Source organism: Phyllobates terribilis, unplaced genomic scaffold (assembly GCF_046119375.1).
Source record: "Phyllobates terribilis strain yellow unplaced genomic scaffold, ASM4611937v1 Scaffold_10__3_contigs__length_209671492, whole genome shotgun sequence".
In the NCBI taxonomy this organism is placed as follows: Eukaryota; Metazoa; Chordata; class Amphibia; order Anura; family Dendrobatidae; genus Phyllobates; species Phyllobates terribilis.
Genome location: NW_027362770.1, coordinates 65,340,034 through 65,412,122, shown reverse-complemented (window position 1 = coordinate 65,412,122; position 72,089 = coordinate 65,340,034).

Here is a 72,089-nt window from a genome sequence, read left to right as displayed (position 1 = left end):
GGTTTTGCAATTCCACGGTTCAAATCTTAGTATTATCCAGCTTTTGGCCTTTTTTCAATATAAAAAACTGTAATAGTGTCTCGCTGAATGTTCATACACAAATATATCTGTTTAAAAGATTCTGGTGTAGGCCAGATAACTAGAACTGTGGTTTTGCAGTTCCATGGTTCAAATCTCTGTATTATCCAGCTTTTGGACTTTTTTCTGTAAAAAAAAGCAGTAATAGTGTGTTGCTGACTGTTCAGACACAAATATATCTGTTTAAAAGATTCTGGTGTAGGCCAGATAACTAGAACCTTGGTTTTGCAGTTCCACGGTTCAAATCTCAGTATTATCCAGCTATTGGCCTTTTTTTCCGTAAAAAAAAACATTAATAATGTCTCCCTGACTGCTCAGACAGAAATATATCTGTTTAAAAGATTCTGGTGTAGGCCAGATAACTAGAACTTTGCTTTTGCTGTTCCACCGTTCAAATCTCAGTATGTTCCAGTTTTAAGCCTTTTTTCCATAAAAAAAAAGGAATAGTGTCTCCCTGACTGTTCAGACACAAATGTATCTGTTTAAAAGATTCTGGTGTAGGCTAGATAACTAGAACTTTGGTTTTGAAATTCCACGGTTCAAATCTCAGTATTATCCAGCTTTTGGCCTTTTTTCCGTAAAAAAAACAGTAACAGTGTCTCACTGACTGTTCAGATACAAAAATATCTGTTTAAAATATTCTGGTGTAGGTCAGATAACTAGAACTTTGCTTTTGGTGTTCCACAGTTCAAATCTCAGTATTTTCCAGTTTTAAGCCTTTTTTCCATGAAAAAAAAAAGGAATAGTGTCTCCCTGACTGTTCAGACACAAATATATCTGTTTAAAAGATTCTGGTGTAGGCCAGATAACTAGAACTTTGCTTTTGCTGTTCCACGGTTCAAATCTCAGTATTTTCCAGTTTTAAGCCCTTTTTCCATAAAAAAAAAATGAATAGTGTCTCCCTGACTCTTCAGACACAAATATATCTGTTTAAAAGATTCTGGTGTAGGCCAGATAGCTACAACTGTGGTTAAGCAGTTCCATGGTTCACATCTCTGTATTATCCAGCTTTTGGCCTTTTTTACGTAAAAAAAAAAATAGTAATAGTGTCTTGCTGACTGCGCAGACTCAAATATATGTGTTTAAAAGATTCTGGTGTAGGCCAGATAACTAGAACTTTTGTTTTGTAGTTCCATGGTTCAAATCTCAGTATTATCCAGCTTTTGGCCTTTTTTCCGTAAAAAAAAACAGTAATAGCGTGTAGCTGACTGTTCAGACACAAATATATCTGTTTAAAAGATTCTGGTGTAGACCAGATAACTAAAACTGTGGTTTTGCAGTCCCATGTTTCAAATCTCTGTATTATCCAGCTTTTGGACTTTTTTCCGTAAAAAAAAATAGTAATAGCGTGTTGCCGACTGTTCAGACACAAATATATCTGTTTAAAAGATTCTGGTGTAGGCCAGATAACTAAAACTGTGGTTTTGCAGTTCCACGGTTCAAATCTCTGTATTATCCAGCTTTTGGACTTTTTTCCGTAAAAAAACAGTAATAGCGTGTTGCTGACTGTTCAGACACAAATATATCTGTTTAAAAGATTCTGGTGTAGGCCAGATAACTAGAACTGTGGTTTTGCAGTTCCACGGTTCAAATCTCAGTATTATCCAGCTTTTGGCCTTTTTTCCATATAAAAAACTGTAATAGTGTCTCGCTGAATGTTCATACACAAATATATCTATTTAAAAGTTTCTGGTGTAGGCCAGATAACTAGAACTGTGGTTTTGCAGTTCCACGGTTCAAATCTCTGTAATATCCAGCTACTGGCCTTTTTTTCCTGTAAAAAAAACATTAATAATGTCTCCCTGACGGTTCAGACACAAATATATCTGTTTAAAAGATTCTGGTGTAGGCCAGATAACTAGAACATTGCTTTTGCTGTTCCACAGTTCAAATCTCAGTATTTTCCATTTTTAAGCCTTTTTTCCATAAAAAAAAAGGAATAGTGTCTCCCTGACTGTTCAGACAAAAATATATCTGTTTAAAAGATTCTGGTGTAGGCTAGATAACTAGAACTTTGGTTTTGCAATTCCACGGTTCAAATCTCAGTATTATCCTGCTTTTGGCCTTTTTTCCGCAAAAAAAACAGTAACAGTGTCTCCCTGACAGTTCAGATACAAAAATATCTGTTTAAAATATTCTGGTGTAGGTCAGATAACTAGAACTTTGGTTTTGCAGTTCCATGGTTCAAATCTCAGTATTATCCAGCTTTTGGCCTTTTTTCCGTAAAAAAAACAGTAATAGTGTCTCCCTGACTGTTCAGACACAAATATATCTGTTTAAAAGATTCTGGTGTAGGCCAGATAACTAGAACTTTGCTTTTGCTGTTCCACGGTTCAAATCTCAGTATTTTCCAGTTTTAAGCCCTTTTTCCATAAAAAAAAAATGAATAGTGTCTCCCTGACTCTTCAGACACAAATATATCTGTTTAAAAGATTCTGGTGTAGGCCAGATAGCTACAACTGTGGTTAAGCAGTTCCATGGTTCACATCTCTGTATTATCCAGCTTTTGGCCTTTTTTACGTAAAAAAAAAAATAGTAATAGTGTCTTGCTGACTGCGCAGACTCAAATATATGTGTTTAAAAGATTCTGGTGTAGGCCAGATAACTAGAACTTTTGTTTTGTAGTTCCATGGTTCAAATCTCAGTATTATCCAGCTTTTGGCCTTTTTTCTGTAAAAAAAACCAGTAATAGTGTGTAGCTGACTGTTCAGACACAAATATATCTGTTTAAAAGATTCTGGTGTAGACCAGATAACTAAAACTGTGGTTTTGCAGTCCCATGTTTCAAATCTCTGTATTATCCAGCTTTTGGACTTTTTTCCGTAAAAAAAAATAGTAATAGCGTGTTGCCGACTGTTCAGACACAAATATATCTGTTTAAAAGATTCTGGTGTAGGCCAGATAACTAAAACTGTGGTTTTGCAGTTCCACGGTTCAAATCTCTGTATTATCCAGCTTTTGGACTTTTTTCCGTAAAAAAACAGTAATAGCGTGTTGCTGACTGTTCAGACACAAATATATCTGTTTAAAAGATTCTGGTGTAGGCCAGATAACTAGAACTGTGGTTTTGCAGTTCCACGGTTCAAATCTCAGTATTATCCAGCTTTTGGCCTTTTTTCCATATAAAAAACTGTAATAGTGTCTCGCTGAATGTTCATACACAAATATATCTATTTAAAAGTTTCTGGTGTAGGCCAGATAACTAGAACTGTGGTTTTGCAGTTCCACGGTTCAAATCTCTGTAATATCCAGCTACTGGCCTTTTTTTCCTGTAAAAAAAACATTAATAATGTCTCCCTGACGGTTCAGACACAAATATATCTGTTTAAAAGATTCTGGTGTAGGCCAGATAACTAGAACATTGCTTTTGCTGTTCCACAGTTCAAATCTCATTATTTTCCATTTTTAAGCCTTTTTTCCATAAAAAAAAAGGAATAGTGTCTCCCTGACTGTTCAGACAAAAATATATCTGTTTAAAAGATTCTGGTGTAGGCTAGATAACTAGAACTTTGGTTTTGCAATTCCACGGTTCAAATCTCAGTATTATCCTGCTTTTGGCCTTTTTTCCGCAAAAAAAACCAGTAACAGTGTCTCCCTGACAGTTCAGATACAAAAATATCTGTTTAAATTATTCTGGTGTAGGTCAGATAACTAGAACTTTGGTTTTGCAGTTCCATGGTTCAAATCTCAGTATTATCCAGCTTTTGGCCTTTTTTCCGTAAAAAAAACAGTAATAGTGTCTCCCTGACTGTTCAGACACAAATATATCTGTTTAAAAGATTCTGGTGTAGGCCAGATAGCTAGAACTGTGGTTAAGCAGTTCCACGGTTCACATCTCTGTATTGTCCAGCTTTTGGCCTTTCTTCCGTAAAAAAAAAATAGTAATAGTGTCTTTCTGACTGCGCAGACTCAAATATATGTGTTTAAAAGATTCTGGTGTAGGCCAGATAACTAGAACTTTTGTTTTGTAGTTCCATGGTTCAAATCTCAGTATTATCCAGCTTTTGGCCTTTTTTCCGTAAAAAAAACAGTAATAGTGTCTCCTTGACTGTTCAGACACAAATATATCTGTTTAAAAGATTCTGGTGTAGGCCAGATAACTAAAACTGTGGTTTTGCAGTCCCACGGTTCAAATCTCTGTATTATCCAGCTTTTGGACTTTTTTCCGTAAAGAAAAACAGTAATAGCGTGTTGCTGACTGTTCAGACACAAATATATCTGTTTAAAAGATTCTGGTGTAGGCCAGATAACTAAAACTGTGGTTTTGCAGTTCCACGGTTCAAATCTCTGTATTATCCAGCTTTTGGACTTTTTTCCGTAAAAAAAAACAGTATTAGCGTGTTGCTGACTGTTCAGACACAAATATATCTGTTTAAAAGATTCTGGTGTAGGCCAGATAACTAAAATTGTGGTTTTGTAGTTCCACGGTTCAAATCTCTGTATTATCCAGCTTTTGGACTTTTTTCCGTATAAAAAAACAGTAATAGCGTGTTGCTGACTGTTCAGACACAAATATATCTGTTTAAAAGATTCTGGTGTAGGCCAGATAACTAGAACTGTGGTTTTGCAGTTCCACGGTTCAAATCTCTGTCATATCCAGCTATTGGCCTTTTTTTCCTGTAAAAAAAAAATTAATAATGTCTCCCTGACGGTTCAGACACAAATATATCTGTTTAAAAGATTCTGGTGTAGGCCAGATAACTAGAACGTTGCTTTTGCTGTTCCACAGTTCAAATCTCAGTATTTTCCAGTTTTAAGCCTTTTTTCCATAAAAAAAAAGGAATAGTGTCTCCCTGACTGTTCAGACACAAATATATCTGTTTAAAAGATTCTGGTGTAGGCTAGATAACTAGAACTTTGGTTTTGCAATTCCACGGTTCAAATCTCAGTATTATCCAGCTTTTGGCCTTTTTTCCATAAAAAAAACAGTAACAGTGTCTCCCTGACTGTTCAGATACAAAAATATCTGTTTAAAATATTCTGGTGTAGGTCAGATAACTAGAACTTTGGTTTTGCAGTTCCATGGTTCAAATCTCTGTATTATCCAGCTTTTGGACTTTTTTCCGTAAAAAAAAACAGTAATAGCGTGTTGCTGACTGTTCAGACACAAATATATCTGTTTAAAAGATTCTGGTGTAGGCCAGATAACTAGAACTGTGGTTTTGCAGTTCCACGGTTCAAATCTCTGTATTATCCAGCTTTTGTACATTTTTCCGTAAAAAAAAACAGTAATAGCGTGTTGCTGACTGTTCAGACACAAATATATCTGTTTAAAAGATTCTGGTGTAGGCCAGATAACTAGAACTTTGGTTTTGCAGTTCCACGGTTCAAATCTCAGTATTAACCAGCTTTTGGCCTTTTTTCCATATAAAAAACTGTAATAGTGTCTCGCTGAATGTTCATACACAAATATATCTGTTTAAAAGTTTCTGGTGTAGGCCAGATAACTAGAACTGTGGTTTTGCAGTTCCACGGTTCAAATCTCTGTAATATCCAGCTGCTGGCCTTTTTTTCCTGTAAAAAAAACATTAATAATGTCTCCCTGACGGTTCAGACACAAATATATCTGTTTAAAAGATTCTGGTGTAGGCCAGATAACTAGAACATTGCTTTTGCTGTTCCACAGTTCAAATCTCAGTATTTTCCATTTTTAAGCCTTTTTTCCATAAAAAAAAAAGGAATAGTGTCTCCCTGACTGTTCAGACAAAAATATATCTGTTTAAAAGATTCTGGTGTAGGCTAGATAACTAGAACTTTGGTTTTGCAATTCCACGGTTCAAATCTCAGTATTATCCTGCTTTTGGCCTTTTTTCCGTAAAAAAAAACAGTAACAGTGTCTCCCTGACTGTTCAGATACAAAAATATCTGTTTAAAATATTCTGGTGTAGGTCAGATAACTAGAACTTTGGTTTTGCAGTTCCATGGTTCAAATCTCAGTATTATCCAGCTTTTGGCCTTTTTTCCGTAAAAAAAACAGTAATAGTGTCTCCCTGACTGTTCAGACACAAATATATCTGTTTAAAAGATTCTGGTGTAGGCCAGATAGCTAGAACTGTGGTTAAGCAGTTCCACGGTTCACATCTCTGTATTATCCAGCTTTTGGCCTTTTTTCCGTAAAAAAAAAAATAGTAATAGTGTCTTGCTGACTGCGCAGACTCAAATATATGTGTTTAAAAGATTCTGGTGTAGGCCAGATAACTAGAACTTTTGTTTTGTAGTTCCATGGTTCAAATCTCAGTATTATCCAGCTTTTGGCCTTTTTTCCGTAAAAAAAACAGTAATAGTGTCTCCTTGACTGTTCAGACACAAATATATCTGTTTAAAAGATTCTGGTGTAGGCCAGATAACTAAAACTGTGGTTTTGCAGTCCCACGGTTCAAATCTCTGTATTATCCATCTTTTGGACTTTTTTCCGTAAAAAAAAACAGTAATAGCGTGTTGCTGACTGTTCAGACACAAATATATCTGTTTAAAAGATTCTGGTGTAGACCAGATAACTAAAACTGTGGTTTTGCAGTTCCACGGTTCAAATCTCTGTATTATCCAGCTTTTGGACTTTTTTCCGTAAAAAAAAACAGTATTAGCGTGTTGCTGACTGTTCAGACACAAATATATCTGTTTAAAAGATTCTGGTGTAGGCCAGATAACTAAAACTGTGGTTTTGCAGTTCCACGGTTCAAATCTCTGTATTATCCAGCTTTTGGACTTTTTTCCGTATAAAAAAACAGTAATAGCGTGTTGCTGACTGTTCAGACACAAATATATCTGTTTAAAAGATTCTGGTGTAGGCCAGATAACTAGTACTTTTAGTTTTGCAGTTCCACGGTTCAAATCTCAGTATTATCCAGCTTTTGGCCTTTTTTCCATATAAAAAACTGTAATAGTGTCTCGCTGAATGTTCATACACAAATATATCTGTTTAAAAGATTCTGGTGTAGGCCAGATAACTAGAACTGTGGTTTTGCAGTTCCACGGTTCAAATCTCTGTAATATCCAGCTATTGGCCTTTTTTTCCTGTAAAAAAAACATTAATAATGTCTCCCTGACGGTTCAGACACAAATATATCTGTTTAAAAGATTCTGGTGTAGGCCAGATAACTAGAACGTTGCTTTTGCTGTTCCACAGTTCAAATCTCAGTATTTTCCAGTTTTAAGCCTTTTTTCCATAAAAAAAAAGGAATAGTGTCTCCCTGACTGTTCAGACACAAATATATCTGTTTAAAAGATTCTGGTGTAGGCTAGATAACTAGAACTTTGGTTTTGCAATTCCACGGTTCAAATCTCAGTATTATCCAGCTTTTGGCCTTTTTTCCATAAAAAAAACAGTAACAGTGTCTCAATGACTGTTCAGATACAAAAATATCTGTTTAAAATATTCTGGTGTAGGTCAGATAACTAGAACTTTGGTTTTGCAGTTCCATGGTTCAAATCTCAGTATTATCCAGCTTTTGGCCTTTTTTCCATAAAAAAAACAGTAATAGTGTCTAACTGACTGTTCAGACACAAATATATCTGTTTAAAAGATTCTGGTGTAGGCCAGATAGCTAGAACTGTGGTTAAGCAGTTCCACGGTTCACATCTCTGTATTATCCAGCTTTTGGCCTTTTTTCCGTAAAAAAAAAAATAGTAATAGTGTCTTGCTGACTGCGCAGACTCAAATATATGTGTTTAAAAGATTCTGGTGTAATCCAGATAACTAGAACTTTGGTTTTGCAGTTCCACGGTTCAAATCTCAGTATTATCCAGCTATTGGCCTTTTTTCGGTAAAAAAAACAGTAATAGTGTCTCCCTGACTGTTCAGACACAAATATATCTGTTTAAAAGATTCTGGTGTAGGCCAGATAACTAGAACTGTGGTTTTGCAGTTCCACGGTTCAAATCTCTGTAATATCCAGCTATTGGCCTTTTTTTCCGTAAAAAAAACATTAATAATGTCTCCCTGACTGTTCAGACAGAAATATATCTGTTTAAAAGATTCTGGTGTAGGCCAGATATCTAGAACTTTGCTTTTGCTGTTCCACGGTTCAAATCTCAGTATTTATCAGTTTTAGGCCTTTTTTCCGTAAAAAAAAAAAAGGAATAGTGTCTCCCTGACTGTTCAGACACAAATATATCTGTTTAAAAGATTCTGGTGTAGGCTAGATAACTAGAACTTTGGTTTTGCAATTCCACGGTTCAAATCTCAGTATTATCCAGCTTTTCGCCTTTTTTCCGTAAAAAAAACAGTAACAGGGTCTCCCTGACTGTTCAGACACAAATATATCTGTTTAAAATTTTCTGGTGTAGGCCAGATAACTAGAACTGTGGTTTTGCAGTTCCACGTTTCAAATCTCTGTAATATTCAGCTATTGGCCTTTTTTTCCATAAAAAAACATTAATAGTGTCTCCTTGACTGTTCAGACACAAATATATCTGTTTAAAAGATTCTGGTGTAGGCCAGATAACTAGAACTTTGGTTTTGCAGTTCCACGGTTCAAATCTCAGTATTATCCAGCTATTGCCCTTTTTTCCGTAAAAAAAACAGTAATAGTGTCTCCCTGACTGTTCAGACACAAATATATCTGTTTAAAAGATTCTGGTGTAGGCCAGATAACTAGAACTGTGGTTTTGCAGTTCCACGGTTCAAATCTCTGTATAATCCAGCTTTTGGCCTTTTTTTCTGTAAAAAAAAAGCAGTAAGAGTGTCTCGCTGACTGTTCAGACACAAATATATCTGTTTAAAAGATTCTGGTGTAGGCCAGATAACTAGAACTGTGGTTTTGCAATTCTACGGTTCAAATCTCGGTATTATCTACCTTTTTGCCTTTTTTGCATAAAAAAAAAAATTGATTGTCTCGCTCAGTGTTTGGACACAAATATATTTGTTTAAAAGATACTGGTGCAGGCAAGATAAATAGAACTGTGGCTTTCCTCTTCCACGTTTCAAATCTCAGTATTATCCAGCTTTTGGCCTTTTTTCCGTAATAAAAAAAAGGAATAGTGTCTCTCTGACTGTTCAGACAAAAATATATCTGTTTAAAAGATTCTGGTGTAGGCCAGATAACTAGAACTGTGGTTTTGCAGTTCCATGGTTCAAATCTCTGTATTATCCAGCTTTTGGACTTTTTTCTGTAAAAAAAAACATTAATAATGTCTCCCTGACTGTTCAGACAGAAATATATCTGTTTAAAAGATTCTGGTGTACGCCAGATAACTAGAACTTTGCTTTTGCTGTTCCACGGTTCAAATTTCAGTAATTTCCAGTTTTAAGCCTTCTTTCCATAAAAAAAAAAAGGAATAGTGTCTCCCTGACTGTTCAGACACAAATATATCTGTTTAAAAGATTCTGGTGTAGGCTAGATAACTAGAACTTTGGTTTTGCAATTCCACGGTTCAAATCTCAGTATTATCCAGCTTTTGGCCTTTTTTCCGTAAAAAAAACAGTAACAGTGTCTCCCTGACTGTTCAGATACAAAAATATCTGTTTAAAATATTCTGGTGTAGGTCAGATAACTAGAACTTTGGTTTTGCAGTTCCATGGTTCAAATCTCAGTATTATCCAGCTTTTGGCCTTTTTTCCGTAAAAAAAGCAGTAATAGTGTCTCACTGACTGTTCAGACACAAATATATCTGTTTAAAAGATTCTGGTGTAGGCCAGATAACTAGAACTGTTGTTTTGCAGTTCCACGGTTCAAATCTCTGTATAATCCAGCTTTTGACCTTTTTTCCATAAAAAAAAACAGTAAGAGTGTCTCGCTGACTGTTCAGACACAAATATATCTGTTTAAAAGATTCTGGTGTAGGCAAGGTAACTAGAACTGTGGTTTTGCAATTCTATGGTTCAAATCTCGGTATTATCCACCTTTTTGCCTTTTTTACATAAAAAAAAAAATTGATTGTCTCGCTCAGTGTTTAGACACAAATATATTTGTTTAAAAGATACTGGTGAAGGCAAGAGAAATAGAACTGTGGTTTTCCTCTTCCACGTTTCAAATCTCAGTATTATCCAGCTTTTGGCCTTTTTTATGTTAAAAAAAAAAGGAATAGTGTCTCTCTGACTGTTCAGACAAAAATATATCTGTTTAAAAGATTCTGGTGTAGGCCAGGTAACTAGAACTTTGGTTTTTTAGTTCCGCGGTTCAAATCTCTGTATTATCCAGCTTTTGGCCATTTTTCCATAAAAAAAAACAGTAATAGTGTCTCCCTGATTGTTCATACTCAAATATATCTGTTTAAAAGATTCTGGTGTAGGCCAGATAACTAAAACTGTGGTTTTGCAGTTCCACGGTTCAAATCTCTGTATTATCCAGCTTTTGGACTTTTTTCCGTAAAAAAAAACAGTAATAGCATGTTGCTGACTGTTCAGACACAAATATATCTGTTTAAAGATTCTGGTGTAGGCCAGATAATTAAACTGTGGTTTGGCAGTTCCACGGTTCAAATCTCTGTATTATCCAGCTTTTGGACTTTTTTCCGTATAAAAAAACAGTAATAGCGTGTTGCTGACTGTTCAGACACAAATATATCTGTTTAAAAGATTCTGGTGTAGGCCAGATAACTAGTACTTTGGTTTTGCAGTTCCACGGTTCAAATCTCAGTATTATCCAGCTTTTGGCCTTTTTTCCATATAAAAAACTGTAATAGTGTCTCGCTGAATGTTCATACACAAATATATCTGTTTAAAAGATTCTGGTGTAGGCCAGATAACTAGTACTGTGGTTTTGCAGTTCCACTTTTCAAATCTCTGTAATATCCAGCTATTGGCCTTTTTTTCCTGTAAAAAAAACATTAATAATGTCTCCCTGACGGTTCAGACACAAATATATCTGTTTAAAAGATTCTGGTGTAGGCCAGATAACTAGAACGTTGCTTTTGCTGTTCCACAGTTCAAATCTCAGTATTTTCCAGTTTTAAGCCTTTTTTCCATAAAAAAAAGGAATAGTGTCTCCCTGACTGTTCAGACACAAATATATCTGTTTAAAAGATTCTGGTGTAGGCTAGATAACTAGAACTTTGGTTTTGCAATTCCACGGTTCAAATCTCAGTATTATCCAGCTTTTGGCCTTTTTTCCATAAAAAAAACAGTAACAGTGTCTCCCTGACTGTTCAGATACAAAAATATCTGTTTAAAATATTCTGGTGTAGGTCAGATAACTAGAACTTTGGTTTTGCAGTTCCATGGTTCAAATCTCTGTATTATCCAGCTTTTGGACTTTTTTCCGTAAAAAAAAACAGTAATAGCGTGTTGCTGACTGTTCAGACACAAATATATCTGTTTAAAAGATTCTGGTGTAGGCCAGATAACTAGAACTGTGGTTTTGCAGTTCCACGGTTCAAATCTCTGTATTATCCAGCTTTTGTACTTTTTTCCGTAAAAAAAAACAGTAATAGCGTGTTGCTGACTGTTCAGACACAAATATATCTGTTTAAAAGATTCTGGTGTAGGCCAGATAACTAGAACTTTGGTTTTGCAGTTCCACGGTTCAAATCTCAGTATTATCCAGCTTTTGGCCTTTTTTCCATATAAAAAACTGTAATAGTGTCTCGCTGAATGTTCATACACAAATATATCTGTTTAAAAGTTTCTGGTGTAGGCCAGATAACTAGAACTGTGGTTTTGCAGTTCCACGGTTCAAATCTCTGTAATATCCAGCTACTGGCCTTTTTTTCCTGTAAAAAAAACATTAATAATGTCTCCCTGACGGTTCAGACACAAATATATCTGTTTAAAAGATTCTGGTGTAGGCCAGATAACTAGAACATTGCTTTTGCTGTTCCACAGTTCAAATCTCAGTAATTTCCATTTTTAAGCCTTTTTTCCATAAAAAAAAAAGGAATAGTGTCTCCCTGACTGTTCAGACAAAAATATATCTGTTTAAAAGATTCTGGTGTAGGCTAGATAACTAGAACTTTGGTTTTGCAATTCCACGGTTCAAATCTCAGTATTATCCTGCTTTTGGCCTTTTTTCCGTAAAAAAAAACAGTAACAGTGTCTCCCTGACTGTTCAGATACAAAAATATCTGTTTAAAATATTCTGGTGTAGGTCAGATAACTAGAACTTTGGTTTTGCAGTTCCATGGTTCAAATCTCAGTATTATCCAGCTTTTGGCCTTTTTTCCGTAAAAAAAACAGTAATAGTGTCTCCCTGACTGTTCAGACACAAATATATCTGTTTAAAAGATTCTGGTGTAGGCCAGATAGCTAGAACTGTGGTTAAGCAGTTCCACTGTTCACATCTCTGTATTATCCAGCTTTTGGCCTTTTTTCCGTAAAAAAAAAAATAGTAATAGTGTCTTGCTGACTGCGCAGACTCAAATATATGTGTTTAAAAGATTCTGGTGTAGGCCAGATAACTAGAACTTTTGTTTTGTAGTTCCATGGTTCAAATCTCAGTATTATCCAGCTTTTGGCCTTTTTTCCGTAAAAAAAACAGTAATAGTGTCTCCTTGACTGTTCAGACACAAATATATCTGTTTAAAAGATTCTGGTGTAGGCCAGATAACTAAAACTGTGGTTTGCAGTTCCATGGTTCAAATCTCTGAATTATCCAGCTTTTGGACTTTTTTCCGTATAAAAAAAACAGTAATAGCGTGTTGCTGACTGTTCAGACACAAATATATCTGTTTAAAAGATTCTGGTGTAGGCCAGATAACTAAAACTGTGGTTTGCAGTTCCATGGTTCAAATCTCTGAATTATCCAGCTTTTGGACTTTTTTCCGTATAAAAAAAACAGTAATAGCGTGTTGCTGACTGTTCAGACACAAATATATCTGTTTAAAAGATTCTGGTGTAGGCCAGATAACTATTACTTTGGTTTTGCAGTTCCACGGTTCAAATCTCAGTATTATCCAGATTTTGGCCTTTTTTCCATATAAAAAACTGTAATAGTGTCTCGCTGAATGTTCATACACAAATATATCTGTTTAAAAGATTCTGGTGTAGGCCAGATAACTAGAACGTTGCTTTTGCTGTTCCACAGTTCAAATCTCAGTATTTTCCAGTTTTAAGCATTTTTTCCATAAAAAAAAAGGAATAGTGTCTCCCTGACTGTTCAGACACAAATATATCTGTTTAAAAGATTCTGGTGTAGGCTAGATAAGTAGAACTTTGGTTTTGCAATTCCACGGTTCAAATCTCAGTATTATCCAGCTTTTGGCCTTTTTTCCATAAAAAAAACAGTAACAGTGTCTCCCTGACTGTTCAGATACAAAAATATCTGTTTAAAATATTCTGGTGTAGGTCAGATAACTAGAACTTTGGTTTTGCAGTTCCATGGTTCAAATCTCAGTATTATCCAGCTTTTGGCCTTTTTTCCATAAAAAAAACAATAGTAATAGTGTCTTGCTGACTGCGCAGACTCAAATATATGTGTTTAAAAGATTCTGGTGTAGGCCAGAAAACTAGAACTTTTGTTTTGTAGTTCCATGGTTCAAATCTCAGCAATATCCAGCTTTTGGCCTTTTTTCCGTAAAAAAAACAGTAATAGTGTCTCCTTGACTGTTCAGACACAAATATATCTGTTTAAAATATTCTGGTGTAGGTCAGATAACTAGAACTTTGGTTTTGCAGTTCCATGGTTCAAATCTCAGTATTATCCAGCTTTTGGCCTTTTTTCCGTAAAAAAAGCAGTAATAGTGTCTCACTGACTGTTCAGACACAAATATATCTGTTTAAAAGATTCTGGTGTAGGCCAGATAACTAGAACTGTTGTTTTGCAGTTCCACGGTTCAAATCTCTGTATAATCCAGCTTTTGACCTTTTTTCCATAAAAAAAAACAGTAAGAGTGTCTCGCTGACTGTTCAGACACAAATATGTCTGTTTAAAAGATTCTGGTGTAGGCAAGGTAACTAGAACTGTGGTTTTGCAATTCTATGGTTCAAATCTCGGTATTATCCACCTTTTTGCCTTTTTTACATAAAAAAAAAAATTGATTGTCTCGCTCAGTGTTTAGACACAAATATATTTGTTTAAAAGATACTGGTGAAGGCAAGAGAAATAGAACTGTGGTTTTCCTCTTCCACGTTTCAAATCTCAGTATTATCCAGCTTTTGGCCTTTTTTATGTTAAAAAAAAAAGTAATAGTGTCTCTCTGACTGTTCAGACAAAAATATATCTGTTTAAAAGATTCTGGTGTAGGCCAGGTAACTAGAACTTTGGTTTTTTAGTTCCGCGGTTCAAATCTCTGTATTATCCAGCTTTTGGCCATTTTTCCATAAAAAAAAACAGTAATAGTGTCTCCCTGATTGTTCATACTCAAATATATCTGTTTAAAAGATTCTGGTGTAGGCCAGATAACTAAAACTGTGGTTTTGCAGTTCCACGGTTCAAATCTCTGTATTATCCAGCTTTTGGACTTTTTTCGTAAAAAAAAACAGTAATAGCATGTTGCTGACTGTTCAGACACAAATATATCTGTTTAAAGATTCTGGTGTAGGCCAGATAATTAAACTGTGGTTTTGCAGTTCCACGGTTCAAATCTCTGTATTATCCAGCTTTTGGACTTTTTTCCGTATAAAAAAACAGTAATAGCGTGTTGCTGACTGTTCAGACACAAATATATCTGTTTAAAAGATTCTGGTGTAGGCCAGATAACTAGTACTTTGGTTTTGCAGTTCCACGGTTCAAATCTCAGTATTATCCAGCTTTTGGCCTTTTTTCCATATAAAAAACTGTAATAGTGTCTCGCTGAATGTTCATACACAAATATATCTGTTTAAAAGATTCTGGTGTAGGCCAGATAACTAGTACTGTGGTTTTGCAGTTCCACTTTTCAAATCTCTGTAATATCCAGCTATTGGCCTTTTTTTCCTGTAAAAAAAACATTAATAATGTCTCCCTGACGGTTCAGACACAAATATATCTGTTTAAAAGATTCTGGTGTAGGCCAGATAACTAGAACGTTGCTTTTGCTGTTCCACAGTTCAAATCTCAGTATTTTCCAGTTTTAAGCCTTTTTTCCATAAAAAAAAAGGAATAGTGTCTCCCTGACTGTTCAGACACAAATATATCTGTTTAAAAGATTCTGGTGTAGGCTAGATAACTAGAACTTTGGTTTTGCAATTCCACGGTTCAAATCTCAGTATTATCCAGCTTTTGGCCTTTTTTCCATAAAAAAAACAGTAACAGTGTCTCCCTGACTGTTCAGATACAAAAATATCTGTTTAAAAGATTCTGGTGTAGGCCAGATAACTAGAACTTTGGTTTTGTAGTTCCATGGTTCAAATCTCAGTATTATCCAGCTTTTGGCCTTTTTTCCGTAAAAAAAACAGTAATAGTGTCTCCTTGACTGTTCAGACACAAATATATCTGTTTAAAAGATTCTGGTGTAGGCCAGATAACTAAAACTGTGGTTTTGCAGTCCCACGGTTCAAATCTCTGTATTATCCAGCTTTTGGACTTTTTTCCGTAAAAAAAAAACAGTAATAGCGTGTTGTTGACTGTTCAGACACAAATATATCTGTTTAAAAGATTCTGGTGTAGGCCAGATAACTAAAACTGTGGTTTGCAGTTCCATGGTTCAAATCTCTGAATTATCCAGCTTTTGGACTTTTTTCCGTATAAAAAAAACAGTAATAGCGTGTTGCTGACTGTTCAGACACAAATATATCTGTTTAAAAGATTCTGGTGTAGGCCAGATAACTATTACTTTGGTTTTGCAGTTCCACGGTTCAAATCTCAGTATTATCCAGATTTTGGCCTTTTTTCCATATAAAAAACTGTAATAGTGTCTCGCTGAATGTTCATACACAAATATATCTGTTTAAAAGATTCTGGTGTAGGCCAGATAACTAGAACGTTGCTTTTGCTGTTCCACAGTTCAAATCTCAGTATTTTCCAGTTTTAAGCCTTTTTTCCATAAAAAAAAAGGAATAGTGTCTCCCTGACTGTTCAGACACAAATATATCTGTTAAAAGATTCTGGTGTAGGCTAGATAACTAGAACTTTGGTTTTGCAATTCCACGGTTCAAATCTCAGTATTATCCAGCTTTTGGCCTTTTTTCCATAAAAAAAACAGTAACAGTGTCTCCCTGACTGTTCAGATACAAAAATATCTGTTTAAAATATTCTGGTGTAGGTCAGATAACTAGAACTTTGGTATTGCAGTTCCATGGTTCAAATCTCAGTATTATCCAGCTTTTGGCCTATTTTCCATAAAAAAAACAATAGTAATAGTGTCTTGCTGACTGCGCAGACTCAAATATATGTGTTTAAAAGATTCTGGTGTAGGCCAGATAACTAGAACTTTTGTTTTGTAGTTCCATGGTTCAAATCTCAGCAATATCCAGCTTTTGGCCTTTTTTCCGTAAAAAAAACAGTAATAGTGTCTCCTTGACTGTTCAGACACAAATATATCTGTTTAAAAGATTCTGGTGTAGGCCAGATAACTAGAACTTTGGTTTTGCAGTTCCACGGTTCAAATCTCAGTATTATCCAGCTATTGGCCTTTTTTCCGTAAAAAAAACAGTAATAGTGTCTCCCTGACTGTTCAGACACAAATATATCTGTTTAAAAGATTCTGGTGTAGGTCAGATAACTAGAACTGTGTTTTGCAGTTCCACGGTTCAAATCTCTGTAATATCCAGCTATTGGCCTTTTTTTCCGTAAGAAAAACATCAATAATGTCTCCCTGACTGTTCAGACAGAAATATATCTGTTTAAAAGATTCTGGTGTAGGCCAGATATCTAGAACTTTGCTTTTGCTGTTCCACTGTTCAAATCTCAGTATTTTCCAGTTTTAGGCCTTTTTTCCGTAAAAAAAAAAAGGAATAGTGTCTCCCTGACTGTTCAGACACAAATATATCTGTTTAAAAGATTCTGGTGTAGGCTAGATAACTAGAACTTTGGTTTTGCAATTCCACGGTTCAAATCTCAGTATTATCCAGCTTTTCGCCTTTTTTCCGTAAAAAAAACAGTAACAGGGTCTCCCTGACTGTTCAGACACAAATATATCTGTTTAATATTTTCTGGTGTAGGCCAGATAACTAGAACTGTGGTTTTGCAGTTCCACTTTCAAATCTCTGTAATATTCAGCTATTGGCCTTTTTTTCCATAAAAAAACATTAATAGTGTCTCCTTGACTGTTCAGACACAAATATATCTGTTTAAAAGATTCTGGTGTAGGCCAGATAACTAGAACTTTGGTTTTGCAGTTCCACGGTTCAAATCTCAGTATTATCCAGCTATTGCCCTTTTTTCCGTAAAAAAAACAGTAATAGTGTCTCCCTGACTGTTCAGACACAAATATATTTGTTTAAAAGATTCTGGTGTAGGCCAGATAACTAGAACTGTGGTTTTGCAGTTCCATGGTTCAAATCTCAGTATTATCCAGCTTTTGGCCTTTTTTCCGTAAAAAAAGCAGTAATAGTGTCTCCCTGACTGTTCAGACACAAATATATCTGTTTAAAAGATTCTGGTGTAGGCCAGATAACTAGAACTGTTGTTTTGCAGTTCCACGGTTCAAATCTCTGTATAATCCAGCTTTTGACCTTTTTTCCGTAAAAAAAAACAGTAAGAGTGTCTCGCTGACTGGTCAGACACAAATATATCTGTTTAAAAGATTCTGGTGTAGGCAAGGTAACTAGAACTGTGGTTTTGCAATTCTATGGTTCAAATCTCGGTATTATCCACCTTTTTGCCTTTTTTACATAAAAAAAAAAAATTGATTGTCTCGCTCAGTGTTTAGACACAAATATATTTGTTTAAAAGATACTGGTGAAGGCAAGAGAAATAGAACTGTGGTTTTCCTCTTCCACGTTTCAAATCTCAGTATTATCCAGCTTTTGGCCTTTTTTACGTTAAAAAAAAAAGGAATAGTGTCTCTCTGACTGTTCAGACAAAAATATATCTGTTTAAAAGATTCTGGTGTAGGCCAGGTAACTAGAACTTTGGTTTTTTAGTTCCGCGGTTCAAATCTCTGTATTATCCAGCTTTTGGCCCTTTTTCCATAAAAAAAAAACAGTAATAGTGTCTCCCTGATTGTTCATACTCAAATATATCTGTTTAAAAGATTCTGGTGTAGGCCAGATAACTAAAACTGTGGTTTTGCAGTTCCACGGTTCAAATCTCTGTATTATCCAGCTTTTGGACTTTTTTCCGTAAAAAAAAAAAGGAATAGTGTCTCTCTGACTGTTCAGACAAAAATATATCTGTTTAAAAGATTCTGGTGTAGGCCAGGTAACTAGAACTTTGGTTTTTTAGTTCCGCGGTTCAAATCTCTATATTATCCAGCTTTTGGCCCTTTTTCCATAAAAAAAAACAGTAATAGTGTCTCCCTGATTGTTCATACTCAAATATATCTGTTTAAAAGATTCTGGTGTAGGCCAGATAACTAAAACTGTGGTTTTGCAGTTCCACGGTTCAAATCTCTGTATTATCCAGCTTTTGGACTTTTTTCCGTAAAAAAAAACAGTAATAGCGTGTTGCTGACTGTTCAGACACAAATATATCTGTTTAAAAGATTCTGGTGTAGGCCAGATAACTAGAACTTTGGTTTTGCAGTTCCACGGTTCAAATCTCAGTATTATCCAGCTTTTGGCCTTTTTTCCATATAAAAAACTGTAATAGTGTCTCGCTGAATGTTCATACACAAATATATCTGTTTAAAAGATTCTGGTGTAGGCCAGATAACTAGAACTGTGGTTTTGCAGTTCCACGGTTCAAATCTCTGTAATATCCAGCTATTGGCCTTTTTTTCCTGTAAAAAAAACATTAATAATGTCTCCCTGACGGTTCAGACACAAATATATCTGTTTAAAAGATTCTGGTGTAGGCCAGATAACTAGAACGTTGCTTTTGCTGTTCCACGGTTCAAATCTCAGTATTTTCCAGTTTTAAGCTTTTTTCCATAAAAAAAAAAGGAATAGTGTCTCGCTGACTGTTCAGACACAAATATATCTGTTTAAAAGATTCTGGTGTAGGCTAGATAACTAGAACTTTGGTTTTGCAATTCCACGGTTCAAATCTCAGTATTATCCAGCTTTTCACCTTTTTTCCGTAAAAAAAACAGTAACAGGGTCTCCCTGACTGTTCAGACACAAATATATCTGTTTAAAATATTCTGGTGTAGGCCAGATAACTAGAACTGTGGTTTTGCAGTTCCACGTTTCAAATCTCTGTAATATCCAGCTATTGGCCTTTTTTTCCATAAAAAAACATTAATAGTGTCTCCTTGACTGTTCAGACACAAATATATCTGTTTAAAAGATTCTGGTGTAGGCCAGATAACTAGAACTTTGGTTTTGCAGTTCCACGGTTCAAATCTCAGTATTATCCAGCTTTTGGCCTTTTTTTCCGTAAAAAAAAAGCAGTAAGAGTGTCTCGCTGACTGTTCAGACACAAATATATCTGTTTAAAAGATTCTGGTGTAGGCCAGATAGCTAGAACTGTGGTTTTGCAATTCTACGGTTCAAATCTCGGTATTATCCACCTTTTTGCCTTTTTTACATAAAAAAAAAATTGATTGTCTCGCTCAGTGTTTAGACACAAATATATTTGTTTAAAAGATACTGGTGGAGGAAGAGAAATAGAACTGTGGCTTTCCTCTTCCACATTTCAAATCTCAGTATTATCCAGCTTTTGGCCTTTTTTCCGTAAAAAAAAAAAGGAAAAGTGTCTCTCTGACTGTTCAGACAAAAATATATCTGTTTAAAAGATTCTGGTGTAGGCCAGATAACTAAAACTGTGGTTTTGCAGTTCCACGGTTCAAATCTCTGTATTATCCAGCTTTTGGACTTTTTTCCGTAAAAAATAACAGTAATAGCGTGTTGCTGACTGTTCAGACACAAATATATCTGTTTAAAAGATTCTGGTGTAGGCCAGATAACTAGAACATTGGTTTTGCAGTTCCACGGTTCAAATCTCAGTATTATCCAGCTTTTGGCCTTTTTTCCATATAAAAAACTGTAATAGTGTCTCGCTGAATGTTCATACACAAATATATCTGTTTAAAAGATTCTGGTGTAGGCCAAATAACTAGAACGTTGCTTTTGCTGTTCCACGGTTCAAATCTCAGTATTTTCCAGTTTTAAGCTTTTTTCCATAAAAAAAAAAGGAATAGTGTCTCCCTGACTGTTCAGACACAAATATATCTGTTTAAAAGATTCTGGTGTAGGCTAGATAACTAGAACTTTGGTTTTGCAATTCCACGGTTCAAATCTCAGTATTATCCAGCTTTTGGCCTTTTTTCCGTAAACAAAACAGTAACAGTGTCTCCCTGACTGTTCAGATACAAAAATATCTGTTTAAAATATTCTGGTATAGGTCACATAACTAGAACTTTGGTTTTGCAGTTCCATGGTTCAAATCTCAGTATTATAAAGCTTTTGGCCTTTTTTCCGTAAAAAAAACAGTAACAGTGTCTCCCTGACTGTTCAGATACAAATATATCTGTTTAAAAGATTCTGGAGTAGGCCAGATAGCTAGAACTGTGGTTAAGCAGTTCCACGGTTCACATCTCCGTATTATCCAGCTTTTGGCCTTTTTTCCGTAAAAAAAAAAATAGTAATAGTGTCTTGCTGACTGCGCAGACTCAAATATATGTGTTTAAAAGATTCTGGTGTAGGCCAGATAACAAGAACTTTTGTTTTGTAGTTCCTTGGTTCAAATCTCAGTATTATCCAGCTTTTGACCTTTTTTCCGTAAAAAAAACAGTAATAGTGTTTCCTTGACTGTTCAGACACAAATATATCTGTTTAAAAGATTCTGGTGTAGGCCAGATAACTAGAACTTTGGTTTTGCAGTTCCACGGTTCAAATCTCAGTATTATCCAGCTATTGGCCTTTTTTCCGCAAAAAAAACAGTAATAGTGTCTCCCTGACTGTTCAGACACAAATATATCTGTTTAAAAGAATCTGGTGTAAGCCAGATAACTAGAATTGTGGTTTTGCAGTTCCACGGTTCAAATCTCTGTATAATCCAGCTTTTGGCCTTTTTTTCCGTAAAAATAAAGCAGTAAGAGTGTCTCGCTGACTGTTCAGACACAAATATATCTGTTTAAAAGATTCTGGTGTAGGCCAGATAGCTAGAACTGTGGTTTTGCAATTCTACGGTTCAAATCTCGGTATTATCCACCTTTTTGCCTTTTTTACATAAAAAAAAAATTGATTGTCTCGCTCAGTGTTTAGACACAAATATATTTGTTTAAAAGATACTGGTGCAGGCAAGAGAAATAGAACTGTGGCTTTCCTCTTCCACATTTCAAATCTCAGTATTATCCAGGTTTTGGCCTTTTTTCCGTAAAAAAAAAAAGGAATAGTGTCTCTCTGACTGTTCAGACAAAAATATATCTGTTTAAAAGATTCTGGTGTAGGCCAGATAACTAGAACTGTGGTTTTGCAGTTCCATGGTTCAAATCTCTGTATTATCCAGCTTTTGGTCTTTTTTCTGTAAAAAAAAGCAGTAATAGTGTGTTGCTGACTGTTCAGATACAAATATATCTGTTTAAAAGATTCTGGTGTAGGCCAGATAACTAGAACCTTGGTTTTGCAGTTCCACGGTTCAAATCTCAGTGTTATCCAGCTTTTGGCCTTTTTTTCCGTAAAAAAAAACATTAATAATGTCTCCCTGACTGTTCAGACAGAAATATATCTGTTTAAAAGATTCTGGTGTAGGCCAGATAACTAGAACTTTGCTTTTGCTGTTCCACGGTTCAAATCTCAGTGTTTTCCAGTTTTAAGCCTTTTTTCCATAAAAAAAAAAGGAATAGTGTCTCCCTGACTGTTCAGACACAAATATATCTGTTTAAAAGATTCTGGTGTAGGCTAGATAACTAGAACTTTGGTTTTGCAATTCCACGGTTCAAATCTCAGTATTATCCAGCTTTTGGCCTTTTTTCCGTAAAAAAAACAGTAATAGTGTCTCCCTGACTGTTCAGACACAAATATATTTGTTTAAAAGATTCTGGTGTAGGCCAGATAACTAGAACTGTGGTTTTGCAGTTCCATGGTTCAAATCTCAGTATTATCCAGCTTTTGGCCTTTTTTCCGTAAAAAAAGCAGTAATAGTGTCTCCCTGACTGTTCAGACACAAATATATCTGTTTAAAAGATTCTGGTGTAGGCCAGATAACTAGAACTGTTGTTTTGCAGTTCCACGGTTCAAATCTCTGTATAATCCAGCTTTTGACCTTTTTTCCGTAAAAAAAAACAGTAAGAGTGTCTCGCTGACTGGTCAGACACAAATATATCTGTTTAAAAGATTCTGGTGTAGGCAAGGTAACTAGAACTGTGGTTTTGCAATTCTATGGTTCAAATCTCGGTATTATCCACCTTTTTGCCTTTTTTACATAAAAAAAAAAAATTGATTGTCTCGCTCAGTGTTTAGACACAAATATATTTGTTTAAAAGATACTGGTGAAGGCAAGAGAAATAGAACTGTGGTTTTCCTCTTCCACGTTTCAAATCTCAGTATTATCCAGCTTTTGGCCTTTTTTACGTTAAAAAAAAAAGGAATAGTGTCTCTCTGACTGTTCAGACAAAAATATATCTGTTTAAAAGATTCTGGTGTAGGCCAGGTAACTAGAACTTTGGTTTTTTAGTTCCGCGGTTCAAATCTCTGTATTATCCAGCTTTTGGCCCTTTTTCCATAAAAAAAAAACAGTAATAGTGTCTCCCTGATTGTTCATACTCAAATATATCTGTTTAAAAGATTCTGGTGTAGGCCAGATAACTAAAACTGTGGTTTTGCAGTTCCACGGTTCAAATCTCTGTATTATCCAGCTTTTGGACTTTTTTCCGTAAAAAAAAAAAGGAATAGTGTCTCTCTGACTGTTCAGACAAAAATATATCTGTTTAAAAGATTCTGGTGTAGGCCAGGTAACTAGAACTTTGGTTTTTTAGTTCCGCGGTTCAAATCTCTGTATTATCCAGCTTTTGGCCCTTTTTCCATAAAAAAAAACAGTAATAGTGTCTCCCTGATTGTTCATACTCAAATATATCTGTTTAAAAGATTCTGGTGTAGGCCAGATAACTAAAACTGTGGTTTTGCAGTTCCACGGTTCAAATCTCTGTATTATCCAGCTTTTGGACTTTTTTCCGTAAAAAAAAACAGTAATAGCGTGTTGCTGACTGTTCAGACACAAATATATCTGTTTAAAAGATTCTGGTGTAGGCCAGATAACTAGAACTTTGGTTTTGCAGTTCCACGGTTCAAATCTCAGTATTATCCAGCTTTTGGCCTTTTTTCCATATAAAAAACTGTAATAGTGTCTCGCTGAATGTTCATACACAAATATATCTGTTTAAAAGATTCTGGTGTAGGCCAGATAACTAGAACTGTGGTTTTGCAGTTCCACGGTTCAAATCTCTGTAATATCCAGCTATTGGCCTTTTTTTCCTGTAAAAAAAACATTAATAATGTCTCCCTGACGGTTCAGACACAAATATATCTGTTTAAAAGATTCTGGTGTAGGCCAGATAACTAGAACGTTGCTTTTGCTGTTCCACGGTTCAAATCTCAGTATTTTCCAGTTTTAAGCTTTTTTCCATAAAAAAAAAAGGAATAGTGTCTCGCTGACTGTTCAGACACAAATATATCTGTTTAAAAGATTCTGGTGTAGGCTAGATAACTAGAACTTTGGTTTTGCAATTCCACGGTTCAAATCTCAGTATTATCCAGCTTTTCACCTTTTTTCCATAAAAAAAACAGTAACAGGGTCTCCCTGACTGTTCAGACACAAATATATCTGTTTAAAATATTCTGGTGTAGGCCAGATAACTAGAACTGTGGTTTTGCAGTTCCACGTTTCAAATCTCTGTAATATCCAGCTATTGGCCTTTTTTTCCATAAAAAAACATTAATAGTGTCTCCTTGACTGTTCAGACACAAATATATCTGTTTAAAAGATTCTGGTGTAGGCCAGATAACTAGAACTTTGGTTTTGCAGTTCCACGGTTCAAATCTCAGTATTATCCAGCTTTTGGCCTTTTTTCCGTAAAAAAAACAGTAACAGTGTCTCCCTGACTGTTCAGATACAAATATATCTGTTTAAAAGATTCTGGAGTAGGCCAGATAGCTAGAACTGTGGTTAAGCAGTTCCACGGTTCACATCTCTGTATTATCCAGCTTTTGGCCTTTTTTCCGTAAAAAAAAAAAATAGTAATAGTGTCTTGCTGACTGCGCAGACTCAAATATATGTGTTTAAAAGATTCTGGTGTAGGCCAGATAACAAGAACTTTTGTTTTGTAGTTCCTTGGTTCAAATCTCAGTATTATCCAGCTTTTGACCTTTTTTCCGTAAAAAAAACAGTAATAGTGTTTCCTTGACTGTTCAGACACAAATATATCTGTTTAAAAGATTCTGGTGTAGGCCAGATAACTAGAACTTTGGTTTTGCAGTTCCACGGTTCAAATCTCAGTATTATCCAGCTATTGGCCTTTTTTCCGCAAAAAAAACAGTAATAGTGTCTCCCTGACTGTTCAGACACAAATATATCTGTTTAAAAGAATCTGGTGTAAGCCAGATAACTAGAATTGTGGTTTTGCAGTTCCACGGTTCAAATCTCTGTATAATCCAGCTTTTGGCCTTTTTTTCCGTAAAAATAAAGCAGTAAGAGTGTCTCGCTGACTGTTCAGACACAAATATATCTGTTTAAAAGATTCTGGTGTAGGCCAGATAGCTAGAACTGTGGTTTTGCAATTCTACGGTTCAAATCTCGGTATTATCCACCTTTTTGCCTTTTTTACATAAAAAAAAAATTGATTGTCTCGCTCAGTGTTTAGACACAAATATATTTGTTTAAAAGATACTGGTGCAGGCAAGAGAAATAGAACTGTGGCTTTCCTCTTCCACATTTCAAATCTCAGTATTATCCAGGTTTTGGCCTTTTTTCCATAAAAAAAAAAAGGAATAGTGTCTCTCTGACTGTTCAGACAAAAATATATCTGTTTAAAAGATTCTGGTGTAGGCCAGATAACTAAAACTGTGGTTTTGCAGTTCCACGGTTCAAATCTCTGTATTATCCAGCTTTTGGACTTTTTTCCGTAAAAAATAACAGTAATAGCGTGTTGCTGACTGTTCAGACACAAATATATCTGTTTAAAAGATTCTGGTGTAGGCCAGATAACTAGAACATTGGTTTTGCAGTTCCACGGTTCAAATCTCAGTATTATCCAGCTTTTGGCCTTTTTTCCATATAAAAAACTGTAATAGTGTCTCGCTGAATGTTCATACACAAATATATCTGTTTAAAAGATTCTGGTGTAGGCCAAATAACTAGAACGTTGCTTTTGCTGTTCCATGGTTCAAATCTCAGTATTTTCCAGTTTTAAGCTTTTTTCCATAAAAAAAAAAGGAATAGTGTCTCCCTGACTGTTCAGACACAAATATATCTGTTTAAAAGATTCTGGTGTAGGCTAGATAACTAGAACTTTGGTTTTGCAATTCCACGGTTCAAATCTCAGTATTATCCAGCTTTTGGCCTTTTTTCCGTAAACAAAACAGTAACAGTGTCTCCCTGACTGTTCAGATACAAAAATATCTGTTTAAAATATTCTGGTATAGGTCACATAACTAGAACTTTGGTTTTGCAGTTCCATGGTTCAAATCTCAGTATTATAAAGCTTTTGGCCTTTTTTCCGTAAAAAAAACAGTAACAGTGTCTCCCTGACTGTTCAGATACAAATATATCTGTTTAAAAGATTCTGGAGTAGGCCAGATAGCTAGAACTGTGGTTAAGCAGTTCCACGGTTCACATCTCTGTATTATCCAGCTTTTGGCCTTTTTTCCGTAAAAAAAAAAAATAGTAATAGTGTCTTGCTGACTGCGCAGACTCAAATATATGTGTTTAAAAGATTCTGGTGTAGGCCAGATAACAAGAACTTTTGTTTTGTAGTTCCTTGGTTCAAATCTCAGTATTATCCAGCTTTTGACCTTTTTTCCGTAAAAAAAACAGTAATAGTGTTTCCTTGACTGTTCAGACACAAATATATCTGTTTAAAAGATTCTGGTGTAGGCCAGATAACTAGAACTTTGGTTTTGCAGTTCCACGGTTCAAATCTCAGTATTATCCAGCTATTGGCCTTTTTTCCGCAAAAAAAACAGTAATAGTGTCTCCCTGACTGTTCAGACACAAATATATCTGTTTAAAAGAATCTGGTGTAAGCCAGATAACTAGAATTGTGGTTTTGCAGTTCCACGGTTCAAATCTCTGTATAATCCAGCTTTTGGCCTTTTTTTCCGTAAAAATAAAGCAGTAAGAGTGTCTCGCTGACTGTTCAGACACAAATATATCTGTTTAAAAGATTCTGGTGTAGGCCAGATAGCTAGAACTGTGGTTTTGCAATTCTACGGTTCAAATCTCGGTATTATCCACCTTTTTGCCTTTTTTACATAAAAAAAAAAATTGATTGTCTCGCTCAGTGTTTAGACACAAATATATTTGTTTAAAAGATACTGGTGCAGGCAAGAGAAATAGAACTGTGGCTTTCCTCTTCCACATTTCAAATCTCAGTATTATCCAGGTTTTGGCCTTTTTTCCATAAAAAAAAAAAGGAATAGTGTCTCTCTGACTGTTCAGACAAAAATATATCTGTTTAAAAGATTCTGGTGTAGGCCAGATAACTAGAACTGTGGTTTTGCAGTTCCATGGTTCAAATCTCTGTATTATCCAGCTTTTGGTCTTTTTTCTGTAAAAAAAAGCAGTAATAGTGTGTTGCTGACTGTTCAGATACAAATATATCTGTTTAAAAGATTCTGGTGTAGGCCAGATAACTAGAACCTTGGTTTTGCAGTTCCACGGTTCAAATCTCAGTGTTATCCAGCTTTTGGCCTTTTTTTCCGTAAAAAAAAACATTAATAATGTCTCCCTGACTGTTCAGACAGAAATATATCTGTTTAAAAGATTCTGGTGTAGGCCAGATAACTAGAACTTTGCTTTTGCTGTTCCACGGTTCAAATCTCAGTGTTTTCCAGTTTTAAGCCTTTTTTCCATAAAAAAAAAAGGAATAGTGTCTCCCTGACTGTTCAGACACAAATATATCTGTTTAAAAGATTCTGGTGTAGGCTAGATAACTAGAACTTTGGTTTTGCAATTCCACGGTTCAAATCTCAGTATTATCCAGCTTTTGGCCTTTTTTCCGTAAAAAAATCAGTAACAGTGTCTCCCTGACTGTTCATATACAAAAATATCTGTTTAAAATATTCTGGTGTAGGTCAGATAACTAGAACTTTGGTTTTGCAGTTCCATGGTTCAAATCTCAGTATTATCCAGCTTTTGGCCTTTTTTCCGTAAAAAAAAACAGTAATAGTGTCTCCCTGACTGTTCAGACACAAATATATCTGTTTAAAAGATTCTGGTGTAGGCCAGATAGCTAGAACTGTGGTTAAGCAGTTCCACGGTTCACATCTCTGTATTATCCAGCTTTTGGCCTTTTTTCCGTAAAAAAAAAATAGTAATAGTGTCTTGCTGACTGCGCAGACTAAAATATATGTGTTTAAAAGATTCTGGTGTAGGCCAGATAACTAGAACATTGGTTTTGTAGTTCCAGGGTTCAAATCTCGGTATTATCCAGCTTTTGGCCTTTTTTCCGTAAAAAAAAGCAGTAATAGTGTCTCCCTGACTGTTCAGACACAAATATATCTGTTTAAAAGATTCTGGTGTAGGCCAGATAACTAGTACTGTTGTTTTGCAGTTCCACGGTTCAAATCTCTGTATAATCCAGCTTTTGGCCTTTTTTCCATATAAAAAACTGTAATAGTGTCTCGCTGAATGTTCATACACAAATATATCTGTTTAAAAGATTCTGGTGTAGGCTAGATAACTAGAACGTTGCTTTTGCTGTTCCACGGTTCAAATCTCTGTAATATCCAGCTATTGGCCTTTTTTTCCGTAAAAAAAAACATTAATAATGTCTCCCTGACTGTTCAGACAGAAATATATCTGTTTAAAAGATTCTGGTGTAGGCCAGATAACTAGAACTTTGCTTTTGCTGTTCCACGGTTCAAATCTCAGTATTTTCCAGTTTTAGGCCTTTTTTCCGTAAAAAAAAAAAGGCATAGTGTCTCCCTAACTGTTCAGACACGAATATATCTGTTTAAAAGATTCTGGTGTAGGCTAGATAACTAGAACTTTGGTTTTGCAATTCCACGGTTCAAATCTCAGTATTATCCAGCTTTTCACCTTTTTTACGTAAAAAAAACAGTAACAGGGTCTCCCTGACTGTTCAGACACAAATATATCTGTTTAAAATATTCTGGTGTAGGCCAGATAACTAGAACTGTGGTTTTGCAGTTCCATGTTTCAAATCTCTGTAATATCCAGCTATTGGCCTTTTTTTCCATAAAAAAACATTAATAGTGTCTCCTTGACTGTTCAGACACAAATATATCTGTTTAAAAGATTCTGGTGTAGGCCAGATAACTAGAACTTTGGTTTTGCAGTTCCACGGTTCAAATCTCAGTATTATCCAGCTATTGGCCTTTTTTCCGCAAAAAAAACAGTAATAGTGTCTCCCTGACTGTTCAGACACAAATATATCTGTTTAAAAGATTCTGGTGTAAGCCAGATAACTAGAATTGTGGTTTTGCAGTTCCACGGTTCAAATCTCTGTATAATCCAGCTTTTGGCCTTTTTTTCCGTAAAAATAAAGCAGTAAGAGTGTCTCGCTGACTGTTCAGACACAAATATATCTGTTTAAAAGATTCTGGTGTAGGCCAGATAGCTAGAACTGTGGTTTTGCAATTCTACGGTTCAAATCTCGGTATTATCCACCTTTTTGCCTTTTTTACATAAAAAAAAAAATTGATTGTCTCGCTCAGTGTTTAGACACAAATATATTTGTTTAAAAGATACTGGTGCAGGCAAGAGAAATAGAACTGTGGCTTTCCTCTTCCACATTTCAAATCTCAGTATTATCCAGCTTTTGGCCTTTTTTCCGTAAAAAAAAAAAGGAATAGTGTCTCTCTGACTGTTCAGACAAAAATATATCTGTTTAAAAGATTCTGATGTAGGCCAGATAACTAGAACTGTGGTTTTGCAGTTCCATGGTTCAAATCTCTGTATTATCCAGCTTTTGGACTTTTTTCTGTAAAAAAAAGCAGTAATAGTGTGTTGCTGACTGTTCAGATACAAATATATCTGTTTAAAAGATTCTGGTGTAGGCCAGATAACTAGAACCTTGGTTTTGCAGTTCCACGCTTCAAATCTCAGTGTTATCCAGCTTTTGGCCTTTTTTTCCGTAAAAAAAAACATTAATAATGTCTCCCTGACTGTTCAGACAGAAATATATCTGTTTAAAAGATTCTGGTGTAGGCCAGATAACTAGAACTTTGCTTTTGCTGTTCCACGGTTCAAATCTCAGTGTTTTCCAGTTTTAAGCCTTTTTTCCATAAAAGAAAAAGGAATAGTGTCTCCCTGACTGTTCAGACACAAATATATCTGTTTAAAAGATTCTGGTGTAGGCTAGATAACTAGAACTTTGGTTTTGCAATTCCACGGTTCAAATCTCAGTATTATCCAGCTTTTGGCCTTTTTTCCGTAAAAAAAACAGTAACAGTGTCTCCCTGACTGTTCATATACAAAAATATCTGTTTAAAATATTCTGGTGTAGGTCAGATAACTAGAACTTTGGTTTTGCAGTTCCATGGTTCAAATCTCAGTATTATCCAGCTTTTGGCCTTTTTTCCGTAAAAAAAAACAGTAATAGTGTCTCCCTGACTGTTCAGACACAAATATATCTGTATAAAAGATTCTGGTGTAGGCCAGATAGCTAGAACTGTGGTTAAGCAGTTCCACGGTTCACATCTCTGTATTATCCAGCTTTTGGCCTTTTTTCCGTAATAAAAAAATAGTAATAGTGTCTTGCTGACTGCGCAGACTAAAATATATGTGTTTAAAAGATTCTGGTGTAGGCCAGATAACTAGAACTTTGGTTTTGTAGTTCCAGGGTTCAAATCTCGGTATTATCCAGCTTTTGGCCTTTTTTCCGTAAAAAAAGCAGTAATAGTGTCTCCCTGACTGTTCAGACTCAAATATATCTGTTTAAAAGATTCTGGTGTAGGCCAGATAACTAGAACTGTTGTTTTGCAGTTCCACGGTTCAAATCTCTGTATAATCCAGCTTTTGGCCTTTTTTCCGTAAAAAAAAACAGTAAGAGTGTCTCGCTGACTGTTCAGACACAAATATATCTGTTTAAAAGATTCTGGTGTAGGCAAGATAACTAGAACTGTGGTTTTGCAATTCTATGGTTCAAATCTCGGTATTATCCACCTTTTTGCCTTTTTTACATAAAAAAAAAAATTGATTGTCTCGCTCAGTGTTTAGACACAAATATATTTGTTTAAAAGATACTGGTGAAGGCAAGAGAAATAGAACTGTGGTTTTCCTCTTCCACGTTTCAAATCTCAGTATTATCCAGCTTTTGGCCTTTTTTACGTTAAAAAAAAAAGGAATAGTGTCTCTCTGACTGTTCAGACACAAATATATCTGTTTAAAAGATTCTGGTGTAGGCCAGGTAACTAGAACTTTGGTTTTTAGTTCCGCGGTTCAAATCTCTGTATTATCCAGCTTTTGGCCCTTTTTCCATAAAAAAAAACAGTAATAGTGTCTCCCTGATTGTTCATACTCAAATATATCTGTTTTAAAGATTCTGGTGTAGGCCAGATAACTAAAACTGTGGTTTTGCAGTTCCACGGTTCAAATCTCTGCATTATCCAGCTTTTGGACTTTTTTCCGTAAATAAAAACAGTAATAGCGTGTTGCTGACTGTTCAGACACAAATATATCTGTTTAAAAGATTCTGGTGTAGGCCAGATAACTAGAACTTTGGTTTTGCAGTTCCACGGTTCAAATCTCAGTATTATCCAGCTTTTGGCCTTTTTTCCGTAAAAAAAAAAATAGTAATAGTGTCTTGCTGACTGCGCAGACTCAAATATATGTGTTTAAAAGATTCTGGTTTAGGCCAGATAACTAGAACTTTTGTTTTGTAGTTCCAGGGTTCAAATCTCGGTATTATCCAGCTTTTGGCCTTTTTTCCGTAAAAAAAGCAGTAATAGTGTCTCCCTGACTGTTCAGACACAAATATATCTGTTTAAAAGATTCTGGTGTAGGCCAGATAACTAGAACTGTTGTTTTGCAGTTCCACGGTTCAAATCTCTGTATAATCCAGCTTTTGGCCTTTTTTCCGTAAAAAAAAACAGTAAGAGTGTCTCGCTGACTGTTCAGACACAAATATATCTGTTTAAAAGATTCTGGTGTAGGCAAGATAACTAGAACTGTGGTTTTGCAATTCTATGGTTCAAATCTCGGTATTATCCACCTTTTTGCCTTTTTTACATAAAAAAAAAATTGATTGTCTCGCTCAGTGTTTAGACACAAATATATTTGTTTAAAAGATACTGGTGAAGGCAAGAGAAATAGAACTGTGGTTTTCCTCTTCCACGTTTCAAATCTCAGTATTATCCAGCTTTTGGCCTTTTTTACGTTAAAAAAAAAGGAATAGTGTCTCTCTGACACAAGTATATCTGTTTAAAAGATTCTGTTGTAGGCCAGGTAACTAGAACTTTGGTTTTTTAGTTCCGCGGTTCAAATCTCTGTATTATCCAGCTTTTGGCCCTTTTTCCATAAAAAAAAACAGTAATAGTGTCTCCCTGATTGTTCATACTCAAATATATCTGTTTAACACTAGGACTACTGGACTCGTGACCCCGCCTAGAACTACTGAAAGGAGTCATTTTGACTCCTTGCTTGTTTTCGTTTATTTTTAGAGTTTCATTTGTGGTTATTTATTAATAATTATATTTTTTGTAATGTATTATTATTGTGAGATCCAACAGTAATGCTTTTGATTGTTTTTTTTCTGCTTTTCTTATTTTTCTACAGAAAATAACAATAATTATAATAGACGTTTTTCAAACATTTTTTTTTATTCAAGTGCACACATATAAACAACAACTGAAGAACAAAAAGCAGAGAAAATGTAGGTGGAGGAGCATAAAAATGAAAATATGGCGTAGAATTCACCTTCTAAACATTTGGTGTTTCGCATTTTAGGAATTGCCTTTGATTTATGGCAGTACATTGCCCACACAAAGACTTACCACAAGTCTTACAATTTCCGACAGATCTATTTTTCTTGCACTTTTCTTTGATCTGGCAAAATTTTGTTTGAACCATCACTTCTGAGCATGTAGAAACTTGGGACGTGGAACCCTTTTCCCTATCTGTGACATAAGGACCACTCAACTCTCTCACAAGCGTTTGAAAAATGCCTTGCGTGACATTTTTTGGTGGGTAATCTCCTTGAATATTATCCATGCATTTATACCCGCAAAGTCTAAGGCATTTTCAAATGCATGAACAGGCCATCTCCTTGTGCATGTTCGTGTGGTATATTTTCGTGCCATCTGATCCACTACATCTACTCCATATTTTGTTTCATTGTAAAACTTTACCGTTTCTGGAGGTTTTTTTAGCGGAATCAGACGCAACAACAACATCTGGATGGACGGAACTCAAAATGACAACATTTTTGTTGGGCTTTCCTTGATATACTGTAAGTGTAAAATTGTCTTCATTTCTAAACACTTTAGTGTTGTACAATTCCTCTTTCATGGATTTTATTTCTTTAGGCACTTCTCGCCTTATCTTGTTCAGTGTTCCCACGATGGTTGTTCCTTTGCTTTTTAGCTGTTTAGCTAATTTTACTGAAGTAAAATAATTATCGGTTGTAACATTGCGACCTTTTTTCCAAAACGAGTCCAATAACTTCATTACCACATGGTCAGCTAAACGGTCCTCAGCACGGCGTGTGTCATCTTTGCCTAGATAAGGGAAGCCATTTGCCAGATATTTGCTCCTCTTATCAACAGCTAGCCAATATTTGTGGCCATATTTATCTGGTTTGGAAGGCATGTACTGCGTGAATGGACACCTAGTTTTGCTTGGGAAAAGTTGCTCATCCACCATTATGTATGGGCCAGGTTTGTAACACGCAATACAATTTTCAATAAACCTGTCCCACACAGTAGAAAATAGAGCAAACTTGTCCGTTTGCAGTCTCTCCGATCGAGTAGATTTCTCATCAAATCTGAGAAACCTCATAATTTCAACAAAGCGGTCCCTAGACATTGTCGCTTTGCAAAACGGTATTCCCCAGTCATTACACCAAATACTGCTAATCAAGTGTCGGTTCGTGCCAGATATTCCACGAGCATAGAATATCGTAATGAATGCATCTAGCTCCTCATCAGATAGAGTTTGTTCAGCATTACACAGTAATACAAGCAGGTAAAACACAAGGAAAATGTGAAAAGTTGACATGTAAATTGAACTACATCTATATGAACATCAGGGTAAATAAGACAGAGTGAAAAAATTATGCACAAAACTTTATAGCAACATTTAGTGACAAAAGGACCTCAAAATATAGTAGGGAGTCAAAATGACTCCCTTCAGTAGTTCTTGGTAAATTTTGAAAAAAACGCGCAAATTTTTCACCAAAATTATTTATTCTCACAAAATCTTTTTTCACATCATATTTGAGGAAAAGTCACCGAGTTTCAAGCCGGAATTCTGAAAAATGTAGTCACAGAAGAGAAATAAAAAACGAAAGGAGTCAAAATGACTCCATCAGTAGTTCTAGTGTTAAAAGATTCTGGTGTAGGCCAGATAACTAAAACTGTGGTTTTGCAGTTCCACGGTTCAAATCTCTGTATTATCCAGCTTTTGGACTTTTTTCCGTAAATAAAAACAGTAATAGCGTGTTGCTGACTGTTCAGACACAAATATATCTGTTTAAAAGATTCTGGTGTAGGCCAGATAACTAGAACTTTGGTTTTGCAGTTCCACGGTTCAAATCTCAGTATTATCCAGCTTTTGGCCTTTTTTCCATATAAAAAACTGTAATAGTGTCTCGCTGAATGTTCATACACAAATATATCTGTTTAAAAGATTCTGGTGTAGGCCAGATAACTAGAACTGTGGTTTTGCAGTTCCACGGTTCAAATCTCTGTAATATCCAGCTATTGGCCTTTTTTTCCTGGAAAAAAAACATTAATAATGTCTCCCTGACGGTTCAGACAGAAATATATCTGTTTAAAAGATTCTGGTGTAGGCCAGATAACTAGAACGTTGCTTTTGCTGTTCCATGGTTCAAATCTCAATATTTTCCAGTTTTAGGCCTTTTTTTCCGTAAAAAAAAAAAGGATAGTGTTTCCCTGACTGTTCAGACACAAATATATCTGTTTAAAAGATTATGGTATAGGCTAGATAACTAGAACTTTGGTTTTGCAATTCCACGGTTCAAATCTCAGTATTATCCAGCTTTTGGCCTTTTTTCCGTAAAAAAAAACAGTAACAGTGTCTCCCTGACTGTTCAGACACAAATATATCTGTTTAAAAGATTCTGGTGTAGGCCAGATAACTAGAACTGTGGTTTTGAAGTTCTACGGTTCAAATCTCGGTATTATCCACCTTTTTGCCTTTTTTACATAACAAAAAAAAATTGATTGTCTCGCTCAGTGTTTAGGCACAAATATATTTGATTAAAAGATACTGGTGTAGGCCAGAGAAATAGAACTGTGGTTTTCCTCTTCCACGATTCTAATTTCCATTTTATTACCCTTTTTCCATTGATAGTGCGAGTGTAAGCTATTTTACTTCATTTACAATTGGCAAGGCGTGTGGCAAGGGGCGTGAAACTGGACGTTCTGGTGATGGTGCGTGTAGAGGACGGGGCCGTGGCCAAGGTGAAAATGTGCCACAACCAACAGCCACATCTTCTTTCTCCCACTTCTTGACCAAATTACTAGGGAAGCACACTACAACACCAGTATTGCGAACTGATCAGTGTGAACAGGTTATTAATTGGATAGCAGATAATACTTCCAGTTACCTGGGCACCACCACCTCTGGTCTGTCTTCCACACGGTCAAATTTTAGTAGCTGTGAGTCTCGACCGCATTCTCCTCCTCACCCTGATGCTCCTTCCTCCCACCATGCCGAGTGTCGTCAGACAGCAATTGATCCCACAGTATGACACTCTGAAGAGCTGTTCACTTTTCCATTTCCATATTTGTGCCCCTCGCCTGCTCCGCTTGAAGTGGCGGAAGAGGAGATCCCATGTAGCGATTCCCAAATATTTGAACTGCCACGGCCACAGGAAGTCGACGCTGGCAATTTGTCACAAGAGGTGGATGATGACGAGACACAATTGCCACGAAGTGAGTAGGAGGATCATGGTGCACAAGTGGAAGAGGAGGAGGTGATGGATGATCTAGTAACTGACCCAACGTGGCAGGAGGACACGCAGAGCGAGGCCAGCAGCACACAGGGGGAGGGGGGCAGAGTACCCCAACAGGCAGGAAGAAGCAGTGTGGTGGCCGCACACACAAAGTGGGCAACAGTTCCCCGTAACACCAACACGAGGGACATTGCCAGTACAACCTGTAGGTCTTCCAGAGTCTGGAGTTTTTTTAAAGACTCTGCTGATAACCCCAAAAAAGCCATTTGTACCACCTGCCATGCCATCATCAGCAGGGGTGACAAAACTACCAGCCTGACCACCACCAGCATGATCAGGCACATGTCAGCAAAGCACCCGACTTTGTTGGGCGAACCTCAGGGTCCACGACCAGTGTCAGCAGGTGTCACCACTGCTTCTTCCGCTGTTGTGCGTGTAAGAGAACCCCCTGTTGTGTGTGCAAGGCAATCCCCTGTCCATACTGCATGCAAAGATGCCCCCTCCTCTCAGTCTTCACTTGTTATGGCAGTTTCTTAAGAAACAGCATCAACGTCCAAGTCCACGTCCCACCGCAGCGTTCAATTGTCCATATCCCAGACTTTTGAACGAAAGCGTAAATTCGCAGCCAACGCCCCACAGGCCACAGTTCTAAATTCGCACATTTCACAACTGCTTGTGTTGGAAATGCTGCCTTTTAGGCTGGTGGAGACGGAATCCTTCCGTAACTTTATGGCGGTTGCTGTCCCTCGGTACTTGGTCCCCAGCCGACACTATTTTGCCCGGTGTGCCATCCCCGCACTACACAAGCACGTGTCCCAAAACATCTGCCGTGCCCTCAACAACGCAGTACTGGAAGAGTCCACCTGACAACGGACATGTGGACAAGTGCTTGTGGCCAGGGAAGGTACATCTACCTAACGGCACACTGGGTAAACATAGTGGAAGCCGGGACCCAGTCGGACCTTGGGACGGAACATGTTCTCCCCACCCCAAGGATTGTGGGCCTTATGTCAGTCAGAATTGCCCCCACAGTGTACATCTCCAGCGCATCATCCTCCTCCACCTCCTCATGTTCAGCCTCCATCTCAGATATCACCACATCAGTTACAAGCTGGAAGCACTGCAGTACTGCCTCAGCCAAGCGGCAACAGGCTTTGCTGAAACTCATAAGCTTAGGTGATAAACCTCACACTGCTTGTGAGTTGTGGACATCTGTGAAAGAGCAGGCAGATCTGTGGCTGAGACCGCTGAACCTACATCCAGGCATGGCTGTGTGTGACAATGGCCGTAACCTGGTGGCGGCTCTGAGGTGAGGCGAGATCACACACGTACCATGCCTGGCTCATGTGCTTAACCTTGTGGTTCAGTGGTTTCTTAAATCGTACCCCGAGTTGCCAGATCTGCTCGTCAAAGTACGCCGCCTGTCAGCTCATTTTCGGAAGTCGGCTACAGCTTCCTCCGCCCTTGATGTGTAGCAGCAGTGTTTGCATCTTCCGGCACACCGATTGGTGTGTGATGCCCCCACACGTTGGAACTCTACCCTCCACATGTTGCAAAGGATTTGTGAGCAGAAGAGAGCAGTTGTGGAGTACCAGATTCAACAAGGCCGTCGAGATTCAGGTCAGACTCCCAGACTCCACACATAAGACCTCAGGTGTTAAGGGGATGGTTGCAAACGACTTTATTATAATGGAACGCAACCGAACCCTGGGGTCCGCGATGCAGCCTGGTGGACTGCGGCCGAACACATTCTGGGATAGAAGGAAAGTACCAACTTAAATAACAATCCTTTCTTTGTTACAGCACACCGGAGCGGGAATAGGAATTTGCACTATATCCGTTAACTGCACGAGAGATGTGAGATAAATAAAGTATCTGTAGTCATGTTGCAGCACAGGGACTACACAGTTGGCGCTAGGATGCGTGTGTGACTCACGCTGGCATGTAAGTGTGTAAGAATCACTCCACGTGGCTCACAGGTGGTACCAGGAATAAAGCATCTGCAGACTGCTCGGGGTGTATGGAAACCCCTAGTCAGAGCCAGTCTTTACGGCCAAGCTACCTGCCTATTTCCACTGACCTGCCTATTTCCACTAAAGCACACGTGGAGTTCAAAAGGCCAAGCATCCACACAACACCATCACTGCTCAATGATCAGAGCGCGCCGCCATGATTGTGGGCGGGCCTTTTAAAGATTAAGCCCTACCCACCGTCGCACCATTGGTGACGTCACCCACGACCAATCAGGCGGTGCCAGGTCACCGGATCAGCTGATTCCCAAACCACCAATCACGGTCCGCTATGTCACGGGCATGCTCAGTGCGGTGTATCCTGGAATTAGGCTGCAGTAACCCTGTCTCCCTCCACAACCTATGCTTCATGTTGCTAGGCACAAATACCCGAGAGATAAGCTGTATATCTCGTGCACCAGCTAGGCGTTGGGACCAATGACGATCCTGAGCAGCATCTGCTCTGACTGGACCAGAATGGGAGACCACAGAATCCACTGATAATTCTGAACCCACTTCAGATTCAGCAAACGCCTGACGACTAACATTAGGAGTGGACCTGGATGTCTGACATATATACCATCCTGACAAACATTGAGGAGTCCACCAAGATGGTGAGTGGCGAAGATGCCATCATTAGTGTCAGAATCCCACTTGTCTGTCTTTTGAAATGCTCTCTGCAGAGAATTAAAGAGGATGCATTGCAGCCACTGTATGATGAGACGGATCAAGAAGCCGTAGCAGGTGATTACACACAGCCCAGCCTCATCTCATCCCAATGTGCATTGGGGAACAATGAGGGAGAGGAGGAGGAAGAACAGGAGCTGGTATCATGTGCTGTAGACAGTAGTACCTGTACAACTGTCATACCGTTGGTTCAGCGTGGGTGGCCTGAGGAGAGCATGGTCAGTCGTCATCTTGGTGAGGACACGGAAGTCTTGCCCGTTACCAGTCTGGCACGCATGGCTAACTTTATGTTACGCTGCCTTAACCGTGACCCTCGCGTTGTCAAAATGTTGGGTGACAGTCATTACTGGTTGGTGACACTTTTAGACCCCCGCTACAAGGAGAACTTTAACTCTCTTATTCCTGAGGTGGAGAGGTCTATAAAATTGGTGCAGTACCAGAAGGCCCTTGCTGCAGAACTGTTAAAAAAATTCCCATCTGAACACGCTAGCGGCAGAGGTCACAGTTCGTTGACAAACCAAGGTGTACAGGCGAGAGAGATGCAACTCCAATCCAGCAGAGGCAGGGGAACACTGTCAACATTATTCCAAGGAGCATTAAAACCATCTTGTTAAGCTACTGTGACCTCGACGTCTCTTCCAAGGGGCATTAAAACCATCTTGTTAAGCTACTGCGACCTCCACGTCTCTTCAAAGGGGCATTAAAACTGTCCTGTTAAGCTACTGCGACCTCCACCACTTTTACAAGAAGCATTGATATTGTCTTTTTATTCCACTGCGACCTCCACCATTCTTCCAAGGGGCATTAAAACCATCTTGTTAAGCTACTGCGATCTCCACCACTTTTCCAAGGGGCATTAAAACTGTCTTGTTAAGCTACTGCGAGCTCCACGTCTCTTCCAAGGTGCATTAAAACTGTCTTATTAAGCTACTGCGACCTCCACGTCTCTTCCAAGGGGCATTAAAACCGTCTTGTTAAGCTACTGCGACCTCCACGTCTCTTTCAAGGGGCATTAAAACCATCTTGTTAAGCTATTGCGACCTCTACCACTTTTCCAAGGGGCTTTGATATTGTCTTTTTATTCTACTGCGACCTCCACCATTCTTCCAAGGGGCATTAAACTGTCTTGTTAAGGTACTGCGACCTCCACGTCTCTTCCAAGGGGCATGAAAACTGTCTTGTTAAGCTACTGCGACCTCCACCACTTTTCCAAGGGGCATTGATATTGTCTTTTTATTCCACTGCGACCTACATTATTCTTCCAAGGGGATTAAAACCATCATGTTAAGCTACTGCGACCTCCACGTCTCTTTCAAGGGGCATTCAAACCATCTTGTTAAGCTATTGCGACCTCTACCACTTTTCCAAGGGGCTTTGATATTGTCTTTTAATTCTACTGCGACCTCCAACATTCTTCCAAGGGGCATTAAACTGTCTTGTTAAGGTACTGCGACCTCCACGTCTCTTCCAAGGGGCATGAAAACTGTCTTGTTAAGCTACTGCGACCTCCACCACTTTTCCAAGGGGCATTGATATTGTCTTTTTATTCCACTGCGACCTACATTATTCTTCCAAGGGGATTAAAACCATCATGTTAAGCTACTGCGACCTACACGTCTCTTTCAAGGGGCATTCAAACTGTCTTGTTAAGCTATTGCGACCTCCACGTCTCTTCCAAGGGGCATTAAAACCGTCTTGTTAAGCTACTGCGACCTCCACCACTTTACCAAGGGGCATTGATATTGTATTTTTTTCCACTGTGACCTCCACCATTCTTAAAAGGGGCATTAAAATCGTCTTGTTAAGCTACTGCGACCTACACGTCTCTTCCAAGGGGCATTAAAACTGTCTTGTTAAACTACTGCGACCTCCACGTCTCTTCCAAGGGGCAATAAAGCTGTTTTGTTAAGCTACTGCGACCTCCACGTGTCTTCCAAGGGGCATTAAAACCGTCTTGTTAAGCTACTGTGACCTCCACCACTTTTCCAAGGGGCATTGATATTGTCTTTTTTTCCACTGTGACCTCCACCATTCTTCCAAGGGGCATTAAAACAATCTTGTTATACTACTGCAACCTCCACGTCTCTTCCAAGGGGCATTAAAACCATCTTGCTAAGCTACTGCGATCTCCACATCTCTTCCAAGGGGCATTAAAACAGTCTTGTTAAGCTACTGCGACCTCCACCATTCTTCCAAGGGGCATTAAAACCATCTTGTTAAGCTACTACGACCTCCACCACTTTTCCAAGGGGCTTTAAAACCATCTTGTTAAGCTACTGTGACCTCCACCACTTTTCCAAGGGGCATTGATATTGTCTTTTTATTCCACAGTGACCTCCACCATTCTTCCAAGGGGCATTAAAACCATCTTGTTAAGCTACTGCGATCTCCACCACTTTTCCAAGGGGCATTAAAACCGTCTTGTTAAGCTACTGCGACCTCCACGTCTGTTCCAAGGGGCATTAAAACCATCTTGTTAAGCTACTGTGACCTCCACCACTTATCCAAGTGGCATTAAAACTGTCTTGTTAAGCTACTGCGACCTCCACCACTTTTCCAAGGGGCATTGATATTGTCTTTTTATTCCACTGTGACCTCCACCTTTCTTCCAAGGGGCATTATAACCATCTTGTTAAGCTATTGTGACCTCCACATCTCTTCCAAGGGGCATTAAACCTGTCTTGTTAAACCACTCTGAACTCAACAGCTCTTCCAAGGGGCATTGAAATGTTGTTTTTAATTAACTCTAACCTCCACGACTCTTCCAACGGGCATTGCATTTCCTCCTAATTTTAGTCAGCTTTTGCTTTTCAATGCATAGGCGAACACTAAGGGAGACCCACTCCCCAATAATGGGTAGAAGGTTTTTAGTATGCTGTAATCCACGTCTGTTTCAAGGGGCATTGCAGTTCCTCATAATTTTTGGAAAGCCTTCCATTCACTGCTTAGGCCAACAGTGCACAGGAGACCCAGTAGCTATAAATGGAAAAAATGGTTTAGTTTAGGCCTTCTGACCTTCATGTCACTTCCAAGGGGCATTGGAGTGCCTCAAAATTTTTGGTAGGCATTGCACTCACTGTATGCCCTATAACTGTGTAGCCGAAGGGCTCCTTTAGATACAAAAACTTATCCTACAAGACATGTGTGGTTGACTGGCTGGATATTGATGTGAATGGTCCCTCTTCCTCCTGCTCTTTCTCCTTTGCAACCACCTCATCCATCATTCATCACCTGAAGCTTTGTTTTAACGGGAGTCATAGAACTGGGATAGTAGCAGGAAAACATCCAGCAATCCTCGAAGGAGGTAGGATATGCGCCAAAACGCTGACCACCTCAGGCCTAGCCGCTACTACATATATGTGCTTGCATTCCAAGAAAACAAAGCAGATGCTAACTTTTATCATCATCATCATGCTCCTCACCTTGGCACTCTCAACTCCCCTGATGGAGAAGCCAGGGCCCAGCGGGGGAGTTTGGTTCTCTGGTGGGCTCGTCCAATGCTGCCCTAAAACAAGCCAGGCTAAGAAAAGTGTGGGGGAAGTTGACAGGAGAAAGTGGGGCGGCTGGGGACCGCTTATGGACCGTGTGTGGACACCCGGCCGCGGGGAGGCTGGGGACCGAGTATGGACACCCGGCCGCCCCCAGGCTGGTGGGAACCGTGTGTGGACACCCGGCCGCGGGGCAGCTGGGGACCGAGTATGGACACCTGGCCGCCCCCTGGCAGCTGGGGACCGAGCGAGGACACCCGGCCGCCGGGCGGCTGGAAACTGAGTATGGATACCAGGCCGCCGACGCAGCCATGACATGGTGGCCGGCGTCTGCCTCCACATGCCTAAAAGGCTCAATTTGAAGTGCAAGCAAGCTAGCAGTATGGTATTGCAGCCTGGGGGTGGGTGGGTGGCAGGTTGCACACTTACGCTTGCATTCCAAGAAAGCAAAGCAGATGCTAACTTCTATCATCATCATCATGCCCCTCACCTTGGCACTCTAAACTCCCCTAAAGGAGAAGTCAGGCCCACCGGAGGAGTCTGGTTCTCTGGTGGGCTCATCCAGTGCTGCCGTAAAGCAGGACAAAATGTGTATCACGCAAGGGTCTTGCCACAGACACTTATACATGAACGGTGCCAAGTGGGCCTAGCTGCAAAAAGGCAAATGTTCTGTGTCCCCAACAGTAGAAACAGTACCCATCCTCTCCTCACGCTGACTCGCCTCCTCCACATCATCCACCTCCTCCTCTCCAGCCCATCCAGGCTGGACAGACATAAAGCTTGGGTTGGGTGTCCCCTCTGTAGCATTACGAGTCCCATCTGTCGCGCAGAAAAACAAGTCCTCTCACTCCTCATCTTCCTCCTCATCAGGGAAATCTGGCTCCATACCAACATGTAGGGCACTCAAAGCTTCCTCTCTGAGATTATGCAGTGATTGTTTCAAGAGACACAGCAGCAGGATGGTTACGCTGATAATAGCCTGATCACCGCTCACAAGCTGGGTGCAGTACTCAAAGTTCTCAAGAGCCTCACAAATGTCAGCCATCCACACCCACTCGACAGTTGTTATGTGTGGTGGCTGACTCTCAGTCTGATGGGCATGTTGAAGCTGGTATTCAGCTACTTCCCTCTGCTGTTCTCTAATCCTCGCCAACATATGATAAGTGGAGTTCCACCGCGTGGGCAGGTCGCAAATGAGTTGGTAACTTGGCAAATTCAAGCGCTTTTGCAGTGCTGTAAAAGCAGCAGAAGCAGTAGAGGAATGGTGGAAAGGGGCGCTAATACAGCTCACCTAGGTACGGCAAGTCACGGAAAGTTTTCAGAAATTTAACTAGGTTCAGAACGTGAGCCATGCATGGCATATGTACCAGCTTGCCGATCTTTAAAGCCGCCACCTGGTTGCGCCCATTATCGCAGATGACGAGACCGGGTTGGAGGAGCAGCGGGGAGAGCCACTGATTGGTCTGTTGTTTTAAAGCTTTGAACAGCTCTGTTGCAGTGTGTGCTTTCTGACCTAAACAGATCAGTTTCAGCAGAGCGTCTTGCCACTTTGCCGATGCGCTGCTGCACAGGTCCCAGCTTGTCAGTGATGGGGAGGGTAATTCAGCAGAGGATGAGAAGCAGGAGATGGGGAGAGAGGAAGTGGAATATGAAGAGGCAGAAACCCTGACAGAAGTTGGGCCCGCTATTCTTAGCGTGGGTGGGATGTGTGATGTTCCTGTTTGCGCCTTTGTCTCACCCTCCATCAGGTTCCCCCAGTGTGCCATGACAGAAATGCATCGTCCTTGTACACAGCAATTTGTCCAGGTATCTGTTATTAGGTGGACCTTCTGGGTTACGGCGTTCTTGAGAGCATGGTTCATATTGTTTAACACGTGCTTGTGTAACGCAGGGACCGCACACCGGGCAAAAATAGTGGCGGATGGGAACACTATTGGCTGTGGGGCAGCCACAGCCAAGAGATTACGGAAAACTGTGTTCCCACAAGCCTAAACGGCAACATCTCCACAGCTAGCAATTTGGCAATGTGCAAGTTTAGTATTTGTGCCTGTGGGTGCGTGGCTGGGTAATTACGCATTCTTTCCAAGCTCTCAGGCACAGACAATTGAACGCTTTGCTGGCACAAGGAAGTGGATGTGGTTGATATTTGAACCGAACCCAAAAGCACTACAGATACTGGCTGGTGATAACCTCATGCAGCCTTTATCTATCCCTCATCGCCTCAAGATGGCTGGACCATCATTGTAAATATGCCCCTGTACTTTGTGTCATTCCAACCTCATTCTAGATTGTAAGCTCTTACGAGTAGTGTTGAGCCACCCCCGTAGTGTTCGAGTTCGGTTCGGTTCGTTGAACACCCGTGTGTTCGCCGAACTGTTCGTCGAACTGTTCGTCGAACACCTTCGAACACCGTTAAAACCAATGGCAGGCAAACAAAAACACATAGAAACACATAGAAAACACCTTCAAAGGTGTCCAAAAGCTGACAAACTGCTCAGAAGACACAACTAACACATGGAAAAGTGACAAGTACATATAGTCATGCGAAAAGAAAAGAGGTGGAGGAGTAAAAGGAGGGGGAGACACAGATATAGGCATGTCATGCCCTTCTAAAATCCAAAAAGTGAGAAGCCGACACGTTCAGTCCGCTCCTGCCCATGCCACCTCCGTGTCGCCGGGTTTGTGCCAGAGCCGCGGTGAACCCTGACGGCCAGCCCCCCTCTCCCAATACTGGTGCCTGTCCGCTGGTGGGTCGAGCGAGCCCCCCTGTGGTGGAGGCAGCTCTAAGCTTTTTAATTTAAATTGTCTCTCTAATTTGAATGAATACACTTTAAATCCATTTACAAGGATCTATTGGAGGGCAAGTCTCATGCCAGCAGCCGCGTAATTCTAGCTCCAGTAGCGTCCACTAAAGCTGCTGCAGTTAAAAAGCTTTTATAAGGATCGAGCTCGGCTGTCCACCGCAAGGCATCCTACTGCCAGTCCCAGCCACTATGCCTTCCGGTGCCTCCTGATGCTCTTCACTGAGTATCCCGTGGTCCCGAAGCATTTCCTTTGAAAAAATTAAGTGTCCAAACTACAGGTGGTGTAGCTTGCTTAACAGCTGGGATAATCCGCTGACTAGCAGACACTGCTACTAGGCACAAAGTATTTCCTGGGCTAGATGCAGTTAAAAATTTGTAATTAGATACTCTCGTTGGATGCTGAGAAAGCATTCCAATAGAGTCTCCTGGCACGCCATATATGATTCTCTTAAAAAGCTTGGGGTAGGGGTCTAGGGGACCCTTTAATAGCCAAAATCACGGCCCTGTATCACAATACGTCACCTAGGCTGAAGATAAATGGAACTGTAGCACCCTGAGGGCTCGGTTGCTACAGAGGTATTGCACCTCACCCAGAGGTGTGATATCTCACTCTCAGGTAAGGATGGAGTGTGGATCAGGACCCGACACCTGCATGCATTACACCACATTGCCGTGGGGCAGGGCGACCAATATGCCTCTGAGATGGGCATGACAGTCCCTGTCCCTGGCTGGAGTGGGGGGAGGGAACACTGAGGAAGGGGAACCCTGTAGTGCAGGAGCAGGGAGGAAGCAGTTCCTGGGTGCATTGAGAAGGGAGTATAAAAGGTGGGCACCATCTTAGTTCAGTGCAGAGAAGTCTGAGCAGAAGTGGCAGGGAGCAGGGGCTCTGCATGAGCTCTGCTCCGGAGGCGGGCCTAGTAACAGAGGCCCAGGCCTGGAAGAGGGAGAAGGAAGGAACAGGAGCGGAGAAGGCTCCAGGAATGAGGAATGAAGGGATCCCAGGGGTGCGGACGGGCGAGTCACCACCGCACGCCCGAATCCACCTGCGTGGAGGGGTCAGGCCAAAGGGGGAGACCGGTCCCCGAAACTAGTGGAGGCAGGAAACGACCCTCAGCTAGAAACCGGAGGCTGTGACATTTTATGTGGCGCAGCCCCTCGCTACACCCGCTAGTAAGGCACCACATAGGGTCAGGGAAACTGGCGCCAAGTTTACCAAGAGGAGGCCCGAGGCAGCCGGACAGAAGGGTTGGTAAGAAAGGCCAGACAAAGGACACACAAAGGGGGTCCTGTGAAGCGCTCCAAAGTTATCTGGGAGTTGTCTGAGCCCCTCACCTGGTGAGCACAGTACGACGTGGGCAGCCGTTACCTGCAGACGTGGTCTGGATAATAAGAACTGTGAGTAAAGGCCCTGGACTGCATCACTGACTCCGTGTCGTTACTGCTGCTGCCCTGCACCATCACCCCCATCCTCCGCATACACTGCCCTGAGGCTATACTCCTCCCGTGGGGAGTTATGCTACGCTCTGCTGCACCCACAACACCAGCCTCAGCGGTCTGCCCTGCAGCGGCGGTTCACTCTGACCGCAATCCACGGGTGGCGTAGTCGGACATTTAAACATCAAAACCACATAAATAGTTCCGCCACTGGTTTGACCACCCTGAGCCACGGAACCGGGTCGCCGCCACGAAGACTACAACCACCAGCATCCACCAAAAAGGGTCCGGCTCCGGGTGTCCCAAGGCCCAGGGGGTGCATCAGAACATTTTCATCACCTTTCACAATCACCAATGGGACAAGGCAGGGATGTCCTCTGTCCCCTCTCTTATACATCCTAGTGACGGAGCACCTGCTCTCATCAATTCGCCATAACCCCAATATTAGGTGGATTGAGGTGGGAGGCACCGAGTACAAGTGCTCTCTATTTGCTGATGATGTCCTAGTATATATCACTCAATCACATATATCCATCCATGCTGTTATGGCTGAAATAGATCACTTTGTTACATGGTCAAATTTTAAAATCAATGCAGCAAAGTCTGAGGCCCTCGATGTCTCCCTCCCCAAATCCATATAGGATTCCATCCAGTCCAACTTTCCCTTTGCCTGGCCCTCACAGGGTATCAAATACTTAGGAATTCCTATTCATAGAGACCTCTCCCATCTATGTTATCTTAATTTTGGGCCCTTTATTGAACAACTCCATACAGACCACGGTTGGCAAGTTAGAACTGTAAGATTCACTACGTGAACCACTGGTGTTTTGTGGAAAAGCACATGTACACTGTGTTCCAAATTATTATGCAAAAAGTGTTTAGGAGTGATAAGGGAAGAATTTGTTTGTTTGTCAGTTAAACTCATTGATGGTGATGTGTGTCAGGGCTCTTTATATCACTGTAAGCAATTGCAGACACCTGTGCTAATTAGTTTGGCAGGTGTGTCCAATGAAAGGCAAGACTACTTAAGAAGGCTGTCTCACATTATTAAGCAGCCTACATTTTCTGCCAAAATGGGAAAGAAAAAGGATGTGTCGGCTGCTGAGAAGCAACAAATTGTGGAGTGTTTAGGTCAAGGCATGACTACAATCAACATTGTGCGATGATCAGGATGAAGTGTCTTGGCAATCAAGAAGTATGTAGCTGATTCACAGTACACACGTGTGCGTGCTGATAAGGGCAAATTGAGGACTCTTTCCTACAGGCAATTACGTCAGGTTAAAAGAGCAGCGGCAAAGAAGCCTTGTCATAGCAGCAGACAAGTTTTTGAAGCTGCTGGTGCCTCCAACGTCCCCCGAACAACAAGATGCAGGGTCCTTCAGAGGTTTGCAGCTGTGCATACGCCATCCTGTCGACCTCCTCTATCCACTTCACACAAGCAGAAACGGTTCCAGTGGGCCAAACAATACATGAAGACTGATTTCAAAACTGTTTTGTTCACGGATGAGTGCCATGCAGCGCTCGACGGTCTAGATGGATGGAGTGGAGAATGGCTGGTTGATGGACACCCCACGCAAACACGGCTACAGCGCCAACAAGGACGAGGTGGAGTAATGTTTTGGGCTGGAATCATGGGGAGAGAGATTGTCGGCCCCTTTAGGATCCCTGAAGGCGCTAAAGATGAACTCCATAATGTATGTGGATTTTCTCAAACAGCACTTCCTGCCATGGTTCAAGAAGAAGAACCGTGTATTTCACAGCAAGATCATTTTTTTGCATGATAATGCACCATCTCATGCTGCACATAAAACATCTGCATCTCTGGCTGATATGGGCATAAAAGGGGACAAACTTATGGTGTGACCCCCATTCTCCCCTGACCTCTACCCCATTCAGAACCTCTGGAGCATCATCAAAAGGAGTGTCTATGATGGCGGGAGGCAGTTCACATCTAAGCAACAGCTCTGGGAGGGTATTCTGTCCTCATGCAAAACAATTGAAGCAGAAACCATCCAAAACCTGACAAATTCAATGGACGAGAGAGTTCAGAAGCTCCTTTCGAACAAGGGGTCCTATGTGAAAATGTAACATCACCTAGAATAAAGTTTTGAGTTGAAAACTGTTTGATTTCAGTTTCTAACAACCTGCTAATGCTTATAATTTCAAAAATGACCATTTTTTTGGTCTTTATTAAAATGAAAAGGTTGATCGAAAAGTTTGGGGGATCTAAGAGTGTGGCATCCCAGTAGTCATGATTACTTCGAATTCTGACAATATGAGGGTCATGCTGCAGGTAGTGCAGCAAGAAGGCACTTATGTGTCTTGCGCATCTCGGAGCCCCAAAATTATTTTCCGGGCTAGATGCAGCTAAAAATTATTTTTAATTTTAAATCTGGTGGAGCTTATTATAGATGGCCTAATAGGATCAGTGCTGCACACTGCTACAAAGCCCAAATTATTTTCCAGTCAAGATACAGATAAACATAATTAGTAATTTGAAAGCTTAAAACGTTTGGTAGGGTGATTTTAACCAATCATCAAGCTTTTACTCTCCCCAGGATGACACAGGGGTAGAAAAGTCGTTTCGGATCCATGATTTGTTCATCTTTATGAACGTGAGTCTGTCTACATTATCAGTGGAGAGCCGCGTGCGCTTATCTGTCAGCACACCACCAGCAGCGCTGAACACACGTTCAGACAGAACGCTGGCTGCGGGGCATGACAAGATCTCCAAGGCGTAAGTGGCTAGCTCCGGCCATTTATCCAGATTGGAAGCCCAAAAAGAGCAAGGGTCCAGTGACACAGTCGTGGCTTCAATGTTTACTTGGAGATACTCCTGTACCATCGTCTCTAGGCGTTGACTATGTGTCAGACTTCTTGTCTCCTGTGGCCTTGCAAAGGATGGGCTAAAAAAGTGGTGAAATGATTCCGCAAAATTGATGTTACCAGCAGATACTGTGGTTCTGTTACGGTTTGAGTGCTGAACACTTGACGGTCCCACGGTTGGCAAGTTGGAACTGTGAGATTCACTACGTGCACCACTGGTATTTTGTGGAAAAGCACATGTAAGATTCTGCAACAGTCTCTGCTGATACTCCTGCATGCGTGCATCCCTTTCTATGGCAGGAATAATTTCTGCAAATTTACTTTTGTACCGGGGATCTAACAGTGTGGCAACCCAGTAGTCAGGATTATTTCTAATTCTCACAATTCGAGGGTCATGTTGCAGGTAGTGCAGCAAGAAGGCACTCATGTGTGTTGCGCATCCAGGAGCACCAAGTCCCTGTTGTGTTGGTGGCGAGGTAACAATCATGCTTCCTTCCTCTGTCCTCTCCCCCCAACCTCGCACAACAGAAATGTGATCAAGGTCTCCCTCATCTGATGAGTCTTCCATCAGTTCGTCCTCCACTTCTTCCTGGGCTCCTGCACCTTCCTCACTAGTTTGGCTGCTACCATGCACCCTGGTAAAACCATCTCCCCCACCCTCACATGCCTGCCGCCTTGGTGCTGCCGACCTTCTGGACCTTGCAGATGTTAGCCCTTCCGCATACAACTCCTCCTCCTCTACTTCCTCCACCTCCTCTTGTGCCACCACCTGACTCCGAATTCTGTTTAACATGTGTTCCAGCATGTAAATCACCGGAATAGTCATGCTGATAATGGCATCGTCAGCACTAAACATCTTCGTCGCCATTTCAAAACTGTGCAGAAGGGTGCATAGGTCCCTGATCTGAGACCACTCCTCCAGCGTGATTTGCCCCACCTCTGAATCTCGTTGGCCCAGGCTATACGTCAGAACGTATTGCACCAGGGCTTGTCGGTGCTGCCACAGTCGCTGCAACATGTGCAGAGTTGAATTCCACCGGGTAGGCACATCGCATTTTAGCCGGTGAAGTGGCAGGCCCAACGACTTCTGTAGAGATGTAAGTCGCTGAGCTGCGGGATGCGAACGGCGGAAGTGAGCACACAGCGACCGTGCCCTCTGCAGAAGGCCATCTAGTCTGGGATAGTGGGCTAAAAATTGCTGGACAACCAGGTTCAACACGTGAGCCATACAAGGCACGTGTGTGACATTGCCCGGCGAAGGGCCGCACCCAGGTTTGCAGCATTGTCGCAAACGGCCTTCCCTGGTTTCAGGTCCAGTGGAGACAACCATTCATGAAATTGGTTCTCCAGAGCTGACCACAACTCCTCAGCTGTGTGACTCACATTTCCCAGACATTTCAATGTAAAAACCGCCTGATGACGTTGAGCCCTACTGCCAGCATAGTAAGGAGGTGTGCAGGATCCCTTCTGCGCAGTTAGAAAGCTTGTGGCATGACCAGACAGGCTTTGGGTGCAGGTGGAAGACCGAGAGGAGGTTGAGGAGGCAGAAGCAGTGGAGGAACTTTGACATAAAGAGGATTGACGCACAACTCGTGGGGACGGCAAGACTTGGACAGCAGCCCCTTGTCCTGCTGTCACCATAGTTACCCAGTGCCCAGTCAGCGACATGTAACGCCCCTGTCCATGCCTACTCGTCCAAGTGTCTGTGGTGAAATGCACCCTGTCACACACAGAGTTTCTCAAAGAAGCGGTGATGTTGTGTGCGACATGCTGGTGGAGCGCAGGCACACCTTTCTTTGAGAAGTAGTGCCGACTGGGCATCTGGTACTGGGGCACTGCGACGGACATAAGGTCTCGAAAATCCTCTGTGTCCACCAGGCGGAAAGGCAGCATTTCTGTAGCCAAGAGCTTGCAGATGGTGAAATTCAACCTCTTAGCTTTCTCATGGCTAGGAGGAAATGGTCTTTTACTTGTCCACATCTGAGGGACCAAGGGCTGGCTATTGTGCTTAGACGGGGTTGATAAGGGTGTCCCCGGCAAACTGCCGGTCTGTGAGGAAGATGCAGGCGGACATGTTAGGTTGCCTTGATCCAAAGGTGGTGCTATCGATGTCGGACAGCACTCAACACCAGCTGGTGTTACCACCTCCAAAGAAAATGATGACCTGCCAATCACGCTGGCTGTTGCGGGTAAAGAGGTGGCAGGTCTGCGCCCCAAAACAGGTGTGACTGCTGTCCCCCCAGTCACAGAGGATGAAGAGGCCGCGGATGCACAAGATATGGCAGACGGTGGTTGGCCCGGCCGGCTAGGCCGCATTGTAGCACACTGAGCTTCCCACTGCAACTTATGCTTCATGTCCATGTGCCGGTTCATGCATGAAGTACTCAAACTATGTATTTTTTGGCCTCTACTTAGCTTTTGCTGACAAATGTTACAGATAACACGAGTTGGGTCATCTTTATCGATCTGAAAAAATGCCCAGGCTATGCAAGGCTTAGCACCCATGCGACCTGAAGAGCCACCACGACTTGTGGTGAGAGGCAGAGTTGTGTTTGAGGATGCAGTTGTTGACGTGCTTCCAGTACTACGTCTCTGTCCAGGAAGGCGCAACCTGACCTCGTCGTCACTAGCATCTTCCTCCACCTCCTCTGCTGACCTCATCTCTTGGCTGACTGTGGGTTGACAGTAAGTGGGATCTCCGACCTCATCATCATCACCCTGTGTGTTATCACACCCGTCGTCCTCAGAGCCAACCTGTTCCTGCCCTGACAAAAAACTAAAGTTGTCGCTCCAATCAGGTATTTGAGTCTTATCATCGTCTTCCTCATTGTCTCCACCAACAGGAGTTACAGTTTGGGAATGAGGGTCTACATTATGGTCAGAACCTTCTGCGTCTGGTCCTGGATCCGACTCATAAAGATTCTGGGCATCAGTGCAGATCATTTCCTCGTCTGGATTCACAGAAGCGCTGGAGTCGACCTCTGATTCCCAGGCTATAGTATGAGTAAACAGCTCTGCAGACTCAACCATCTGTTCTACCTCATACTCAGACGGGCAGCTGGAGATTTGGGAGCTGTGAGGAAGCAAGTGCGATTTGGGTGACACCTTTGAGGACTGGAGTATTTGTGATGTTGAAGTTGATGTGGAGGAGAGCCCACTTAAAGGAGCACTTGATATCCGTTGAAGCACCTGCTGTTTTTGTGCCTCATCTGGAATTTGTAGCGATTGGCGTGGCCGTAAGAAAGGGATCTTATCACATTGTCCGCTAAAAGAAGTAGACATTTTAGTTTGTCTGGAAGATGGTCTTTCTTCTGCAGATGTTACTGTTGCTTTAACACCTACCCCACGAACACAACCTTTTTTCCCCTTCCCAACACGCCTATTCCCCTTTCCACCAGCAGCAGGCCTTTTTCCACTCATTTTGGTGGTTAACTAATTCACAACTCTGGAGTTGTTTGCACAAAAAAACAATGGATGGTAACCGAGCAGAGCTGAGTGGCCAAACTGTGGTATTAGGCCAAAACTATTGGCTGGGTTAGATGCAGAAAAAAATTATTTTGAATTTGCAACCTGATGGAGGTCAGTATAGATGGACTAATAGAGAAAGTCCGACACACTACTAGAAGGCCAAATATTTTTTCAGAGGTAGATGCAGAAAAAAATATATTCAGTTTGCAACCTGATGGAGGTCAGTATAGATGGACTAATACAACAAGTCCCGCACACAGCTAGAAGCCCAAATATTTTTTCAGAGGTACTGTAGATGCAGATAAAAATTATTTTTAATTTGCAACCTGATGGAGGTCAGTATAGATGGACTAATAGAGAAAGTCCGACACACTACTAGAAGGCCAAATATTTTTTCAGAGGTAGATGCAGAAAAAAATATATTCAGTTTGCAACGTGATGGAGGTCAGTATAGATGGACTAATACAACAAGTCCCACACACAGCTAGAAGCCCAAATATTTTTTCAGAGGTACTGTAGATGCAGATAAAAATTAGTTTTAATTTGCAACCTGATGGAGGTCAGTATAGATGGACTAATAGAGAAAGTCCGACACACTACTAGAAGGCCAAATATTTTTTCAGAGCTAGATGCAGAAAAAAATTATATTCAGTTTGCAACCTGATGGAGGTCAGTATAGATGGACTAATAGAGAAAGTACGACACACTACTAGAAGGCCAAATATTTTTTCAGAGCTAGATGCAGAAAAAAATTATATTCAGTTTGCAACCTGATGGAGGTCAGTATAGATGGACTAATAGAGAAAGTCCGACACACTACTAGAAGGCCAAATATTTTTTCAGAGGTAGATGCAGAAAAAAATATATTCAGTTTGCAACCTGATGGAGGTCAGTATAGATGGATTAATAGAACAAGACCCACACACAGATAGAAGCCCAATATTTTTTCAGAGGTAGATGCAGAAAAAACTATATTCAGTTTGCAACCTGATGGAGGTCAGTATAGATGGACTAAAAGAACAAGTCCCACACACTGCTACAAGCCCAAATATTTTTTCAGAGGTACTGTAGATGCAGATAAAAATTAGTTTTAATTTGCAACCTGATGGAGGTCAGTATAGATGGACTAATAGAGAAAGTCCGACACACTACTAGAAGGCCAAATATTTTTTCAGAGCTAGATGCAGAAAAAAATTATATTCAGTTTGCAACCTGATGGAGGTCAGTATAGATGGACTAATAGAGAAAGTCCGACACACTACTAGAAGGCCAAATATTTTTTCAGAGGTAGATGCAGAAAAAAATATATTCAGTTTGCAACCTGATGGAGGTCAGTATAGATGGATTAATAGAACAAGACCCACACACAGCTAGAAGCCCAATATTTTTTCAGAGGTAGATGCAGAAAAAACTATATTCAGTTTGCAACCTGATGGAGGTCAGTATAGATGGACTAATAGAACAAGTCCCACACACTGCTAGAAGCCCAACTATTTTTTCAGAGGTACTGTAGATGCAGATAAAAATTAGTTTTAATTTGCAACCTGATGGAGGTCAGTATAGATGGACTAATAGAGAAAGTCCGACACACTACTAGAAGGCCAAATATTTTTTCAGAGGTAGATGCAGAAAAAAATATATTCAGTTTGCAACCTGATGGAGGTCAGTATAGATGGATTAATAGAAGAAGACCCACACACAGCTAGAAGCCCAATATTTTTTCAGAGGTAGATGCAGAAAAAACTATATTCAGTTTGCAACCTGATGGAGGTCAGTATAGATGGACTAATAGAACAAGTCCCACACACTGCTAGAAGCCCAAATATTTTTTCAGAGGTACTGTAGATGCAGATAAAAATTAGTTTTAATTTGCAACCTGATGGAGGTCAGTATAGATGGACTAATAGAGAAAGTCCGACACACTACTAGAAGGCCAAATATTTTTTCAGAGGTAGATGCAGAAAAAAATATATTCAGTTTGCAACCTGATGGAGGTCAGTATAGATGGATTAATAGAACAAGACCCACACAAAGCTAGAAGCCCAATATTTTTTCAGAGGTAGATGCAGAAAAAACTATATTCAGTTTGCAACCTGATGGAGGTCAGTATAGATGGACTAATAGAACAAGTCCCACACACTGCTAGAAGCCCAAATATTTTTTCAGAGGTACTGTAGATGCAGATAAAAATTAGTTTTAATTTGCAACCTGATGGAGGTCAGTATAGATGGACTAATAGAATGATGCTATGCCCAAAAGATTTTACTTCACTAGGTACAGTAAAAAAATTGGTATTCTATACACAGGTGGTATATCTTGCAACACAGATAGGCTACTCCACTGACTAACACACTCTGCAATAGGCCAAAAAGGATTAGCTTTGATAGATTCAGCCAAATGCTGTGGAAAAAAACTTGCACAGCACTGGCACAGACCTGCCTGGCAAAAACTGATAGGAACTCATGTAACCTAGTCCTGAAAAGGACTGCAATTACAATTAGTCTTTACTCCCACAACCGATCTATTTAAGAGCACAGACCTCCCTGATAAATGTCGTAGGAAATGCTGTAACCTAGTCCTTAAAAGGACTGCAATCACAACTATTCCCTACTCCCAAGCTATCTGTATATTTGTGCGAAAATTGGCTTGAAATTAACAAGGTATAGCGAACACAGCAACAGCGGTGCCGTCTAACACGCAGCTGCAGCAGTGAGAAAATGGTGGCGACGGGGAAAATGGCTTGGTCTTATAGGGCAAGGACATGTGACATACACTGCCAATGACACATGCCCTTGCTTGTGTGAAAAAAAGCACTTCGCTCCGTGTGTGCGCTGCTGATAGGCTGACAGATTGCACCTCCCCACTGTAAATGCGGGAAAGAGAAAAAAAATGGAGATCTTCATTGTTCCTGCAGAGATCCATCCCCTTCCCCTCCCCCCACCCCGCTGTACACTCAAACTGCGTATTAACATTAATTTTCATCATTACTGAGAAAAAATCCAGTTATGATTTTGGTGCACGAACAGTTATCGAACATAACCTCGAACAGCCGAATTTTTCTCAAATTGTTCGTGTTTGCCGAACGGCTCGAACACCGCCCAAAACAGCTCGAATTTGAGATTGGCGAACAGTTCGAGTAGAACAACGCTCATCTCTAGTCTTTATTAAAATGAAAAGGTTGATCGAAAAGTTTGGGGGATCTAAGAGTGTGGCAACCCAGTAGTCATGATTACTTCGAATTCTGACAATTTAAGGGTCATGTTGCAGGTAGTGCAGCAAGAAGGCACTTATGTGTCTTGCGCATCTCGGAGCCCCAAAATTATTTTCCGGGCTAGATGCAGCTAAAAATTATTATTAATTTTAAATCTGGTGGAGCTTAGTATAGATGGCCTAATAGGATCAGTGCTGCACACTGCTACAAAGCCCAAATTATTTTCCAGTCAAGATACAGATAAACATGATTAGTAATTTTAAATCTGGTGGAGCTTATTATAGATGGCCTAATAGAATCAGTGCTGCACACTGCTACAAAGCCCAAATTATTTTCCAGCCAAGATACAGATAAACATGATTAGTAATTTGAAAGCTTAAAACGGTTGGTAGGGTGATTTTAACCAATCATCAAGCTTTTACTCTCCCCAGGATGACACAGGGGTAGAAAAATTGTTTCGGATCCATGATTTGTTCATCTTTATGAACGTGAGTCTGTCTACATTATCAGTGGAGAGCCGCGTGCGCTTATCTGTCAACACACCACCAGCAGCGCTGAACACACGTTCAGACAGAACGCTGGCTGCGGGGCATGACAAGATCTCCAAGGCGTAAGTGACTAGCTCCGGCCATTTATCCAGATTGGAAGCCCAAAAAGAGCAAGGGTCCAGTGACACAGTCATGGCTTCAATGTTTACTTGGAGATACTCCTGTACCATCGTCTCTAGGCGTTGACTATGTGTCAGACTTCTTGTCTCCTGTGGCCTTGCAAAGGATGGGCTAAAAAAGTGGTGAAATGATTCCGCAAAATTGATGTTACCAGCAGATACTGTGGTTCTGTTACGGTTTGAGTGCTGAACACTTGACGGTCCCACGGTTGGCAAGTTGGAACTGTGAGATTCACTACGTGCACCACTGGTGTTTTGTGGAAAAGCACATGTAAGATTCTGCAACAGTCTCTGCTGATACTCCTGCATGCGTGCATCCCTTTCTATGGCAGGAATAATTTCTGCAAATTTACTTTTGTACCGGGGATCTAACAGTGTGGCAACCCAGTAGTCAGGATTATTTCTAATTCTCACAATTCGAGGGTCATGTTGCAGGTAGTGCAGCAAGAAGGCACTCATGTGTGTTGCGCATCCAGGAGCACCAAGTCCCTGTTGTGTTGGTGGCGAGGTAACAATCATGCTTCCTTCCTCTGTCCTCTCCCCCCAACCTCGCACAAAAGAAATGTGATCAAGGTCTCCCTCATCTGATGAGTCTTCCATCAGTTCGTCCTCCACTTCTTCCTGGGCTCCTGCACCTTCCTCACTAGTTTGGCTGCTACCATGCGCCCTGGTAAAACCATCTCCCCCACCCTCACATGCCTGCCGCCTTGGTGCTGCCGACCGTCTGGACCTTGCAGATGTTAGCCCTTCCGCATACAACTCCTCCTCCTCTACTTCCTCCACCTCCTCTTGTGCCACCACCTGACTCCGAATTCTGTTTAACATGTGCTCCAGCATGTAAATCACCGGAATAGTCATGCTGATAATGGCATCGTCAGCACTAAACATCTACGTCGCCATTTCAAAACTGTGCAGAAGGGTGCATAGGACCCTGATCTGAGACCACTCCTCCAGCGTGATTTGCCCCACCTCTGGATCTCGTTGGCCCAGGCTATACGTCAGAACGTATTGCACCAGGGCTTGTCGGTGCTGCCACAGTCGCTGCAACATGTGCAGAGTTGAATTCCACCGGGTAGGCGCATCACATATTAGCCGGTGAAGTGGCAGGCCCAACGACTTCTGTAGAGATGTAAGTCGCTGAGTTGCGGGATGCGAACGGCGGAAGTGAGCACACAGCGACCGTGCCCTCTGCAGAAGGCCATCTAGTCTGGGATAGTGGGCTAAAAATTGCTGGACAACCAGGTTCAACACGTGAGCCATACAAGGCACGTGTGTGACATTGCCCCGGCGAAGGGCCGCACCCAGGTTTGCAGCATTGTCGCACATGGCCTTCCCTGGTTTCAGGTCCAGTGGAGACAACCATTCATGAAATTGGTTCTCCAGAGCTGACCACAACTCCTCAGCTGTGTGACTCACATTTCCCAGACATTTCAAAGTAAAAACCGCCTGATGACGTTGAGCCCTACTGCCAGCATAGTAAGGAGGTGTGCAGGATCCCTTCTGCGCAGTTAGAAAGCTTGTGGCATGACCAGACAGGCTTTGGGTGCAGGTGGAAGACCGAGAGGAGGTTGAGGAGGCAGAAGCAGTAGAGGAACTTTGACATAAAGAGGATTGACGCACAACTCGTGGGGACGGCAAGACTTGGACAGCAGCCCCTTGTCCTGCTGTCACCATAGTTACCCAGTGCCCAGTCAGCGACATGTAACGCCCCTGTCCATGCCTACTCTTCCAAGTGTCTGTGGTGAAATGCACCCTGTCACACACAGAGTTTCTCAAAGAAGCGGTGATGTTGTGTGCGACATGCTGGTGGAGCGCAAGCACACCTTTCTTTGAGAAGTAGTGCCGACTGGGCATCTGGTACTGGGGCACTGCGACGGACATAAGGTCTCGAAAATCCTCTGTGTCCACCAGGCAGAAAGTCAGCATTTCTGTAGCCAAGAGCTTGCAGATGGTGAAATTCAACCTCTTAGCTTTCTCATGGCTAGGAGGAAATGGTCTTTTACTTGTCCGCATCTGAGGGACCGAGGGCTGGCTATTGTGCTTAGACGGGGTTGATAAGGGTGTCCCCGGCAAACTGCCGGTCTGTGAGGAAGATGCAGGCGGACATGTTAGGTTGCCTTGATCCAAAGGTGGTGCTATCGATGTCGGACAGCGCTCAACACCAGCTGGTGTTACCACCTCCAAAGAAAATGATGACCTGCCAATCACGCTGGCTGTTGCGGGTAAAGAGGTGGCAGGTCTGCGCCCCAAAATAGGTGTGACTGCTGTCCCCCCAGTCACAGAGGATGAAGAGGCCGCGGATGCACAAGATATGGCCGACGGTCGTTGGCCCGGCCGGCTAGGCTGCATTGTAGCACACTGAGCTTCCCACTGCAACTTATGCTTCATGTCCATGTGCCGATTCATGCATGAAGTACTCAAACTATGTATTTTTTGGCCTCTACTTAGCTTTTGCTGACAAATGTTACAGATAACACGAGTTGGGTCATCTTTATCGATCTGAAAAAATGCCCAGGCTATGCAAGGCTTAGCACCCTTGCGACCTGAAGAGTCACCACGACTTGTGGTGAGAGGCAGATTTGTGTTTGAGGATGCAGTTGTTGATGTGCTTCCAGTACTGCGTCTCTGTCCAGGAAGGCGCAACCTGACCTCGTCGTCAGTAGCATCTTCCTCCACCTCCTCTGCTGACCTCATCTCTTGGCTGACTGTGGGTTGACAGTAAGTGGGATCTCCGACCTCATCATCATCACCCTGTGCGTTATCACACCCGTCGTCCTCAGAGCCAACCTGTTCCTGCCCTGACAAAAAACTAAAGTTGTCGCTCCAATCAGGAATTTGAGTGTCATCATTGTCTTCCTCCTTGTCTCCACCAACAGGAGTTACAGTTTGGGAATGAGGGTCTACATTATGGTCAGAACCTTCTGCGTCTGGTCCTGGATCCGACTCATAAAGATTCTGGGCATCAGTGCAGATCATTTCCTCGTCTGGATTCACAGAAGCGCTGGAGTCGACCTCTGATTCCAAAGCTATAGTATGAGTAAACAGCTCTGCAGACTCAACCATCTGTTCTACCTCATACTCAGACGGGCAGCTGGAGATTTGGGAGCTGTGAGGAAGCAAGTGCGATTGGGGTGACACCTTTGAGGACTGGAGTATTTGTGATGTTGAAGTTGATGTGGGGGAGAGCCCACTTAAAGGAGCACTTGATATCCGTTGAAGCACCTGCTGTTTTTGCGCCTCATTTGGAATTTGTAGCGATTGGCGTGGCCGTAAGAAAGGGATCTTATCACAATTTCCGCTAAAAGAAGTAGACATTTTAGTTTGGCTGGAAGATGGTCTTTCTTCTGCAGATGTTACTGTTGCTTTAACACCTACCCCACGGACACAACCTTTTTTCCCCTTCCCAACACGCCTATTCCCCTTTCCACCAGCAGCAGGCCTTTTTCCACTCATTTTGGTGGTTAACTAATTCACAACTCTGGAGTTGGTTGCACAAAAAAACAATGGATGGGAACCGAGCAGAGCTGAGTGGCCAAACTGTGGTATTAGGCCAAAACTATTGGCTGGGTTAGATGCAGAAAAAAATTATATTCAATTTGCAACCTGATGGAGGTCAGTATAGATGGACTAATAGAACAAGTCCCACACACAGCTAGAAGCCCAAATATTTTTTCAGAGGTGGATGCAGAAAAAAATTGTATTCAGTTTGCAACCTGATGGAGGTCAGTATAGATGGACTAATAGAACAAGTCCTACACACAGCTAGAAGCCCAAATATTTTTTCAGAGGTAGGTGCAGAAAAAAAATATATTCAGTTTGCAACCTGATGGAGGTCAGTATAGATGGACTAATAGAACAAGTCCCACACACAGCTAGAAGGCCAAATATTTTTTCAGAGATAGATGCAGATAAAAATTATTTTTAATTTGCAGCCTGATGGAGGTCAGTATAGATGGACTAATAGAGAAAGTCCCACACACTGCTAGAAGGCCAATATTTTTTCAGAGCTAGATGCAGACAAAAAATTATTTTGAATTTGCAACCTGATGGAGGTCTGTATAGATGGACTAATAGAGAAAGTCCCACACACTGCTAGAAGGCCAAATATTTTTTCAGAGCTAGATGCAGAAAAAAATTATATTCAGTTTGCAACCTGATGGAGGTCTGTATAGATGGATTAATAGAACAAGTCCCACACACAGCTAGAAGCCCAAATATTTTTTAAAGGTAGATGCAGAAAAAAATTATATTCAGTTTGCAACCTGATGGAGGTCTGTATAGATGGATTAATAGAACAAGTCCCACACACAGCTAGAAGCCCAATATTTTTTCAGAGGTAGATGCAGAAAAAAAATATATTCAGTTTGCAACCTGATGGAGGTCAGTATAGATGGACTAATAGAGAAAGTCCCACACACTGCTAGAAGGCCAAATATTTTTTCAGAGCTAGATGCAGACAAAAAATTATTTTTAATTTGCAACCTGATGGAGGTCAGTATAGATGGACTAATAGAGAAAGTCCCACACACTGCTAGAAGGCCAAATATTTTTTCAGAGCTAGATGCAGATAAAAATTATTTTTAATTTGCAACCTGATGGAGGTCAGTATAGATGGACAAATAGAGAAAGTCCCACACACTGCTAGAAGGCCAAATATTTTTTCAGAGCTAGATGCAGACAAAAAATTATTTTTAATTTGCATCCTGATGGAGGTCAGTATAGATGGACTAATAGAGAAAGTCCCACACACTGCTAGAAGGCCAAATATATTTTCAGAGCTAGATGCAGATAAAAATTATTTTTAATTTGCAACCTGATGGAGGTCAGTATAGATGGACTAATAGAGAAAGTCCCACACACTGCTAGAAGGCCAAATATTTTTTCAGAGCTAGATGCAGAAAAAAATTATATTCAGTTTGCAACCTGATGGAGGTCAGTATAGATGGACTAATAGAACAAGTCCCACACACAGCTAGAAGGCCAAATATTTTTTCAGAGGTAGATGCAGATAAAAATTATTTTTAATTTGCAGCCTGATGGAGGTCAGTATAGATGGACTAATAGAGAAAGTCCCACAAACTGCTAGAAGGCCAAATATTTTTTCAGAGCTAGATGCAGACAAAAAATTATTTTTAATTTGCAACCTGATGGAGGTCAGTATAGATGGACTAATAGAGAAAGTCCCACACACTGCTAGAAGGCCAAATATTTTTTCAGAGCTAGATGCAGATAAAAATTATTTTTAATTTGCAACCTGATGGAGGTCAGTATAGATGGACTAATAGAGAAAGTCCCACACACTGCTAGAAGGCCAAATATTTTTTCAGAGCTAGATGCAGAAAAAAATTATATTCAGTTTGCAACCTGATGGAGGTCAGTATAGATGGACTAATAGAACAAGTCCCACACACAGCTAGACGGCCAAATATTTTTTCAGAGGTAGATGCAGATAAAAATTATTTTTAATTTGCAGCCTGATGGAGGTCAGTATAGATGGACTAATAGAGAAAGTCCCACAAACTGCTAGAAGGCCAAATATTTTTTCAGAGCTAGATGCAGACAAAAAATTATTTTTAATTTGCAACCTGATGGAGGTCAGTATAGATGGACTAATAGAGAAAGTCCCACACACTGCTAGAAGGCCAAATATTTTTTCAGAGCTAGATGCAGATAAAAATTATTTTTAATTTGCAACCTGATGGAGGTCAGTATAGATGGACTAATAGAGAAAGTCCCACACACTGCTAGAAGGCCAAATATTTTTTCAGAGCTAGATGCAGAAAAAAATTATATTCAGTTTGCAACCTGATGGAGGTCAGTAGAGATGGACTAATAGAACAAGTCCCACACACAGCTAGAAGCCCAAATATTTTTTCAGAGGTAGATGCAGAAAAAAATTATATTCAGTTTGCAACCTGATGGAGGTCTGTATAGATGGATTAATAGAAAAAGTCCCACACACAGCTAGAAGCCCAAATATTTTTTCAGAGGTAGATGGAGAAAAAAATTATATTCAGTTTGCAACCTGATGGAGGTCTGTATAGATGGATTAATAGAACAAGTCCCACACACAGCTAGAAGCCCAATATTTTTTTAGAGGTAGATGCAGAAAAAAAATATATTCAGTTTGCAACCTGATGGAGGTCAGTATAGATGGACTAATAGAGAAAGTCCCACACACTGCTAGAATGCCAAATATTTTTTCAGAGCTAGATGCATACAAAAAATTATTTTTAATTTGCAACCTGATGGAGGTCAGTATAGATGGACTAATAGAGAAAGTCCCACACACTGCTAGAAGGCCAAATATTTTTTCAGAGCTAGATGCAGAAAAAAATTATATTCAGTTTGCAACCTGATGGAGGTCAGTATAGATGGACTATTAGAACAAGTCCCACACACAGCTAGAAACCCAAATATTTTTTCAGAGGTAGATGCAGATAAAAATTATTTTTAATTTGCAGCCTGATGGAGGTCAGTATAGATGGACTAATAGAGAAAGTCCCACACACTGCTAGAAGGCCAAATCTTTTTTCAGAGCTAGATGCAGACAAAAAATTATTTTTAATTTGCAACCTGATGGAGGTCAGTATAGATGAACTAATAGAGAAAGTCCCACACACTGCTAGAAGGCCAAATATTTTTTCAGAGCTAGATGCAGAAAAAAATTATATTCAGTTTGCAACCTGATGGAGGTCAGTAGAGATGGACTAATAGAACAAGTCCCACACACAGCTAGAAGCCCAAATATTTTTTCAGAGGTAGATGCAGAAAAAAATTATATTCAGTTTGCAACCTGATGGAGGTCTGTATAGATGGATTAATAGAAAAAGTCCCACACACAGCTAGAAGCCCAAATATTTTTTCAGAGGTAGATGGAGAAAAAAATTATATTCAGTTTGCAACCTGATGGAGGTCTGTATAGATGGATTAATAGAACAAGTCCCACACACAGCTAGAAGCCCAATATTTTTTTAGAGGTAGATGCAGAAAAAAAATATATTCAGTTTGCAACCTGATGGAGGTCAGTATAGATGGACTAATAGAGAAAGTCCCACACACTGCTAGAATGCCAAATATTTTTTCAGAGCTAGATGCATACAAAAAATTATTTTTAATTTGCAACCTGATGGAGGTCAGTATAGATGGACTAATAGAGAAAGTCCCACACACTGCTAGAAGGCCAAATATTTTTTCAGAGCTAGATGCAGAAAAAAATTATATTCAGTTTGCAACCTGATGGAGGTCAGTATAGATGGACTATTAGAACAAGTCCCACACACAGCTAGAAACCCAAATATTTTTTCAGAGGTAGATGCAGATAAAAATTATTTTTAATTTGCAGCCTGATGGAGGTCAGTATAGATGGACTAATAGAGAAAGTCCCACACACTGCTAGAAGGCCAAATCTTTTTTCAGAGCTAGATGCAGACAAAAATTATTTTTAATTTGCAACCTGATGGAGGTCAGTATAGATGAACTAATAGAGAAAGTCCCACACACTGCTAGAAGGCCAAATATTTTTTCAGAGCTAGATGCAGATAAAAATTATTTTTAATTTGCAATCTGATGGAGATCAGTATAGATGGACTAATAGAGAAAGTCCCACACACTGCTAGAAGGCCAAATATTTTTTCAGAGCTAGATGCAGAAAAAAATTATATTCAGTTTGCAACCTGATGGAGGTCAGTATAGATGGACTAATAGAACAAGTCCCACACACTGCTAGAAGGCCAAATATTTTTTCAGAGCTAGATGCAGAAAAAAATTATATTCAGTTTGCAACCTGATGGAGGTCAGTATAGATGGACTAATAGAACAAGTCCCACACACTGCTAGAAGGCCAAATATTTTTTCAGAGCTAGATGCAGATAAAAATTATTTTTAATTTGCAACCTGATGGAGATCAGTATAGATGGACTAATAGAGAAAGTCCCACACACTGCTAGAAGGCCAAATATTTTTTCAGAGCTAGATGCAGACAAAAAATTATTTTGAATTTGCAGCGTGATGGAGGTCAGTATAGATGGACTAATAGAACAAGTCCCACACACTGCTAGAAGGCCAAATATTTTTTCAGAGCTAGATGCAGAAAAAAATTATATTCAGTTTGCAACCTGATGGAGGTCAGTATAGATGGACTAATAGAACAAGTCCCACACACTGCTAGAAGCCCAAATATTTTTTCAGAGCTAGTTGCGGAAAAAAATTATATTCAATTTGCAACCTGATGGAGGTCAGTATAGATGGACTAATAGAATGATGCTATGCCCAAAAGATTTTACTTCACTAGGTGCAGTAAAAAAATTGGTAGTCTATACACAGGTGGTATATCTTGCAACACAGATAGGCTACTCCACTGACTAACACACTCTGCAATAGGCCAAAAAGGATTAGCTTTGCTAGATTCAGCCAAATGCTGTGAAAAAAACTTGCACAGCACTGGCACAGACCTGCCTGGCAAAAACTGATAGGAACTGATGTAACCTAGTCCTGAAAAGGACTGCAATTACAATTAGTCTTTACTCCCAGAATCTATCTATTTAAGAGCACAGACCTGCCTGATAAAAGTCATAGGAAATGCTGTAACCTAGTCCTTAAAAGGACTGCAATCACAACTATTCCCTACTCCAAAGCTATCTGTAGATTTGTGCGAAAATTGGCTTGAAATTAACAAGGTATAGCGCACACAGCAACAGCGGTGCCGTCTAACACGCAGCTGCAGCAGTGAGAAAATGGTGGCGACGGGGAAAATGGCTTGGTCTTATAGGGCAAGGACATGTGAGATACACTGCCAATGCACATGCCCTTGCTTGTGTGAAAAAAAGCACTTCGCTCCGTGTGTGCGCTGCTGATAGGCTGACAGATTGCACCTCCCTACTGTAAATGCGGGAAAGAGAAAAAAAAATGGAGATCTTGATTATTACTGCAGAGATCCATCCCCTGCCCCTGCCCCCACCCCGCTGTACACTCAAACTGCTTATTAACATTAATTTTCATCATTACTGAGAAAAAATCCAGTTATGATTTTGGTGCACGAACAGTTATCGAACATAACCTCGAACAGCCGAATTTTTCTCAAATCATTCGTGTTCGCCGAACGGCTCGTACACCGCCCAAAACAGCTCGAATTTGAGATTGGCGAACAGTTCGAGTCGAACAACGCTCATCTCTACTTACGAGCAGGGTTGTCATTATTTTTGCTTTAATTATTGTATTATCTTTAGCTATGTTACTTATGACTGTTGAATATGAACCTCTGAGTTGTTAAGCGCTGCGGAATAGGTTGGCGCTATATAAATAAATAGTATTATTATTATTATAATTATTATTGGTTTGACCCGCAGACACAGATTTAGTACCCTGGTGTTCCGCACACCTACTGGGCTGCTTGGCTGCCATGTGGTTTCTCATACTGGTGGTGCTCAGGTTGCCTTTGCCCTTGCCTCTGCTCAACTTGATATGACAGATGCTACAGACAACAATGTTTTTCTCTGAAGGACTTTCAGAAAAAAAATTCCACACAGCAGCTGAAAACCCTCTAGCCCTGACTTGGCGCACAGCTGGGGTGCTCTTGGGAACAGTTGACCCAGTTCTCACTCTGGGCAAACCACGACCCCTTGATGCCTGTGTTGGTGCTACATATCCATCTTCCTCTGTGTTTCTGTCACGGCTATGTGTGCCAACGGTCCAGGTAAGATCAGTGGACTCATCATCGACCACCTCGTCTTCTATCTCATCCTCCTTCCCAGTTGATATTGTAGGCTAACCTGACGGCAACTGTGTCTCATCATCATCAGCCTCCACCTCTGGAGACAGTAAATGACGTTCCTCCAAGTGGCTTTCTTCTGGCCGTAAGGTCCTCAAATACTTGAGCATCAACGCGCGCCACCTCCTCTTGTACCTCTTCAATGCTGCACGGCGATAGGTCTGAGCCATCCAAAGGATACGTACCACACAGATCCTCAGCGTGGCCGAGCTTGGGGTCATATGTCTCCTGTGACTGATAATGGCGAGAGGAAGGAGAACCAGCTTCAGGATTGGAAGGGCCAGCCTTCTGTGTATCCACAGTAGACTGTGTGGTTGTGGAAGATTTGTTGCTGCTTGACAAATGCGTAGAGGCCTTGTCTGCTATCCAAGACAGAATCTGCTCTTGCTCTTTTGGCTTCCACACACGTTTACATTCCAGACCGGGAACTTTTTCCAGGAACATAGTGGATGCATCAAGCTTCTTCTGTGTTACAAGTACTAAGGAAAGAAAGGGGAAAGCTATCCCTACAGTAAGACTAAGCTGAATCCCTACAATGAAGAGGGCTGCCTGTTCCTTGCGAACAGACCCGCCTTAGTCCTCGGCTAGTCTGAACGAAGACCTATAGCATAAAGGAAGAGGTCCCTAAAAAAACTAAGGACTGGAACAAAAATGGGACACCTCCTGAACAGAGAAGATTGTTTCAGAACACAAAAAGATAAACTGACAAAAAGGTACTAGAGGTCCCAGAAGGACCAAGCAAACTGACAAAGATATGCACAGAAGCACCTGGCTAGCAAAACAGTCAAACAACACTGAAGTCCAGCTAAGCCAAAAGGGCGCAGCTGGAATATAAAGGCAGATGGTCACGTGACTACAAAACACAAGATGGAAAAACAGGAGGGTTCTAACATTCTGACCTGACACAGACTGAGTGCCTTCTCGCGCACCACTGACAGCACCACGTCCACATCCCTTAACAGCAGGCTTTTTTGACATTTTTGGCTTTGTTGACAGACTTTTAGATGTTGATGGCACAAACCAAGCTAGCTTTCACAGACACAGCCAAAATAGTGAGTCAACCATGACACAGCCCATAGGGATAATTTTTACAAATCCTATGTACATTGTGCAGTGGACAAACCAGGACAGTATTCCTACTCTAGCCTAACTACTATTTGTGATTGGAGGCCCATGGGATGGGGGCTTTCTGCGTCAACCATAACTCAGCCCATAGGGCTAATTTTCACAAACCCTATGCACATTGTGCAGTGGACAAATCTGGAATGTACAGTAGTCCTACCAAACTAATATTTGTCATTGGAGGCCCTTGTCACAGGTTGTGCCACATTGTGACTGAGATAGGGGATACATATTCAATAGAAATTTACACTGACTGTTGACCGATAGCCCTCTGAAAACTTGAATTGAGGGCCACAACTACTACAGTACTCCATCGTAGATAATGTTTGTCAAAGGAGGCCCTTGTCATGGAATCTTCCTGCACCTATGTCACAGCCCCCAGCCCCAGGAGTAATTTTTGGAAATACGATGCACATTCTGCACTGGACCAAGTAGTACAGTATCAAGAAGTCTTCTCTTGCTATATAATCTGGGGAATATTGACAATCAAAATCTCTAAGCCATTTGGAGAAGCTTCTCCAACCCATCCTGGAGGGGGGGCACCATATATCCTTTGTCTATTGACTTGCACAAGTGATATATTTGAGCTTGTCATCCAGTTGACTAGTGCAGCTTTATTTTTCTGGTTCACAGAGTTCAGTCATACCTGAGGATCATAGGCTGCACTCACTGCTACTTCTAGTACTCCATGTCTCTTGGCCATTTTCTCTGTAGTCTCTGCCCTTAAATTAGTTAAATAAAAGTGAGGGCACTCTCAAATGTACACAAGATGCACCTCCCAAAATTTCTAGTGGAGGGCACTTCAAAATGTATGTTACAGGGCCACACGAGGGCTCTCACAAAACTCAGCTTTCCTGCCTACTGCAGGCCCTCTGAACATTTGAATTTAGGGCCTCAGTATCACATGGCGGTGGAGGAGGAGGAAGGGGTCAAACTCAACACTACAATGGGCACAGTGTAAACTGCTATGGAATATGTATTCCACTATCTGAGTGTCAATGATGGAGGGACAGCTCAAATGTCTAAGTAACAGTTGTCCCTCCAAAACGCATGTTACAGAGCCACCTGAGGCCTTTCGGGTCAAAGATCAACATAGCTACTGGTACTTTCTAGCTGTGCTTGTAAAGTGCTGGGGAATAGCGAACTAAAAATGATGTATGACAGAGGGACCTACTGTATAAGTCAGGACCCTCCCAATTGTAAAAGGCAAAAAAAAGCCACAACAGTATGTGTGAACAAATGCTAAAAGGGATATTTTTTGTTTCTCTGGTTTATTTAGCCTTATATACAAGTGATAATGCAGGAAAAACTGTTTCTTAACCTTTTTGGACTGTTAAATGCAATTTAGGTTAGGTTTGGTAGTTGTCCTTGTGTGTCTGTAAAAGTGGCGTAATACTGCGACAAATGACGCGCCCCCAGGGCTGTGGGGTACTCGGCAGCTGGGCCTTTGGATTCTGGTTGGGGATATCACGGTGGCTGGCCCGGTCCGTGGCCCAGGGAGGTCAACAAAAAGGGGAATTGTTTATAGGGGATCAGGAAAGTTCGTGACGCAACCTGTGGAATGCGGCTAAAGGGAGCCACCGCTGCGGAGCAGTCCTCTGAGGCAGATGTTAGGGCAGCTTATGATGGAACGGCTCCCCACAGGTGGAGCGGGCCTCAGGGCAGCGTGGAGAAATGGATGGTGGAACAGGTGAGAGACGGCCAGGACGGTTCAGGGAGAAATGACAGACACTCACACGGGGGTTCGCTTCGGTACCTTTACTAGTGTAGATGCAGGTATGGTCCAGGGTACTCGGTACGCAGGGTACACTTCTGGACTCTCCCCAGTGAGCGGGTATAGGGCCTCCTGATGCGTTGCTTCCACTTGCTAAGCTTCTGACCTGCTTAGAGCTAGGCCTGGCTTTATTACTGTCTCTCTTTCCCTCTTGCACCTGCTGACCTGGTGGTAGGGCCTACTCTTGGAGATAACTCTCCCTGGACGCTGAGGCCTCCGTGACTCCTAGCCCTGGTACAATAGTCAGTGTTGGTCGGCCTGGGACTTGTAGTCCTCCAGGTATCCGGTGGTCCCTACTGGGTATAAAGGGGCCCCGTAAGCGCAGACCCGGTGTCCGGTGTATAGTTCGGGGTGAGCCTGGTACGCTCCTCTGCCCCCTCGACTCCTCTCTCCTTTCCTCCTTGCCGTCGGCCACACTTAAGGCCCTCACTAGGCTTCAACTCATGCTGTAGGTCTTGGCTCGCTTAAGCACTGCAGCCAGCGTGCTGCCTCTTCACTGTTCTAAGTGCCAGCACACTCTCAGACTCAACACTAAACTCTGACTGACTCTGTCTGAACAACTGAACTGCCTTGCTCCACCCTCCGTATATATATCCTTAATGGGCTCCCTCTGCTGGTCTGAGGTGGTAGAGTGGAGGTGTGTGAATGTGTGAGGGCCTCTTGTGGAGAAGTCCATCCATGCTCCCTACTGGGTTCTGTGGCACCTGTGCGCTGCAGGGCGCCACACAAACTTATTCCCAGAAACCATATGTGATTCATTAATGCATGCAGGCATATTCTCCAGGCTCTTCCCATTCTGTTTCATCACTTTCCCATCCTTTTCCTCAGGCCCCCAGGCCCCTTTGTAGGGTCCATTAGAAAATTACTCGCATTTCCCATTGACTTACATTGTCGCTATTCGGAATGAATATGCGATTATTACAAAGTACTCATTACGAGTATAGCGATTACGAATAATACGGTACTCTCTCATCACTAATTATTATGCCTCACGTCAGAAAGGGGTTAAAAGTCACAAAACAGTTGCACGTTTCCCTCCAATACTGAAGTTAATGTTTGAGATACAGCCCTAGAGGGAAAGGTTATAAAGAAGATGCACCAAATGTATCAAGCACTTTAAATGTGTGTTAATAAAAGCAGCACAGCCACAAGCAAAGCTGACTTTAAAATTTTCCCTCAAGAATATTTGACTGCCACCAAAGAACTTGATTCACAGGTGAACTATGGGAGAGATTTTTTATGACTATTCCTAATTTAGACTACATAAACCTAGACAAAACACTCAGATACTGCACCACAGTTATTCCAGTAATACTGACTGTATGTTAAATTTGGCTTAATTTCCTAGAAATATTAGCCATTTTACCATAAAAAATGTTGTAGGCCATTATTAAATTTAGCACATTTTATAATTCATTTTATCCATATCCTGTTTTTAGACTAACACCTTATGCCCCTTTTACACAAGCCAATCCAAGCCATTATGACTGATGAATGGCTAGATTCATTCTATGCCTAAATAATATCATGTTATAAGCAGCCGATCATCTGTTTACAAGGAGCAACATTGTGCGAAAAACAATGATTTTCACGGACTTAAAAAATCATCGCAAAAGTATTTTGCTTTTTTGGTGATTGTTGACATGTTTAGATGGGCCAATAGTTGGTAAAAATTGTTCCTATGAAAGCTCGCTATTGTCTTGTCTATGAGGGCCATTAACATCCATAGATGTTTGGATACCTTCACTTATATGCAAATCATCAACACGGTGCCTTAACCCATGTATAGCTTGACGGATGGTTTTGGGAGGAGGCCAGGGGAGAACATATCATTGGTGCAACTGCAACCGGTACAGCCACACAGGAGCCCATGAGGTAGGGGGCACACATCTACCTCAAAAGCAGGTGGAATTGTGCATTATCATGTGCTGTTGGACTGCAAAGGACTAGTGATGAGCGAGCGTGCTCGCCACTGCTCGGTACTCGCCCGAGCATCTCACTGCTCGAGATGCTTGGCGCTCGCCGAGTATTTCCTGGTTGCTTGGGAGGGAGCTCAGGTCCCCTCCCTGCATGTTTTGCACATTTTAGAGAGCCAATGAACATGCAGGGATTGTCTGCCGCACACTGTAATGCCGTAGCCATGTTGGTTGTGGCATTACAGTGATTGGCTGGCCGAGTCATCAGGTCTATATAAGACCTTGTGCCGCCAGGCTCGTCAAAGTCTACCCCGGAAACAGGCAGTGTATGGAGAGATGCTGCTGAGCTAAGGAGAGATTTGGTTGTTTATTAGTTCGTGTAGGTATACTACAACATCTATACATAGCCATCTGAACTAACTGTCCTTCTGTGGACTAATCCAGCTGCATATTTTCAGTGGTGAAGGTGATAGCAGGAGTTAAGCAGGCAGGCAGTGTCTGTGGTAGACTGCAGTGCATATAGAATGAGGGTCAATTGAACGTCTTGTTAGTCTAGGTATTCCACAATAGTGTTGAGCCACCCCCGTAGTGTTCGAGTTCGGTTCGGTTCGTCGAACACCCGTGTGTTCGCCGAACTGTTCGTCGAACACCTTCGAACACCGTTAAAACCAATGGCAGGCAAACAAAAACACATAGAAACACATAGAAAACACCTTCAAAGGTGTCCAAAAGCTGACAAACTGCTCAGAAGATACAACTAACACATGTAAAAGTGACAAGTACATATAGTCATGTGAAAAGAAAAGAGGTGGAGGAGTAAAAGGAGGGGGAGACACAGATATAGGCATGTCATGCCCTTCTAAAACCAAAAAAGTGCAAAGCCGACACGGCCAGTCCGTTCCTGCCCATGCGACCTCCGTGTTGCTGGGTTTGTGCCAGAGCCACGGTGGACCCTGACGGCCAGCCCCCCTCTCCCAATACTGGTGCCTGTCCGCTGGTGGGTCGAGCGAGCCCCCCTGTGGTGGAGGCAGGTCTAAGCTTTTTAATTTAAATTGTCTCTCTAATTTGAATGAGTACACTTTAAATCCTTTTACAAGGATCTATTGGAGGGCAAGTGTGATGCCAGCAGCTGCGGGAATTCCAGCTACAGTACTGTCCACTAAAGCTTCTGCAGTTAAAAAGCTTTTATAAGAATCGAGCTTGGCGGTCCACCGCAAGGCGTCCTACCACCAGTCCCAGCCCCTGTGCCTTGGGGTGCCTCCCGATGCTCTTCACTGAGTGTCCTGGGGGCCCGAAGCATTTCCTTTGAAAAAATTAAGTGTCTAAACTACAGGTGGTGTAGCTTGCTTAACAGCTGGGATAATCCGCTGACTAGCAGACACTGCTACTAGGCACAAAGTATTTCCTTGGCTAGATGCAGTTAAAAATTTGTAATTAGATACTCTCGTTGGATGCTGAGAAAGCATTCCATAGAGTCTCCTGGCACGCCATATATTATTCTCTTAAAAAGCTTGGGGTACGGGTCTAGGGGACCCTTTTATAGCCAAAATCACGGCCCTGTATCGCAATACGTCACCTAGGCTGAAGATAAATGGAACATTTTCATCACCTTTCATAATCACCAATGGGACAAGGCAGGGATGTCCTCTGTCCCCTCTCTTATACATCCTAGTGACGGAGCA